The following is a 72089-nucleotide window of genomic DNA, read 5'->3' as shown; positions in this document are numbered from 1 at the left end:
AGTTATGCAATGAAGTTGTTGCCATTATATATTTTTCTTTCTTTTTCAAAAAAAAAGATTTTTTTTCATTTTTTAACATTCATGGATACCCATGGGTATCGGCGGGTATACAAAAATCCGTGGGTAGTTGGATTTGGGGATATCCATGGATTCACGGGGCGGGCATGGGCAAGTTATCTAACTCGCGGGGCAGGTAGTAGTTAGGCACTACCCATGCCCGCTCGTGCATGTTGCCATTCCTAAGTAGAAGTGACATGGGAGGGTCCCTAGAGATCACCTTAAACTAATTCTAAATGAGAAGAATAAACAAAATTTGAAGGAAAAGATGCAAGTCTTTGAGACTTTCCTACAACACATGCAAAACAAAAATCAACCATACTTTTATTGTCAATGGGTATTTTACAATCTTGCAATACAATTTTTAAAACATGATGATTGGGATGAACAAGTCTATCATGCCAAAGAGTGCTAGTCTTATTACATGTATTTACATTTGAATTTTTAGAACTAGAAAGACAAAACAAGAAGCAGAACCAGAAGAAAAGTTCTTAAACTAAATGTTGGAGAAACTGTAGAGACCATCATGACCAATATTGCCTTGAAGCAAGACCTCATTGGTAACATGGGATTTCGTAGCATAATAATTAGAATGGAACTCAAAGTAAACACCATTGTCCCTAGAAAATTTACTGACACTAATAAGATTTTTAGTGATGCAAGGCACATGTAAAAGATAATTGAGAGACAAAGACACTTTGGAATTATTAGGAGAAATAAAAGTAGAAGATCCAAAGGAAGTAATTGGCAAACCTTGACCATAGCCAATGAAAATCTGGGCAGGGCCTTCAAAAGGTTCTATTTACTGGATATTATGAGATTCTCCATTAACATGGAAGGAAGCACCCAAACCAGGGATCCAATTAGTTGAATTTGACTGAGAATGTGCATCAGTCAACATAACACTGGGAGGATTTTGATAATTGTTGGTTGTAGACCTATTCCAGACATTAGAAAGGTGAGAGTCAGCATTGTTTTGCCTTGAACTAGTGTTATTCTATCCATAGTCGGGATTGAAGTTGTTATGCTACTTGAATAATTCTGAGAAGAGTTCTGCTTGTAGAGCCATGAAGAACCAAAACTGAACTTGGTTGATAGTGTTGGTCATAATGATAATGACAAACTGACTTAGTGTGGCCATATTTCAGGCCCACTTGACACTGGAAATCAGCAAACCAGCCACCACCATGGCCTCGGCAACTGCCACAGTAAAAAACACCACCACAGCTAGAACAACCGCGATAATTGGAGAAACTTTCAAGTTCTGATTGTTGAAAGTTCTTTTTGCACCGTATAGCTATTGGAGCTATGTGATGAGAAAGACTTAGGGTTTTCTTGTGTGTAGATAATGGAAGGAGAATCAACAAGTGTTTGTTTGTGAAACTTGTTCATATGTGTTTCTTGAGCTAAAAAAAGTGCTTCTACCTCTACAATTGGTAGGGGTTCCAACTTGATTTCATTGACAGAAATAATTGAGTGATAATTAGGTGGAAGTCCTTCAAGGATCGAATCAACATGCTCCTGAAGCACGTTAGGACTTCCAACCGAAGCAAGAGAGTTAGAGATTTGTTTGATTTAAAGCAAAAATTCTCACATCAATTTTCCTCCGAGCATCATAACTCTTAATTTTATGCGCAATTGACGAGTTGTGGCTCGGGTTAGCTTGTGAAAATAATCGTGAATCATTTCCCATACTTCATTGGAATGAATGCATCCCAGAACATGAGATAAAATCAACATTGAAAGCGTCAATAGAAGCCATGTGAGGAGAACTTGATCCTGCTTTTCCCAAGCTTCATATGTAGGATTTTCGATTCCAGCTGCGCAATCTGCTTCAGTGAGAAATCATGGTGGAATTTATGGATATACCACAAAACACTGGACACGATGAGATTTGATAACAGGTTCAACCTGTTGGCACCATAGCAAAAAGGTTAAATCGTCAAGCTTGTGTGAAATGTAATTAGGAAAAGAAGAAGTAACGAATGAGTTGTTTTGAACAACCATTGTTGATCTTACCAAACTCTAGATACCATAACAAAATTCTAAGAGAAGATATTTTGAGAACCTAAAGAGAAAAAAAATCTAAGGAAGTTAAAGTGAGTTTTCATTAACCACTTGACTTGAGTATACATCTTTATATTTATAGACAGGACTGATATTAGATCAGCTGTCGTAACTGAACAACTGTTAACTAAAAATCTAACTATCTTAGTTAAAACTAATTGAGACTGCAGTTGAATAACTACAGGTCTCTTTACAATACTCTAATATAGACAAGGCCACATCTTATCCATGGGTTTTAATGTTAGTCACTTTTCATCTAGATTTTCTTGCTTTAATTCTGCATCTGACTGTAGCCTATGTTAATACATGGATATCTAGCCTCTTGGCGATGTTAATGTTTGGCTTCATTTATGATATAGAGCAAAGCTGAAGGATCCATGTGTCATGCAGTTGCTGAAGGACATGTGTCTGTCACTGAGGAAGCCTTGGATTAGTTAGTTAGTTAGTATCATTTTCTGTTGAGAAAAAGTTGTTAGGATTGGTTGTTAGTAACAACTTTATATAGCCAATTCGTTCTCCTAATGCATTCATTCCATTACTTGAAAACATTCTTCTCTGTATCTTTGATATAATTCAATAAAACTTCTCGAAACCTTTTCTCTTTCAAGGTTTCATATTCATCCTAGTTCTTCGGTTAATCTTCTTCCCCTAGAACTATCTTATCTCTTATTAATTGGTATCAGCTTGTACCTTCCATCTGACTGTAGCCTATGTTAATACATGGATATCTAGCCTCTTGGCGATGTTAATGTTTGGCTTCATTTATGATATAGAGCAAAGCTGAAGGATCCATGTGTCATGCAGTTGCTGAAGGACACGTGTCTGTCACTGAGGAAGCCTTGGATTAGTTAGTTAGTTAGTATCATTTTCTGTTGAGAAAAAGTTGTTAGGATTGGTTGTTAGTAACAACTTTATATAGCCAATTCGTTCTCCTGATGCATTCATTCCATTACTTGAAAACATTCTTCTCTGTATCTTTGATATAATTCAATAAAACTTCTCGAAACCTTTTCTCTTTCAAGGTTTCCTATTCATCCTAGTTCTTCGGTTAATCTTCTTCCCCTAGAACTATCTTATCTCTTATCAATTGGTATCAGCTTGTACCTTCCACCTGATCGGCAATGGCAGAGAATACACGTTTAGCGACGACATTGAAGGAGGTTGAAGATCGAGTTGTAGCTAGGCTGGAAACACGTCTCATCGAGTTAGTGGGTAACATTTAGAAGGTGCTTGGAGATTCTTTGAAGGATTCACTGCAAGAATTAATCAAGAACATGCAAGAACATAACGCTTCTTCTCTGAGCTCAAGTCTAATCCCTCGCGGTGAACATTCTCTTAATCTTCAATACAATTGTGGCACTAGGTTAGCTCGCATTGATTTTCCCAGATTCAATGGTGAGAAGGTTCATCAGTGAATTTACCAAGCTAAAAATTACTTTTCCATTGATCATACATCGAATGATTACAAGGTCAAGATTGCTATCATTCATCTTGAAGGGAAAACCCTTCAATGGCATACTGCATTCATGAAATCTATTCATTCCTTTCCTGTTAGTGATTACCCAGTTGCTAATAGAAAGATTTAGTGAAGTTTTTGATGACCCTATGGCGGATTTGATGAAAATATGACGTCAGTGGAGGAGTATCACGAGGCTTTCGATTACATCATTTCACGATTGCAATTATCGTATGACCATATTCTGAGCTATTTTTTAGGTGGGTTAAAGAAGGAGATCCAGATGCTTGTCAGAATGTTTCAACCAAATTCTGTGAGAAAGGCCTTTACCTTAGCTAAAATGTACAAAGCTTCCAACTCCCAATTTGTTACCTCTACTACTTCTGTCAAACAAAATAAGTCCACTACAAACAACAAGTCCCTTGTTGGGTGAAAAACTTGTGGATTCGGGTTCCACAAATAAAGAGGTAGTAAAGACTACCACTAGACCTGGTAGAAGCTTAAGTCCTGCTTACATGGAAGAAAGGAGAGCCAAAGGTTTATGCTACTTCTATGATGAAGTTTTTTCTCCTACCCATAGTCAGACACATAAGAAACTTCAGCTACAAGTTTTGGAGATTGATGATGCTGACCCTACTCCTGTAGAACTTGAAGATGTAGTAATTCCTAGTGAGTCGGATGTTTTAGAACCTCAAATCTCAGTGAATGCTCTTACTGGTGTTGCAAATTTCAGAACTATGCGTGTGACTGGTTATCATAAGAAGACGGCTTTGCACATACTTATTGACAATGGAAGTACACATAACTTCCTAGATATCAACATGGCAAAGAAGTTGGGTAGTCTAATAACTCTCATGGATGTTGTGAATGTGGTGGTTATAGATGGCACAAAGTTGCAGATTACTTCAGTCGCCAATAACTTCTCCTGGACTCTTCAGCAAACAACTTTCAGCTCAGATATGTTACTTATTTCCCTGGGGTGTTCTGACCTTGTTTTGGGAATTGAGTGGCTAGTTAAGTTGGGAAACATTACTTGGAACTTTGACAAGTTAACCATGGAATTTCATGTGCAGGGTAAAAGGCATGTTTTAAGAGGAGCAACTAATGGTGATTTACAAACAACTAGGAAGCAACACTTACATAAAACACTTTCTGATGGGGTTCATTTAGTGATGCTGCAGCTATGCACTGAGGAGGCCCTAGCCACTCATGTAGATCAGTCTTTAGTTCCTCCTTCTATCCAGCAGCTTTTGGATCACTTCAGTGACATTTTCCAAGAGCCTACCGAATTACCACCATCTAGGGAACTACATGATCATAAGATACCATTGTTGGAAGGCACAAATCTAGTTAACAAGAGGCCATACAGGTATGCCAAGCATCAAAAAGACATTATTGATGGCTTGATTCAGGAATACTTTAAGTCTGGCATAATTCAGCATAGTAGTAGTCTTTTTGCTAGTCCTGTTGTGTTGGTTGGGAAAAAGGATGGGTCATGGAGACTGTGTGTTGATTATAGGGAGTTAAACAAGGTCACCATCAAGAACAAGTTTCATATTCCTTTAGTAGATGATTTACTGGATGAGTTGCATGGTTCCCATATTTTTTCAAAAATTGATTTACGAGCTAGGTACAATCAAGTAAGGATGGCTACTTGTAACATTTCTAAGACTGCATTCTGAACACATGGTGGTCATTTTGAATACCTTGTCATGCCATTTGGCCTCACGAATGCTCCTGCAACCTTTCAAGGCCTTATGGATGTTGTTTTCAAACAATTCTTGAGAAAATTTTTGCTAGTTTTCTTTGATGATATTCTCATCTACAACAAGTCTTCAGATGATCATGTCATACATCTACGGCAGATACTTTCTACTATAAGGGCTAATTCCTTATTTGCTAAGCATTCTAAATGCTACGTTGTTGTCCCTAAGGTGAAGTATTTGGGGTACTTTATAAGTGGAAAAGGGGTTGCCACAGATCCAGCTAAAATTGAGGCAATGTTATATTGGCCTCTACCTCAAACATTAAAGCAACTGAGAGGATTTTTGGGTCTTGTCGGGTATTTTCGAAGATTTGTTCCTAAGTTTGGCATTGTGGCTAAACCATTGAGTGAGATGCTAAAAAAGGATAGTTTTGTTTGGTCTACTGCAACAACATTATCCTTTCAGCATTTAAAACAATTGCTTTTTTCTACTCCGGTCTTAGCTCTTCCTAATTTTTCCAAGGAATTTGTGGTTGAAGTATATGCCTCATGCTTTGGTATAGGGGCAGTTTTAATGCAGGACTCTCATCCCATTGCCTACATCAGCAGGACACTAAAAAAGCAACAGCAATCTCTATCTACCTATGAAAAAGAGCTTTTGGCAATGGTCTTTGCAGTTCAGAAATGGAGACATTATTTACTGCCTAATCGTTTCGTTATCAAGACTGACCATAGTAGCTTGAAGTATATCCTAGAGCATAAGCCTTCAACAGTGTTCCAACAAAAATGGTTGGCCAAGCTCATGGAGTTTGATTTATCTATTGAGTATAGGTAAGGCAAGGAGAACGTGGTAGCAGATGCTCTTTCTAGAATGGAGCCTATGGAATGTCAGGCCCTTATCACTCATCAGATCCAATCTGATCTGCTTGAGAGAATCAAGCTTACTTGGTCCACTGATCCTCATCTTCAAAAGTTGATCTCTGATTTACAACATTCTGTTGCATCTCACAAACATTATTCTTGGCTCAATTATGAGCTCAAAAGGAAAGGGAAGTTGGTAGTGGGCCAGGATCCTACACTCAGACATGATTTACTTACTTGGCTCCACACCTCTGCTGTTGGAGGTTAGTTTGGCCGAAATGCTACTTGGCAAAGGGTTAGGTCTGTCCTTTATTAGAAAGGATTTTTTAGAGATATTTAATTGTTTATACAACAGTGTCTCACTTGTCAGCAGTGCAAATATGATACTGTAGCTTCTCCTGGGCTTTTACAGCCTATACCAATCCCTAGCCATGTGTCGCAACATATTACAATGGATTTTATCGAGGGTCTTCCTGATTCTGCAAGTAAACAAGTCATTTTCGTTGTGGTTGATAAACTCAGTAAAGCTGCTCATTTCATGTCCTTAACCCATCCATATGCAGCTGCTACAGTGGCTCAATCCTTCCTTGATCATGTTTTTAAGTTGCATGGATTTCCTGACACTATTACAAGTGACAGAGACACGATCAAATGTATATTTACAAAAAAAACACTTACAATGAAACAACAACCTTTTGCTTCTTTGATTTTAGTCAGACTGAGCAACACCACAGGACCAGAAAAATGCCTATCAAAATAATCCTTAAACTCTAGAGTCAGTGACTCCCACAAAGTATAACTCATGATACTTCCACTGTGTAACATTAAAAATGAATTATTCATGCAGCTAACATTTCAAACTGACTCAGGTTTCTATTTTTGTAAATAATAATGAATATCATTCATCCTTCATAGTAAATACAACTTTCTTTGGCTTGTCCTACAGATTCCACTGCCCAATCTCAACAACCTCACCAATAACATCTTCACACAAAACCCATCATTAGAGACACCAACGACACTAACATTTAAAGTTGTTCAATAAGCACATATTTAAAAAAACGTACCTATTAAAAAGTCAATGTTGATTGAGTTACTTACAATGTCATCAAACATTGTGAAGTTGTACATTGTTTTAGGTATTTCTGGTATTTCGTGAGGTGTGACTTTAGTTGCTTTTACAAAATTTATTTTAAATCCATGGTGTGTTGCTTTATGATGACCACTATTCTTTTCAACTTCAAAGTTTTGAATAACATATGTGTGACCAACATCAAAAATAACATTGTTAAGTTGAACATCAACATTCCTCATTTGTGCTAGAATTTTATCACCATGGACAATCAACATGAGCAGTGCTATTTTTTAAAAGATTTGCTATAAACAATAATCAACAACCAATACATACAACATATCTGACAAAAATCAGTTAACCTGACCTTCTTGTCAACTAAAATTAGATCAACAATAGACTTAGGCGATCTTGGTATGGTCCACATGTTAATCACTCAAACAGCAATCTTCCAAGTTTCCTTTTTGTCATCTATTTCAGCTATCGAGGTCAACCTTCAAAACATTGCTACAAAAATACACAAATTACAGTTATTCCAAATAGAATATGGATGAAAATCGAAAAACCACAACTTAAAGAAACTGCTAGAAATCCATACCAGTTGCCATTAAACTTTCAACACAAACTGCAAAAATTCCAAATATCCAAAACATGATTGTCATAAAGACATTAAACATTCATTAGGCTAAATGAAGACATATACAGAGCAATACACACTTACAAAGCAAGATGAGTTGTTAACGTGACAATGGTAGAAGCTTCCTACAACATAAAACGAAAATGCACAATAAACCAAATGTTACTACAGTTGGTATGGCGGTAATATAGTAAACACACAGCAACTAAAAAATAAGCGTCGTAACCTTGTTGAGCAACCACCGTTCAACAACCTTTGAGAAGAAATGTGGTAGAACCAGAGGAGGAAGATGAGCACGCATAGATGAAGCTGTGAGATTTCAAATTGGAATTTTAAACATGTGGTAGAAGCCTCAGGTCACCTCGTAGCTCTGGAACCTAGTGAGAAGAAAACTATGAGATTTCAAATTGGAATTTTAAACAAACCATGAAATGAATGAAAAAAGCAAAGGAGGAAGATGAGCGCACGTAGATGAAGTTCAGAATGGGCGATGTGACCTCCCAGGTTTGCTACCTAGCGTCGTAGGAGACTGGCCTATGCATTTCAAATTGCGAAAAATTCGAAGGATTAGCACAAAATGGTGGAAGGAGTTGAAAAAGAATGGAAGCAAAGCAAGGAATGTAGAAGCAAGCATCATGATGATGAATCAAGTGATTCAAGTAATTTGATAATGACAAAGATGATGACAAAAAGCCCAAAGAATGATTTCAAGATTCAGTCAACAAATTCAAGATCAAGTTTAATTTCAAGTTTCATGAGAAGAAATCAAGAAGATTCAAAAATCAAGAGAAGTTTGATTCCAAGATTCAAGAGAAGATGAATTCAAGATTCAAGAGAAGAAATCAAGAAGACTTCACAAGGGAAGTATTGAAAAGATTTTTCAAAAAAAACAAACATAGCACAATTTTGTTTTTTAAAAGAGTTTTTCTCAAAATTTTCTAAGTTACCAGAGTTTTTACTCTCTGGTAATCAGTTACCAGTTTCCTGTAATCGATTACCAGTGGCAAAGTTTGATTTCAAAAGTTTTCAACTGAAATTGCAACGTTCCAATTGATTTCAAAATGGTGTAATCAATTTCAAGATATTGGTAATCGATTACCAGTGTATCTGAACGTTGAAATTCAAAATCAATTGTGAAGAGTCATATCCTTTCATAAAAAGCTTTGTGTAATTGATTACATGGTTTTGGTAATCGATTACCAGTAACAAGTTTTGAATAAAAATCAAGAGATATAACTCTTCAAATGGTTTTCAGATTTTTCTAAAGGTTATAACTCTTCTAATGGTTTTCTTGACCAGACATGAAGAGTCTATAAAAACAAGACCTTGACTTGCATTTGAAGAACAATTATTATTACAACTTTTTCATATATTCTTTTACAACCTTTGAATATCTTTGAACATCTTCTTGAACTTCTTCTTCTTCTTCCTTTGCCAAAAGCTTTCTAAAGTTTTCTGGTTTCCAAACCTTGAAAACAAGAGTGTGCTATATATTTTTCATTCTCTTCTCTCTTTGCCAAAAAGAATTCGCCAAGGACTAACCGTCTGAATTTTTTTTGTGTCTCTCTTCTCGCTTTTCCAAAAGAACAAAGGACTAACCACCTGAATTCTTTTGTGTCTCCTTTCTCCCTTGTCAAAGAATTCAAAACGACACAGTCTGAGAATTCTTTTGATTCTTTCCTTTTCCATAAACAAAAGATTTCAAAGGACTAACCGCCTGAGATATCTTTTGTTTCCCCTTCACAAAGTTTCAAAGGACTAACCGTCTAAGAACTTTGTCTTAACACATTGGAGGGTACATCCTTTGTGGTACAAGTAGAGGGTACATCTACTTGGGTTGTTGTGACTGAGAACAAGAGAGGGTACATCTCTTGTGGATCAGTTCAAGTAGAGGGTACATCCACTTTGTTGTTTAAAGAGAACAAGGGAGGGTACATCCCTTGTGGATCTTTGCTTGTAAAGGATTTTACAAGGTTGAAAAGAAATCTCAAGGACCGCAGGTCGCTCGGGGACTGGATGTAGGCACGGGTTGTTGCCGAACCAGTATAAATTCTTGTGTTTGTCTTCTTCTTCCCTATACTCTTTAATTTCCGTTGTACACTTTAATTATCGCTTTTACTTTTGGTTAAAGTTTCTATTTTTGTTCTTTACTTTCTAGTAAAAACATAATTGAATCTAGTAACATTAAGAAGGATAAGTTTTAATTAGTAAAGGTTCATTAATAATTAATTTAATCCTCTCTTAATTATTATGAGGTCACTTGATCCAACAAGGAAGCCAACAGGAGAAATAAAAAATAGCAAAAAAAACTAGGGGCCGACACGTGCGCTTGCTGGTTGTTCTTTTATTACTAACAATATATTTCAATGATAAACACCTAATCACAAAACAAAGTGTCAATGTTACCATATGACAAAGTCAATTGCTCTAGAGTAATCAAGACACATAATTAAACTAAAACAAGTCAGCCAAGGTTCACCACCACAAGGTCAAATATTCTACAATTATCACAAAACAAAGTGTCACTTAAAGCAAATGACAACACTGAAACAACAAATGAACCCATAAACTTCATTGTCAACAAATTATGCAAAATCCTTCACTAAATGTCTCCATGCCTCCTCCTGACAATGGCATTATGCCCTCCATGTTCACTACAACAGAAACATTTATTTTAATAATCATACACAACATAAGAAATAGGCAACTGTTGTAAATTTAATCATGTCAAAACACCACATACTGACCCATTGTTGGGGTTCAGGTCAAATTCATGAACAACATTGCTCTCCTGACTAGGGGAATAACCCCATCCGGATTGCCATCACCAGTATAATGTTGATTACTGCTACCGCATGATCTCTTGTTATGTCCATTTCCACCACACCTGCTACATGTCTACACCTTACGAGATCTTCCAGATCGAGTCTTCTTGCTTGACCCACATCGATCCTTTCGGTCTAACAACAGGTAGGTCAAGTACTTCTTCGATATCATTTTTAGGTTATGGGTTGACATCTGTTTCTACCGCTAGTACTGCACTATACTTAACCTTCATCCTATTTAGTTGACAGCCAAGTAAATTCATGAAATGATCATAGTCTTCTTGGTCACGATGCGCAAAATCACACACCTGTCTAGATATTTGCACTAAAGTCACGTATTTAGCCATCGAATCCAAATTCCAATAGTTTGAGCCATGAGCATAACATCTAACAATTCCTTCTTTTGCATGTTTTGACCACCTATCCAGCATCAAAGACTTTGGTACTTCAGAAAAGTGTAAATGAAGTATTGCAGCCAATATATGCTCATATGGCAATCCAATTGACTCCATCCTCGTACAAGAACATTTGAATTGAGTTTTTGATGCACAATAGGAAACCTGCCACATTATACTTGTAGAATATTTGAGAACAGTAAAAATAGATAGCATTGAGGTTTCATGGCAATCAACAACCCTTATGAATGATGCTCTATTCAGATAAGGTGCAAATAGCAAAAACATTTCCTTAGTCATGTGCTTTACTGCAAATGTCTCCAAAGAATGATAATTGGTTTCAAACTCAGGCTCACCATTATTAGAATAGAAATTAGCCTCAAATTCTCTAAAACGCAAATATGTGAGGCACATGTGAAATTGTTGGACAAAGTCTGTCAGATTAACCTGTGAATGACAATACTTTACAAGATGGCTATGAAATGCTTCACAGCAAGAAGTAGTGTGTATACCTGCAAAGAAATTTCCCCGGATATGAGGGGGAGACTACATGCTTCTTTTGTCTTAAAACTCCTTCAGCCAATTGTTGTTCTCCAAACCAAATTTCTCCACCATTTCACTCCAAACTCTATCAAATTCATCATCCTCAATTTCTCCCAACATACATCTTTTCAAATATAGCATCATTTCACATTTTTTGACATTACTTTGTGCATTACGAAGCAAATGCCATGCACACAGCCTACGATGCACGTTGGGAAACACTCTTCTAATTACATTTCTCATTGTAAGATCAACGTCAGTTATCACCGAACAAGGGGTCTTTCCATTCATTGAGTCCAAAACTGTTCCAACAACCACACATATGTTTGTTTGGTCTCATTCATTACAATTTGGGCAACAAAAATGGCAGTTTGATTATGATGGTTGACACTCAAAAAAACAACAACGAGACATAGGTCCTTATTTTTCTTACAAGTTGCATCAAATGCCAAAACATCCCCAAACACTTGATAGCTCATAATACTCTCCCTGTCCGCCCAAAATTAATGTTGCAGCCTCACTTCGTCATCAACTGTGTGAGATACATAAAGTAATGGGCCTTTCGAACCCAACTCCCGAAAGAAACTGAAAGCTCCACTCACATCAGTTGATTGCTCCCACCTCTGCCCGCTTGATTGATTGTAAATATCTTTTATTACAAATCCTCCTTCTCAAATCCTCCAGCCGAGTTCACAAATGCTACATAAATGAGTGGAGGTCTAATGTCAACATTTCAAAAATTATCAATTTGCAATATATCAGTTGCACTCATTTTTCCATGAGCAGCTAGCAACGCTGAAAAATTAACACCCAACGCTCCACGATTGTGATCAAAATTCAACTTCGACACATACCACCGCCCATTGTGTATATTCACATAAACACGACACATTGCATCACAACCACACCTTGTTCCGTTCTTCGATCTGTGCTTTCTACAGTTTGGATTCAAACCGTTCTTTTGCTTAAAACCAACTCTGGAGCACACAAAAGTCTATTGCAAAAGTTCACCTTTCTTGTCTCTAACTACATGACTTTTGCAAACAGAAAAACCACTAATTCTAGCATACTAGTAATAAAATAAATAGCCAACTTCCAAATCAAGACAAATCTAACCTCCTAAGATCGTCCATGCTCAAATTTTCCATGTCAAACTTCAAGATGTCTGTAACATCATCAATAACTATGCCATCATCCCCAGCATTTTCTGTAGAACCTCTAACATCTCCATCTTCAACGTCAATTTGAATATCATCTGCATCTTCAACTTCTTCTTTTTCTTCTCCTTCAGCGTCTTCATTATAGAATCCATAGTCTTATGCATCATCCTCATCGTATGCCTCTGAATCTGCATCACCATTTTCTCATACTTCTTCTCTTCCAACTCTATCTTCATATTCATATCCATTTTGAATTTCTTCTGCATCTCCAACCACATCACCCCTCATAGCTGAAAAACAATAAAAAAAAATTATCACATTCGATCATAATTCTATAATACATAAAAACCGAATACAAAATTACATCTACATCTAAAAAAAACAAGTAACCAAAAGTTTCAATTAAAACAATAAAACAAAAAGATTCACCTAATTTGTCTTAAGAACCCCGATGCCCAAAACACTGACAATGTCGCCGACCAAACGCCCACCTCCCCATGAAGGTGTGCGCATTCATCTTTTTACTTCCAATCATATACGTGTTTGCTTCTTTGGATATGGCTTGTGCAGATTCTTTTTTCTCTGTTTTGTTTGGATGAAACTAATACGATTTCAATTGTTATGTCGTTTTAGTTTCTTTGAGTACGTAAACCAATAATGAAGAAAAGAGAATTGTTTCGTGATTGGATTGTATTTGGTTTTATAAAATAAGGCATTTTCTAGCTTTTTAAAATCACCGGAAATTGTTTAATACCCATTAAATACTCTAGGCAAACAATTTCTGATGATATTTAGTTGCTAAAAAAAAGTTAATCACAAAATGTATCTGCCACGTCACTGTAACGGAGAAACTTGATTGCAGAGAAAAATTAAAAACAAAACGGAAAAATAGTTTAAGATAAGACTGATCAATTAAAAGTTTAAGAAGTAAAAACAAAAGTTAATAAATGATCAAATAAAAGTTTAAGAAGTAAAAAAAAAGTTAATAAAAGTTTAAGAACTAAAAATATAGTTTATCCTAAAACAAAGTTGATAAAAGTTTAACAATTAAAAATATAATTTATCCTAAAAAAAATTGTAAGTAACTTAAATTTAAGAAGAAAAAAACATTTTTAATCATTTCAAGTTCGGGTATAAGATTTTCACTAAAAAGTGAAAATTTTTGTACCAAGTCTTTGCATTATAAGTTTTATGTAAACGGTACAAAATAAACGAATGGAGTAATTTACTCCTAATCTTTTGAAAAATGTACTGTCCTTCGATTCCTTGTATTGAATTTACAATGTCTACATTCATTTTGTAACTCTGTACTTTTAACTAATTTTCAAGGAATACTGATCCTAAAAGGAAAACGATTAACATTGTGTTAGGAAGAGGTGGATGAAAAGGAATGAAAAAGGATGGTTGTAAGAAGTGAAATGTAGAGAAAGTGAGATTGTTTATAGATGAAAGAGAGATAGAATGAGAGATGAAAGTGGAATTGTTTGATACAAATGAAAGAAAAATGAAAAGAGATGAAAAACTAGCAATAGTGCATTGTAGAAATGTTAGTCTCGATCTCACCCTTATTTAAAATATATGAAAACCACAATGCATTAAGAATATGTTTGGATGAGATAATTTAAAATTCTAAAAAAATTTAAATTTTAAAAATTTTAAATACTTCAATTGAAATTCTTTTATTTTTAAAATTTTGTGTTTGGATAAAGAAATTAAATTTTTTTCATTTAAAAAATTGGACAACTAATTTTGACACATCCACACCACAAAATGATTGCATGAATCTAGCGCAGTGACGCCTGATCCTCCACCAACAGGGGGGAGCATTGTGTTAATATTTTGAATCTAAACCATGTTATTACACCAAAGAGACAATAACAAGAACAAAACACAAATCAAAAACACAATCAATGAATTGAAATCAAGATTAAGAAACAAAATAAAAAACGCAAACCAATGACAAAATCTGAATCAAGAAACCCTAGATTAGAGAAGAAGAAAGCAAAGATGAGAAATCAACAAACTAGAGAGAGCAACCGAACTGCCAAAGTGATAGTGAGGGAGGGTCGAGCGAGAGTGTGAGGGACGGTCCAGCAAGAGTGAGGAAGGGTCGGAGGAGCAAGAGAGTAGCAAGAATTTTCAAATTCTCTCCTTTTTAGTCGGGAATTAAAATTCCTTAATTTTAGTAAAATGAAATTTTTGTTTAAAATTTCTTAAATTTTAAAAAATTTCAAATAAAATATCCAAACACCAAATTTTATCTTAAAGAATTTTAAATTCCTGTTTAAATTACTTTTCCTGTTTTAAATATTCCATCCAAACATACTCTAAAAGATTTACTTAGAATCACCTGAGGTATGTGAATATCTATCAGTATTTTTCTCCATACCAGGGCTTGATTTCTTCTGAAAACACTCAAATAATAGGAGTATGATTAAGGACGACTTATCGATGTGTTCAAATGATATTGATTATTACATAAACAGAGAAATAACATATTCAGAAGCATGAAAATAAAATAACAGACAACTTGAACATAGGCACCCTATACACAAGCGAGTGCATCATTTCAAATCTCTACACATAACTACAAAAAAACCTACATTTAAGTTAAGATACAAAAACAGTAGAAAATTCGAGTTCATTTTATGTCATAGCCATTAGCAGCTTTTATCACTATCTAGTCTTCTGCAACATCTTCGATTTCCTCATCCTCCGGTACTCCTCGAAGGTAGAGAACATTGTTACATCTAGAAATACGAAGTCACAGACAATGAAATAAGATATTTAAGATATGACTCTCAAAGTAAGTCAAAGTGAAATAAATCTTAATTAGAAGAAATAAATTATACAAAGTCAGCTCAAAGGAGGAAATGCATATATTAGCTTTCTTGTTGTATTGGATTTTATATCATGTTCAGAAGTACAAAAAACAACAAAATGTTGTAGCATTATAATAAAAAATTTATATACAACATGACACATATACAAGGATTACAGATAGGACATCAATCGGCATTGGCAATAATATTTAGGTGGTGTAAGCAATATAAACCAACTTCAAATCACTCTTTTCAATTTAAACAACACGATTCAGAAACCATATACCATGATATCTTCTACCTCCCAAAATATGTTACAAAACCGAGTGAAAAAAATGATTATAAATTCTAGTTTCAAGTGTTCACAACAATGTGAAAACATAGTGAAAACTATAATGAGAATTTAAACTGCAAACTGATTTGAAAAAGATTGAATATACTACTATCCAATCCGATTAAAAGCAAATTGAACTAGATTGGATGATTCAGTTTCTTGACTATTGCCATTTAAAATATTTCTTTAACACTTCAACATTTTTCAAATAGCACAATTTAACTTGTATATTTTTTTCCCTTCAAGCAAATGGTTTGCATATTTTCTTAAAAGAACTAGCTACTTCAGTAACTAGTTTGATTTCTAAGTCACTAAAATATACAACAACAATTGATTGTAATAAAATGAGTTTGCTTATCTCAAGTAATGGTGTGATTTAATCTTTTAGTACCTAAAAGACGAAAAAGGCTTCAAGCATCTTAAGCAGTGATACTAATGGTCTTTTCTATAAGGGATGGTCACTTGATTTTATTTGCGGTGGAACAATAAAAATACGACAACAATCATAATAATACAAGGGGTATGGTTGGGTTCAATTTAAAAAATGGAATATGAAAACAGATTCGAACTTTAGGGTTTTAGGGGATTTTGTTATTGAAGATTTTATTGGTTCAGTTTTTTCTTTCTGACTTAAAGGCTTGGATTAGATTTTAAAACCTCCTATGCCTTATCAAAACATAAAAAACCACTACTAACAAATAGAATAGTTGATGTGGAATTTACCTGATTAAAATCTCTCCCAAATTTCCAGTAAACTGTCCCTCAATGTACTCTTCAGTGTTGGCCAGCTACAGAGATATTCACAGATATTAAAACCATAAGCCCAGAGCCCCAAGTCAATGATCATTCATATACGGAACAAACACCTAAAAATTAATTTAGATATATAACCTGCAAGTTCATGTAGGAATCAACGGAAACGAGATAGCCTGAAAAATAAAATAACACAGTGAATACATGATAAAAAAAAAAATCATGCACAAGCTAACGATTAAACACTGAAATGAAAGTGTAACAGGGAAATAACAGTAGAACAATTGACTCATTACAAAGCATCATAGTCATACCCTTGTACTCCATTCCCCACTTGAGTTTCACAATTACGGGCTTCCCAGTCAAATTGTTCAAGAAAGGCTTGGGGTTAACTGGAATAGTCTGCAAAAACAGGAAGACCAGAATAAATTGAAAAATAAGGCACAATTAATCACATTGTGTGACCTTCTACACTCAATGTGAGCATTGAAATCGCTCAGCTTTTTTACCAAAAATAACAAAATACAAAGTATCCAGGTCTCCCAATAACCAAGCAATTAGGCTAATGAGTATTAATACCAAAGGAGGCATAAATACTAATTACCCCTGCGCTAAGAGACCTTTAAATCAGAAAACCAAAACCTGCACCAAGAACACGAATCTGGTCTTGCTGAAACATATCCCCACACCCCGATACTGCTAATTAAATACTAATGTACCACATAATTCCAGTAAATGAACACCCCCCCCCCCCCCCACCCCACATAAAAAATACGTGGCAACACCAATATCAGCATAGTAAACAGGCTTATACGTTGCTGCCAAGATGATTAAGTGAATGAAATAAAATGGAAGATAATTAAGTTCGGGTAGTGCAAGAAGAAGGTACTCACGGCCATTGCAGAATGCTATGCGAGATCGAAATCGCTGAAACCTGGAACTTGAGACAATGACAGAGCTCGAAGCGGTAATTAGGGTTTTGTACCTCAAGACCCAGAGGGAGGAAGGAGTTTGGGATATGATTCCGGTTTTTTTTGGAGAACCCATTGGGCTTCTTTTTTTATTATTAGACTCGTGTTATTTAACCTCTCCTGTTACTAATGCACCTCCCTTGGGTAAAGAAAAACCCCAACATAATCTCCTTTCCAATATTGTGCATCTGTTAGTAAATATTTGTTTTATAGTTTAAAATTTATAAATATATATTATTTATATTAATTCTATTTTATAAAATAAAATATTTATTTTAGAATCTATTACGTAAAATTAGATTTTTTATTTTTCTAAAATTTTGTTTTAATAGGTCAATGTAATTTGTTACGTTTGTTTTGGCACCGGTAAGTTGGTTTCCAACGGTCAGATTTTTGTTGTTGCATAAGAGAGTCTATGTCTATACATATTTATTTCCTCCTTTCTAGAAAACACACAAGCAAAACAACAATTTGATTTCTTTCTCCCTAAATTTTTTTATTCCTTCTCTTATAAAAACTTATTTTTGAGAGCAAGAGCATTGGTATTCAGAAGGTTGGGGGATCCTTTCGCTACACACGATCAGAACCAACGGGTTGTCCTATCTTGGGCGAGGAGTGCAATCAAATTTTCCTACTAGTGCAGTAGAGCGTTTTCTCTCTAAGGATAGTGTTTGCGCGCTTCAACCCAGGCTAATTATTTATTCCCCTAATTTATATTTTCTTTGTTTTATTGCATGATATAGTGCACTGTTGATTCATGTTTTGTCAATTAAAGTTATTTTGTTACTGTTATTTGTTATTTAATTAAAGGCTTTGCATTTTTTTCTTATTTATTTCTTTTATTTTATTTTAATTTTCTAACAGTTTTAGAGAAAAAAACTACTTTCTTCTTACATAGTCTTTTGTGCAGTAGCATTCTGTTTTATCAAAATATTTGTCATGAATATGATTGAGTCCCTTTCTAGTAAGTCTAAAAAATTAATGGATGAAAACGCAATGTATTATGCTCCATTAAAAATGTTTTATTATATTATTTCATTTCTTTAAATTTTAAATTAGTGGGTGATTGCTGGAAAATATTTTCTTATAAATTTGGAATTTAAAATTAAAATATATTTTCTTTATCAATTATGTTTGTTAAAGATAAAATGCTTTTAGAATTAGTTTCAGTGATAAACTAAAAGCATCTCACTACTTACATTCTTATGTTAGGAAACTATCTTTTATTTGGTCAAATTCCTTTGTGAACGTTACAAGTCTTTAAAATTAAAAAGTTTGTTGTTTGGTTTTTAATTTCTATTCTTTAACGTTATTGTTATTGCTGTAAGTATTTTGTTGTCACATGTTGGTGACTGATTGTCTCTCTATATATAGCTCATTGATAAAAAAAAATAAACATGTGAAAATACAACACACAAAACAATAACATGAACACTTGGGTGAAGCTTTATATTCCACATGTCATATTTTCTTAATAGAGTACCTTATAAAAAAATTGAAAAAAAAAACCCTTATGAGCTATGGAGAAAAAAAAACCAAATTCGAAGTATCTTAAAGTGTGTGGGTGTTTAATAAAGGTTAACATCCTTATTAATAAGAAAAGAAAAATTGGACCAAAAATAGTTAATTGTTTGTTGGGTATTTTTTGCATAGTACTACTTATAGATTCTTGGTTTTGTTAATTCAGAAGTGTCCGAAATTTCTAATGGTACTATTATGGAATCTAGAGATGTCACTTTCTTTGAAAATATTTTTCCTTTGAAAAATAAATTGTCTAAATCTGTTTTTGATACTTCTTGTTCTAATTTATCATCTTGTAGTAATGCTAATAAGGACTTTGTTTTTGAACCTAGGAGGAGTAAAAGATCTAAAAAAGTTAGGGATTTTGATTATGAATTTTGCTCTTTTCTACTTAAAGATGATCCTAAAACTTATGGTGAGGCCATGAGGTCTATTGATGCACCTTTTTGGAAAGAAGTTGTTAATGATGAAGTGAGTTCTCTTAAAACTAATAAAAATTGGATTTTTGATTCTAATGAAACAAAATCGACAAGTGATTATGTATTTACTTTATTTAGATATTGCTACTAGTGAGGCTGAGTTTCTTAAAAATTTGTTATGTGATTTGTCATTATTGAATAAGCTTATACCTCTTATTTCAGTGCATTGTGATAGTCAAGTTTCTATATCTAAAGTTACTAGCAAAAATTTTAATGAAAAAAGAAGACACTTAAAGAGTGAGACATAAGTCTATCAGAAATTTGATTTCTTATGGTGTCATTTCTCTTGACTTTGTCAGGTTAGAAAATAATATTGCGGATCCGCTTACAAAAGGGTTGACGTGTTAACAAGTACTTGAGTCGTTGAGGGGAATGAGACTAGAGCTCATTATTTAGTTACAACAATGGACACCCATCTCAGTGTGATTGGTGATCCCATGAATGGAGTTCAACGGGTAACAAAGAAATTGTTTGTTGACTAAAGTACACCAAAATAAAATTTTGCAGAGTTGTTCAGTTTCTCATTCCTATGACGAGGTGTATAATAAATTGTGGCAATATTAAGGTTGAGGTATTTATATATGTGTATTTTTGGTATAAAAAAAATACCTCTTAATGAATCCGATGACAATTGTTGTAGGGGTAGGGGTCACAAACCACTCTTCGAGGATTCACCTAGTGAGTGTGGTGGTGGGGTCGCCACTGTGAGATATGGGCTAATCTCTAAGTGACACTCACGAAACAAGATACATGCGTAAGGCCGTGTAACGCGCTACCACTTATTAGAACCTAAATGAATGTCAATATTGTAGGGATTGTGTACTAAAGTCCGGTTAAAGAAGGTGTAGTTCAAGACAATTAAGTCACTACATTTTTTTCGGGTGGAAGTTCATAAACACTAGGTATAAGGCTCAAACCCGGAAGGTTCCTTATACTGAAATACAATATCTCATGCTCTTTCTTTTACGTTTGTATACAAATTATTTTAAAAAAAATATTTTAAAATTTTAAATTATGTGGGGGAATGTTAGTAAATATTTGTTTATAATTTAAAATTTATAAATATATATTACTTATATTAATTCCATTTTATAAAATAAAGTATTTATTTTAAAATCTGTTACTTAAAATTAGATTTTCTATCTTTCTAAGATTTTGTTTTAATGGGTCAATGCAATTTGTTATATTTGGTTTGATACTTGTAAGTTGGTTTTCAACGGTTAGATTTTTGTTGTTGCATAAGGGGGTCTATGCTTATATATATCTCTTTCCTCCTCTCTAGAAAACATACAAGTAGAACAACAATTTGATTTCTTTCTCCCTAAAATTTTCTCTTCCTTCTCTTATAAAAACTTATTTTTGAGAGCAAGAACATTGGTGTTTTAGAAGGTTGGGATCCTTTCACTGCGCACGATCAAAACCAATGGGTTGTCGTATCTTGGGAGAGGAGCGCAATCAAATTTTCCTACCAGTGCAGCAATGGAGGCGGCTTCTCTCTAAGGATAGCGTTTGCGCACTTCAACTCAGGCTAATTATTTCTTCCTCTAATTTATTTTTTCTTTGTGCTTATTGTATGATATAGTGCATTGTTGATTCATGTTCTGCCAATTAAAGTTATTTTGCTATTATTATTTTGTTATTTAATTCAAGGCTTTGCATTTTCTTCTTATTTATTTATTTTATTTTATTTTAATTTTCTAACAGCATCAACTCGGTAAACACAGCTTTGGCGTTCTCGCAGGGAGAGCCTTCTTCCTAGTATTTTATTTTTGTCACGTGAAGTCAATTAGGAGAAAAATGTGATTCCAATTATAACACTAACGTTGGTGGAGCCCTATAGTTTTGGATAGGGTGTTGATGGGTCCAGTTTGACTAAATGGTATCCAATCAATCATAAAGAGGTCTAAAGTTTTTAAAGTATATAATAACTAAATGTACTCAAAAAAGATCAAATTGTAAAAATATTTGACTAATAGAATTAATGATTTTAATGCTAATGTGATATTTTTATTTTAGATAGAAATAAAGTTTGATATTAGCATATGGAAATATAAACAAAATCAAGGCAGAGATAAAAATAACTTCAAAAAATCATGGGTGGTTTAATTTAATAATTTAATAAATTTTATGAGCTAAAAATTAGTAATGTGTTTTGTATTTAACAATTAATTTATATCTAATAAATTAAATTATTGATATGGGTGAAGTCAGGTTCAAAAAAATAGAACTTGTTATCCAACTGGGCCAACCCGTTCAAGTCGGGTCTTAATCGGGTTAGATCGAGTTTGACCCAAACATTTCTAAAGGGAGTTGTTATTGGAACTACTTTCTGGGTTCTTTTTAGTTGTAATCCAAAATTGCTTCTTGGATGAAAACACAATGAAATCATATTTTCGTTACCTATATGGGGGTGAAAAAAACAAATAACAATGAAAACACAATTTCGTTGTACCAGTGTACAACGGAATTGTATTTTCATTGTTAGTTAAGGGGTGGAAAAAATAAAGCAACGGAAATATGATTCCATTATATAGCAATGTACAATGAAATCGTATTTTTGTTGCACTAAATTTTACACCCCTATGTGTGTAACAAAAATATGATTCAGTTGTATATTATATACAATAACAAAATCATATTTTTGTTGTTGGTTAAGCATCAACACCGATTCACCCCATCCCAATCTCATCGAATCACCATCACAAACACAAACATAGATTCAACAACAACCAAATCCAAAGTCCCAACCCCAAATTCATGCCATTGCCTAGATTTGTTTACAAGCAAAAACGAGTAAGGGAATAGGGAGGTGCAACTCTTGGACCGTAGTGGGGTGAGTTGCGTAAAGGAATAGGGAGGAAGAATAAGTGAGAAAAAGAAAGTGGAAGAGGGTCGGAGCGATGCACAAAGGAAAAAGTGTTGGGGCGTGGATTTGAGGAGGGAGGGGTGCGAGGAAGAGGGATGGATAGCGTGAATAGTGGCAGGGGAGAGTGGCAGCGCGAGAGTTCTACATTTGGGCTTGGGTGGGGGAGATGGTTTTGGACCTAAGGAGAAAGGAAGGGGTGTAGGGATTTGGTGTGAGCAAAAGAGGAATTTCACAAAGGTTGGTAGTGTCAATAGTAAATATGATAGTGAGAATAGTTGTTCCTCTTCTAAATCCCAAATTGGAAATAGTAATAGATAGATCCATCAAAGCCAAATTGGTCATTCAATCTAGGGATATTCTTCCTGCACCATTCATTTTTTCTTCTACACCCAGCATTTTATGTGAAATTCCAAATTTGACCTTCACTTAAAAGTTGATATACACCAGCTGCTACTGTGCACCCAACATTTTCATATTTTTGCCTCTTCTCCTCACACCTCTTCTCCTCCTATGTGCTTCCTCCACAAGTCTCTTCTCCCCCGCAAGTCTCCTCTCCTCCACCATCGTGAATAGCGTTGTCTTGTCGACGGTCAGTTTTTATTTTTTGGACTCTATTTACCATATGTGCACTGACAATCCATGTGGAGCATGCAAAATTGCAACCTTATGATCATACGGATTGTCAATCCATATAGTGTGTATAGATTGTCAATCCGTATGTTTGTTAATTTTAAATATTTTATTTATTTAATCATTTTGTTTATTTAAAAATTAATGCATAAAAAATTGTGTTGTTATTTAATTATTTTATAAATAACTATTTTAATACTTAAAGTATTAAAATAGTTATTTATAAAATAATTAAATAACAAAAATTCCAAATTTATATAATGTACTTATTTTTTTAAAAAAATTAAACAAAAATAGGTAATATTGTATAAGAATTTTTTTTGTTAATATATTTGTATAAATATTATAACATTAATACTATTAAATATTTATATAAATAGTTATTTGAAGTATAAAAAATATAAAAATAAATTTCTTCATTCATTTATAAATATATAAAAGTATTAAAATTGTTATTTATAAAATAATTAAATAATAATTTATAAAAAATTAAAAATAAAATTATACTTTGATTTTGATCATATATTTTAGTTTGCTAGAAATAGTGATTTGAAGTTTAAAAAATTAGAAAATGAATTTATACATTGATTTATGAAATATTTAAAATAAAATTGTAGTTTGATTTTGATGATATATTTTAGTTTGCTAGATTAATCATTTAAAGTTAATTTAAATTTAATTATTATATTTGTTAAAATATAGTACATTTAATAATATAATAGGGTTTTAGAAGATTTATTAGTTACTTTTTTAGTTAGTTTTTGAGTAACATAATGAAAACATTTTTGTTATGAAATTTGAAACTCAACTATTATTTGAACGATGACATCAATTGTTATTATTATTAAAATTTTTAGATTATGGTTAGAACCAGAGGATTGCGTTGAGCTTTAAGCAGAGTTTTAGAAAGAGTCTTAGGTAGACAAGTTAGTGGTGATGAGGAAGAAATCCCTTAGCGTCAGAGGCTGATAGCATCGGCATGTAGACAATGGGCAACTGTAGTTATTGTGGAGGATGTTACGAATGTGGACAATGCTGCCGATGAGCCTCATGAGGAGCCTCAAGATCCTATTAAGGAGGATGTAGGTGGTGATTCACATGATTTTCTAGGTGGGTCCCAAGATACATCAGTGTTAACGGATTATACTTATCATGTGGCATCCAAAGTGTGGGCAAGAGAGATAGTTATTTGTTTAATTAAAATTTATATAAATAAGTATGTCATTTTAATTTACATAAATAATTTTAATTATTTTCAGGAACGTATTGAGTTGAAGTTGGCCTCTCGTGGGAGGAAGGTGGAGAAATTTGGAAGGCATGCACCTGAGATTAAAGACATAGTGATTACTACCGAATTAAGTTCTCTGATTACATGTTCATTGGAGACAATGATAGGGGACTTTTATCAGCTTTTGTAGAGAGGTGGCACAAGGAAACTAGAAGTTTCCATCTACCCATCTCGATGGCTTCAGTTTTCTCAATACCTTGCTCTGGTTGAAGAGTTTTGTAGTTTTCATGGTCAGTGTGCAGCAGGCTACATGGAGTGGTTTTATATGATATCTCACCCATTCATGAGTTCGCCACAACTTGGGGAGCCTCCTAGACATTCACCCATGGTTCATGATGATACATATATTATACTAATCCACCTGTGTTGCCCATTCACACAACAGCTATGCCACAATTAGCTATAGCTGCAACTTTTGATGCAAACATGCCTCGACATGCATTGGTATAATATATTTACAATTCCACTAATATACTTTTTTTATATATAATTTAGGTAATTATTTTGACGTTGTTGTTAACGTTGTAGTCCACTAGCGAAAAGATAGCAGAAAGCTTGCAACACATGATAAATATGAGGATGGTCACTGCTAGAACTTATGCATACACTATAATTGAGCACTATTTAACATTAGTCAGGGTTGTCATTGAGCAAGAAAATGTTTATGTTTGCTTAAGACGAAGGAGGGATACATAAGACAGAGCTCGTGGTGGACTCGGATCATGATTTTGTATTATATTCATTGGCTATGTAGTTGACTATGATGAACATATGTGTTTATTTTGTATTTAACTATTATGTTTGATCGAAAACAAACACTCTGTGCATTATGCAAATATGATTAGAAAGTGTTATATGCATTATCCATGAAATTAAAAATATGTAAGTTACTAACACATAAACAATAATTAAATGTTCAATCTTCTCCTAAATCAACATGTTGTGTCGTCAACCTCATGGAATTAGTATACTGGTGCATTCGACTAATATAAGGAGTAGGCCACTGTTTTGCTTGATAATGACAATGTATTGACCATAATAAAGCAATTGACTGCATGTGACAACCATTTCTTAGAAATACATGTTACAATGACAAGTACACATTCAAATGTTGATAACACATGTTATAATCCAAAAATTAATGAATGTTGTTATTATTGTTATACCTGAACAAAATGATTGACATACACATGACCAATATATATAATGTGATGAACAAAACTATCTTTCGATGGTTGACTTTTAAGAGGGAAAAACATCATGCTTTGTTGGAGAGAAAGAAAAACAAGGATGACATTATACCTTGATGCAATCATATAACCCATATCAATAATATTCATCCACTTATCCATGGTTACCTGCACGTAACAATTTTAATCAATATTATTAAAAGAATATTTATACATGAATGTGTAACAAAAAATTTATATACCATGGACAATCCATCAACAAGTAGGGACTGCTTTAACTGCTCATATATATGTATGCCATCAAGCAGGTCTATATATGCATCAGACCATTGTCCAAGTTCTTTTAGCAAATGATTATAAACCAAAGACCATGAATCTTCACCTAAAACTAATAAGGCAATAATTACATGATATCCACAATTACCATTAGCTTTGACATCGACAATGTTTTCAATGAAATCATGTATGCATGAATGAAATTGATCCAACATTGGCATCTTCCTCTTTGATTTTGTTTGTTCAGATGATGATGCAAACTGTTTAGTAAGGATGTGCTATTTTTCAATGAATGTAATGCATCTACATACTTCTGGTAAGACAGATCACGCTTGGTTGATCTTTCTTATTTGGTCATGTGTTTCTTTTGAGCACCTTTTATTTTGACCTTTTCAAGAGGAACACATATCGAATTAAGATCAGGGTATGCAATTTTCTGAAGTTTACTCTTTAGAGTCACTTTGTCACATATATCAAGATCTTCAAACCACTTTGACATGGATTTCATCTCTTCGATTATGCAGACTTCGAGCTTAGATAAATCTTGGTCTAAAAAACTTAGCCTCCGCCAAAACATATGGATTATGTCAAGTAGTATGCTACCAACAACATATCCAGATAGCTCACATGCACATGGGAGACCATGTAATACAGCCACAACGAGAACTGTCAATGCCAACACAATTTACTCGCTCAAACTCAGCAGCAATCTGGTTTAACACATATCTTGATATCATGCCAATTAGTCTCTTGTATAAGGTAGCTTTAAAAACATGTTCGACCACATGTGTGCTTGTCTCAAAAGATGCCTTTATTTTAGTGTGTTGCAGAGTGATCATGTTGTTCATGGCTTCCCAAACACTACATGGATCTCCAAGGTTATTATGCAGTAGTTTCTTTAAGGCCCAATGTGCAGACTCAACCTTCCATTTGAAAAACACAAACAATTATTTTTATCCATTAATGTGTTCTTATTAAAACCAATATACATTAACAATTTTCATACTCGTTAGTTGTTGTGTTTCCTAGATGCATGACCTTATTCGTTGATGCTTTTACAAATCTTTCTCTGTAGGGAATCAACCATGTTTGTTTGACATAGTCAACAAACATTGGCCATGATGAGTAAGCAATTTCAAACTTCGTAAGACAGTCATCATAGTCTATCTCAGTAGGTTATTGTATGTCTGGACACGGATGCGGTAATTTAGTTTTATTATGTTGTGACCTTAATGTTGTTCAGTTAAGCTAAGTTCGACGAGACATCCAAGAATGAGGTTTAATTAGAGTTAGCCCAATCATGCGAGACATCAATGTTTGGGAATTTTATCCTCAGCATAGAACACATGAACATCTTTAAATAGAGAAAAACCCTTAATTGTACCAAGTAACTTAGTAGGAGGACCCAACGCTTTTTAATTATCTATTTTAACACCCACTTGCTCATATTTTCTATTATTAATCATTAGAGTAGAATACATCTTTGTTTGATTCATGATTATTGACTCTTTGTACAAATGTCTATTGATTGAATGAGAGTTCACCAAATGAAACAAGTTCCGTGAGATCGATACTCGGTTCTTACCATTTTATTATTACTTGCACGACTCGGTACACTTGCCGGTTAGATTTACGCATCCATAATAACAAGTAACACCGGGGCGTAAACAAGTTTTTGGCGTTCTTGCCGGGGAACTTCTTTCCATTTGGGAAGTTGAGTTCAGTTTGTAGGCATTTAATTCTTTATTATTTGATTCATTGTTTTGTTTTTGTGAATATTTAGTTGTGCAGAATTCATTTTTCTCTTGGATTGGTTAACTGCTATTCTTGCTAGTGTTGTGTATGCGTGGAAAGTCCTCTGCAGGTAACTTGGTTCCAATAGACTTGGAAATTGAAGCAACTTGTAGACGAAAAAATGCAGAGAGGAGAAGAAAATTTTTGCAAGACAGGACAACAACATCAATTCTTGAAGAACCTCAATCTTCTAAGTCGTCTTCCAGTTTTCCAGAAATAAGGGAATCCAAAATTGCAGTGCCTGAAGCCGACATAATGACTGAGGAGCAACCAAGAAGAGTAACCCTTGAAGACTACTCAAGTTCTACTGTGCTACAGTTTTTCACTAGCATTGCGCGGCCAGAGGTTCAGGCGCAGAACATTACCTATCCACACTTTCTAATTCAACTGATATAGGGCAACCTATTCCATGGTCTGCCCAATGAAGACCCGTACGCACATCTAGCTACTTATATTGAAATATGCAATACAATCAGAATAGCTGGTGTGCCGGAGGATGCTGTTAGATTGAGTCTTTTTTCATTCTCATTGGTTGGAGAGGCAAAAGAATGGCTTCATTCATTTAAAGGCAATAGTCTGAAGACTTGGGACGAAATTGTTGAAAAAATCTTGAAGAAATATTTCCCGGAGTCCAAGACTACAGAGGGAAAGGCTGCCATCACTTCCTTCCACCAATTTCCAAAATGAATCCTTGAGTGAGGCTTTGGAAAGATTTCATAGTCTGCTTCGAAAGATGCCTACTCATGGGTTCTCAGAACCAATTCAGCTCAACATATTCATTGACGGGTTGAGGCCACAATCAAAGCAGCTTTTAAATGCTTATGCAGGGGGAAAAATAAAATTGAAAACCCCTGAAGAAGCCATGGAATTAATAGAGAACATGGCTGCTAGTGATCATGCTATTTTTCATGACAGAACACACTATCCCACCAAGAAAAGTTTGCTAGAGCTATCCTCACAAGATGCTTTATTGGCACAGAACAAGCTGATGTCCAAGAAACTTGAGGCATTAACAGAGACATTGAGTAAGTTGCCAACTCAACTAAATGCTAGTCAACCTTCACCTTCTTCTGTTTTGCAGGTTACAGGTTGCACTATTTGTGGTGGAGCTCACGAGTCAGGCCGCTGTATTCCCATTGATGATTCTGCTCAAGAAGTGAACTACATGGGAGGGAATCAGCCAAGGCAAGGCTATAATGCAGGCAGATATTCAGGGTTTCAGCATGGTTCAAATTTCAATCAGCAGCAAGGGCAATAGAGATCCCATCCTGGCAATCAATTTAACAAGGAGCAGGGTGAACCTTCTAATAGACCTCAACAATAGGCGCCTAGCCTATATGAGAGAACCACAAAGCTGGAGGAGACACTGGCTCAGTTTATGCAAGTTTCAATGTCCAATCACAAAAGCACGGAGTTAGCCATTAAAAATCTGGAGATCTAGGTGGGGCAGTTAGCTAAGCAAATAGATGGCAATTCTTCCAGCAAATTTGGAGCAAACACAGAAAATAATCCAAAGGAAGAATGTAAATTTGTTGTGACCCGTGGCAGGATGGCAACCATGAAAGAGGATGAGAAGAGGGTAGGTGAAGAAAAACAACAGCTGGTGATTGAGCCAGCAATTGAACTAGTAGTTGAACCTTTGTCTGAATTTGAGGAGGAGGAAGAAGTAGAGAATGACCATAGGAAAGAGACACCAATAAGTGTGAATGAGAAGAAAATAAATAAAGAAGAAGAAAAATAAAAAGAAAAAGAAAATGAGAAAAATGAAAAAGATAAGCAGAGAGAAGAGAAGAAAAAAAGTAAGAGTGAGCGTGCCCGAGAAAAGAAAAAAGAGGCAACTCCAACTAAAGGGAGAGAGGTTCCATATCCATTGGTACCTTCTAAGAAGGATAAGGAAAGACATCTTGCTTGGTTTCTTGACATTTTCAAGAAATTGGAGATCACTATGCACTTCGGAGAGGCTTTGCAGCAGATGCTGCTCTACTCTAAATTTTTGAAGGATATGCTAACAAGAAAAAGCAAGTACATACATAGTGACACCATTGTTGTGGAAGGGAATTGTAGTGCGGTGATTCAACGCATCCTTCCACCCAAGTATAAAGATCCAGGAAGTGTCACTAATCCTTGCTCGATAGGTGCAGTTTCAGTTGGTAAGGCTCTTATTGACTTAGGAGCCATCATTAATTTGATGTTGCTCTCCATGTGTCAGAGGATGGGAGAGTTGGAGATACTGCCAACACGAATGACTTTGTAGTTAGCTGACCGCTCCATCACCAGGTCATATGGAGTGATAGAAGATGTTTTGGTTCGAGTAAAGCACTTCACTTTTCCAGCGGACTTCGTTGTCATGGACATCGAAGAAGATGCAAAGATCCCCTTGATTTTGGGACGTCCTTTCATGTCAACCGTCAATTGTGTAGTAGATATGGGGAAAGGTAAACAAGAATTAAGTGTGGAGGATCAGAAAATTTCATTTGACTTATTTGAAGCAATGAAGCACCTAAATGATGAGAAGGCTTGTTTTGATGTGGAAAAGGTGGAACGGGAGATAGAATTAGCAGCTACAGCCATGGTACTGCAGTCTCCTTTGGAAAAAGCATTAAATAACCATGTAGAATGTCTGACCAAGGAAGAGGAAGAAGAAGTGCAGACTTGTATTAAAGAATTAGATGGTGCAGAGGAAAAGTCTGTTGGACATGCAGTGTTCGAAGAATTGAAGAGCAGCAGGCCAACAGAAAAACCCAAAGTAGAATTGAAGACTCCTTGAAGAAGGCAGAAGAGGATCAACTGGTGCAAATTTTGAAGAAGCACAAAGCAGCGATTGGATGGCACATCTCTAATTTGAAAGGGATCAGTCTATCTTACTGCATGCACAAAATTAACATGGAAGCTAATTACAAGCCAATGAGACAGCCCTAAAGACGACTGAATCCAGTTATGAAAGAAGAGGTGCGGAAGGAAGTACTCAAATTGCTGGAAACAGGACTCATTTATCCTATCTCAGATAGCACGTGGGTTAGCCTTGTGCAGGTTGTTCCTAAGAAGGGAGGTATGACAGTGATTAAAAATGAGAAAAATGAACTAATTCTCACAAGGACTGTCATCGAGTGGAGGATGTGCATAGATTACAAGAAATTGAATGATGCCACTAGGAAAGACCATTATCCACTTCCCTTCATGGATCAAATGCTTGAAAGACTCATACGACAATCATTTTATTGCTTTCTAGATGGATATTCTGGCTATAATCAGATTGCAGTGGATCCTAAAGATCAAGAGAAGACAGCTTTCACTTGCCCCTTTGGTGTGTTCGCTTATAGGCGTATGCCTTTTGGTTTATGCAATGCTCCTGATACTTTTCAGAGGTGTATGATGGCAATCTTTTTCGATATGGTGGAGAAGTGTATCGAAGTTTTTATGGATGATTTCTCTATCTTTGGCTCGTTTTTTGATTACTATCTATAGAATTTGGAAAGGGTGTTGCAGAGATGTGAAGAGTCCAACTTGGTGCTTAACTAGGAGAAATGTCATTTTATGGCTCAAGAAGGCATTGTGTTGGGGCATAAAATTTATGTGAGGGGAATTGAGGTAGACAAAGAAAAGATTGATGTCATTGAGAAACTCCTTCCTCCAGTACACGTCAAGGGAATGAGAAGCTTTCTAGGACATGTTGGGTTTTATAGGTGATTCATAAAAGACTTCTCAAAAATTGCCAAACCACTCAGCAATTTACTAAACAAGGATGTTGTGTTTGCATTTAATGAAGACTGTTTGGAAGCTTTTAATGTTCTCAAGATCAGGCTAGTATCTGCCCCTGTTATTATAGCACCAGATTGGGGGCAAGAGTTCGAATTGATGTGTGATGCTAGTGACTTTGTTGTAGGTGTTGTACTTGGGCAGAGAAAGGGCAGAGTTTTCCATGCCATCTATTATGCCAACAAAGTCTTGAATGATGCACAAATCAATTATGCTACCACCGAGAAAGAAATGTTAGCAATTGTCTATGCACTTGAAAAATTGAGATCTTACTTGGTGGGATCAAAAGTCATCATTTACACTGATCATACAGCAATTAAATATTTTCTCAACAAGGTTGATTCTAAACCTCGACTGATAAGATGGATTCTGTTGCTTCAAGAATTTGATTTGGTTATCTGGGATAAAAAAGGATCTGAAAATGTTGTAGCAGACCACTTATCACGATTGGTTAATGAGGAAGTTACTTCGAAAGAAGCAGAAATTAGAGATGAATTCCTTGATGAATCCCTGTTCATGGTGAATGAAAGACCTTGGTTTGCTGATTTGGCCAACTTCAAAGCAGTGGGAATCATTTCGAAGGACCTGACTTGGCAGCAAAGGAAGAAATTTCTTCATGATGCTCGATTTTACATATGGGATGATCCGCACTTGTTCAACATAGGAGTTGACAATCTTCTCAGAAGATGTGTGACAAGGGAGGAGGCCAAGAACATATTATGGCATTGTCACAACTCACCATGTGGTGGCCATTATGGTGGAGATAAGACAGCAGCCAAGGTCCTACAATTTGGGTTCTTTTGGCCAACGTTATTCAAGGATGCTCACTAGCTTGTGTTGAAATGTGATCAATGTCAGAGGATGGGAGGGATTTCTAGAAGAAATGAAATGCCTCTGCAGAATATTATGGAGGTTGAAGTCTTTGATTGTTGGGGAATAGATTTTGTAGGTCCCTTTCCTTCATCCTTTGGCAATGAATATATCTTGGTAGCTGTAGATTATGTGTCTAAATGGGTTGAAGCAGTGGCTGCCCCAAAGAATGATGCCAAGACCATAGTTAAATTCTTGAAGAAAAATATCTTTGCTCGGTTTGGGGTGCCTAGGATATTAATCAGTGATGGAGGAACTCATTTTTGCAACGATCAGCTGTAGAAAGTGTTGAGGCATTACAATGTAACACATAAGGTAGCATCACCTTACCATCCTCAGACCAATGGCCAAGCTGAAGTGTCTAATAAGGAATTGAAGAAGATTTTATAAAAGATAGTGGCTTCGACTTGAAAGGATCGATCACTTAAACTGGATGACGCGTTATGGGCATACATAACTGCATTCAAGACTCCTATAGGCCTATCCCCATTCCAACTGGTTTATGGCAAATCTTTCCACCTACCAGTGGAACTAGAGCATAAGGCATATCGGGCCTTAAAATTTCTGAACTTTGATGAAGCTGCATCCAGAGAACAAAGAAAGCTACAGCTCTTGGAGTTGGAAGAAATGAGCTGACTACATATGAATCCTCAAGGTTGTATAAAGAGAGGGTCAAAGCCTATCATGATAAAAAGCTGCTAAAGAAGGACTTCCATCCAGGACAACAGGTGTTGTTGTTCAATTCAAGGCTGAAACTGTTTCCCAGTAAGCTCAAATCTAAATGGTCCGAACCATTTACCCTCAAGGAAGTCAGACCATATGGAGCAGTAGAGCTGTGTGATCCTCAATCCAAGACTCCAGGCAAAACTTGGGTAGTGAATGGCCAGAGGTTAAAGTTGTACCATGGTGGAACCATTGAAAGATTAACCACCGTTCTATACTTACAAGAATCATGAGGTACTATGCATCAAGATAATGATGTTAAACAAGCGCTTCCTGGGAGGCAACCCAGTCCTTTTTAATTATGTTTTTGTTGCATTGAGATTGAGCTTGCTTATTTGTGGTTGTATGGAACAATTATCAGTTTGTTTTGCATTGCATAAGGGGGTTGAATGAGCTTCTTTGAAGCTGTAGACGAAAAATAACTTAAATTTTTTTTTTCAGTGGTCCACTCGCTAAGCGTGCCTTCCGCGATAAGCGAATCTTCCTTCATGCGCTAACCAAGTCATCGCATGCGCTAAGCGCATCAACCCCTACTTATTGGCTGATAGGATCTCGCTAAGCGCGAGCCCCATGCACTAAGCCCAAAAACTCTCTGTGATTTCAATTTTTGGAATTGGGCTAAGCGAGTCATCTCGCTAAGCACACAAGCCTTATCTCACTAAGCATGCTGACGCGCTAAGTGTTATTCCCCTCTGTTTGAGCATTTATGAGAATTGGGCCCAGCGGGTCAACCCGCTAAGCCCAAATAACTCTCGGTTTGGAATTGCACTCAGCCAGAGGGACACACTAAGCGCAACCCACTATTGCATGTGGGAGCATGTTTATTCGCTAAGCCGGCCATGCCCACTAAGCGTGAGCTGTAGGCCAATCAGAGCTGCAGAACTCGCTAAGCACGACCCTTTGCACTAAGCCTAATTCCTTCTCTGGAATTTTGAATTTTTGCATTGGGCTAAGCGAGTTTTCCTGCTAAGCACGTGAGTGTGAAAACTCAAACGTCATTCTATGCTCGCTTAGCAAGTTGACACGCTAAGCGCCGCAGTCGAAACTGCCAAAAATAAGGCATAATTGCCTTATGCAGTTACGATTCTCATTGCTTTTAAAGTCTGCATTTTTGGCATTTCACATATACCACTCTTTTGCACTCTACATTGTGCTTCATTTGCTACTTGCCTCTTTGCTCCTTCTTGCTTTCGATCTCAGCATCCCAAGTAAGCATCTTTACCTTGCTTTTTATTTTTAAAGTTTTGAACTTTAGGTTAGAAGACTTAGAGTACTATTTAAAGTTTGTATTTTTGTTGATGATTGAATGATGTAGGTTGGTTTTTAGTAGGTATATTGTTAGGGGTTTTGATTCGCATGCAATGTACCTTGTTTGGTATGATTTGGTTAGGATCTGAAGGCCTAATAGAGGTCTATGTTGAGGGGCTGAAAAGCCCCAATTTTTTCTGGAAATCTCGATGATCTCGCTAAGCGCACCCTTACACTAAGCGAGTTCATCAGTTTTTGGTTGAATATCTAGATTTCCAGATGAACTCGCTAAGCCAGCCCTATCCCGCTAAGCAAGTTCATCATTCCTGTTGAATTTCTACATGTTTGCATGAACTCGCTTAGCCATTGCATTGGGGCTTAGCGAGTATTTAAATTTACAGTTTTTATTGTGAGTTTGTATGAACTCACTAAGTCGGCATGTCGTGCTTAGTGAGTAAGTTTGCTTAGTTCAGACTCTTAGAGTCTTTTCAGTTTTTGTTGGTGGCTTAGCGAGCCCTGTTAGCTGAATAAGCCTGGGCTAAGCGAGCTTGTCTCGCTAAGCCCAACGCACTTGTGTTTTTCTTATTGTTTTGTCATGCGCTAAGCGTGCCCCGCGCGCTAAGCACAATTTCTTCTCTGGTTGTTTAATTTTTGGAATTGGGCTTAGCAAGTCTGCTTGCTAAGCCAATTATGTTCCAGTAATGTTGTCGCGCTAAGCGCACTCTGAGTGCTAAGCGCAATTCTTCTCTGTTTTTGAATAAGGCTTAACGAGCCCTACTCGCTTAGCCACTGTGGTCTATTAGGCTAAGCAAGGGTGTCTTGCTTAGCCAGAGTCATGTTTTTGTGTTGACGCGCTAAGCGTGCATCTGTCGCGCTAAGTGCATGAGTTATTTTTCATAAGGCGCCCTAAGCGCATCTGTCGCGCTAAGCTCCTAGTCTGTTTTTCAGTTTTATTTTTCTGCTTGAGTAAACACCTGTCTAACTTGTTCTGTGGTTTCTTTTGTTGCATATGGCTTCTAGAAAAAGAAAGGCCTTAGCTTCCCGTCCTCGGGAATCTTATGATTCTACCATATTTGTATCTGAGGCTGCATGGGAGAGGTATGCACAAAATGTTCACTCCCAGAACATTCTTCTAGAGAAGAACATAAAATTATTTGTGACAGAGTACGACGAGTTTCGGAGGGAGCCGATTAGGAGGAACTGGCATAGGGCCCTGACCCAGTACGAGGACGGTCACATTGATGTGGCCTTGGTCAATGAGTTCTATGCCAACCTCTATGACCCTGAAGATAAATCCCCTCGCCAGGTTCACGTTCGAGGGAGGCTGATTAAATTTGACGGGGAGACGCTCAAGACTTTCCTGGAGACACCACCAGTCATCCAGCCGGGAGAGCAGTATACTTCTTACTCCTTGGTTTGCAAGTCGCGTCCCGATCCACAGGAGTTTGCAACCCGATTGTGCATTCCAGGGCTAGGATTTGTGCTAAATGCTGAAGGAGCGCCTTGGAAGCTCCTGCAGAAGGATCTTACAACGCTAGCTCAGACCTGGAGCGTCCTCTCCTACTTCAACCTCGCCCTCACTTCTCATACCTCTGATCTTAACATGGATCAGGCGAGGTTGGTGTATGGTTTGGTGATGAACATGGACATGGATGTGGACTCACTCATCTCAGGCCAGATTTCTCAGATGGCCCAGTCCAACTCCTCACGGCTTGGATTCCCAACTCTTATCACAGCTCTATGCATCAGCCGAGGAGTAGTCTCAGATTCCTTAACTTTCGAGTTGCTCAGCCTGGCTATTAATTTGGCCTACATCAAGAAAAATTGCTGGAACTTGGATGACCCATCGGTCACTTTCCCATGGACCCGCAAGGCCAGGGCCAGAGGATCTGAGGGACCGTCTTCATCAGCTCCCCCTGCGTCTACTGCACCAGCTCCCTTACCTCCATCATACGCTCAGAGCCCAGACATCATTGTGGCGATGTTGCAGAGCCTTCACCATGGTTTATACTTGGTGATGCAGAGCATCCATGCTTTGTCTTAGCATCGACCCATCATAAGCATGGAGGAGTTTGCTTCTCAGGTGGCCTGGCCAGGAGTCTAGCCTTCTTCTTTTGGGGAAGGTGAGGCCTTCGCAGCCTAGGAGCCTCAGTCGGAGCCAAAGGCTGCTCAAGAAGCTGATACAGATGTTGATCCATAGGCTGACTTAGAGATTCCAGAGCCAGAGATCCTAGAGACTGACCCAGCTACTCAGGAGGACGTTGTGGAGGCTACTCCCGACACGACTCCACAGCCATTACCAGTGACCACACCTGTGCTGGAGTTGTCTTCCCCGTAGGCATCACCAGTAGGCACGCCTGTGCTGGAGCTCTCTGAGGATGAGGATGATGTCACAACCATGGATTTTGCCCCTTCTGCACCACAGGACCCATGACAGGACTTTTACTTTCCTATCTTTTGAACACTTTTATTATTATTTTGCTTTTAGTACATTTTATAATTTAGGTTTATATTTATGTTTCAGTTTTTAGTTTTTGATTTTAGTTTCTAGTTTGCATGTTTAGCTTGTCCAAAGCTTGTTGAACAATTTATATTTCCATCTTTTATGCAGTGGTTTGGTTGTTTGATTTTAAAAATCTCGTCATTGTTGAATGGTTTGAAATGATCGATTGCATGATTTGAGTGAAGTGTAGTGAGTAAATCATATGCTTTGAATGAGCATGCATTGATTAGAAAAGAAAGAAAATGGATTAGGATCATGACTGAAAATGTTAGTTAGTTTGACAAATTGATTGTGAAGGTACTCATTAGCCATAACCCAGTGAATGTGTGATCTTGAATTATGAGAGAACGACTAGCATGGAGTAATGATTTTTGCATGACTCTCTGATTATGGAATGAATGCATGAGTTTGAAGATGATGAAGGGCATGATTTTGTGAATTAGCCAAAAAGCTTACCTCGAGAATGAAATGATATATCCTTTGCACCCTGATTTAGCTGAAAATTTGATTGCTTGATTTGAACCTTGAGCCCGTAAATTCTATCTCCATCTACCTTGTCTTAGGTTGTAGGATAACATTATCGTTTAAAGAAAATTTGTCCCAAATTTGGGGAATTTATGGGGTGACAGCTTTTAATGGTAAGAAGATGACAACACACACAATAAACCAATAAGCAGCAAGTAAAAAGCTGATGTTAAAAAAAATCTGTAAGTATCAAAAATAAAAGTGTGTGTGTGCTATTATTTATTAAAGCTAAGTGCAAAAAGGCAAGTAATTAAAGTGGGAAATAAGAATGAAAAGAGTTGATCTATGGATGAATGCTCTCTTAGAACTTAACCTTTTGCATCCTAGAAAAACCATGATTTGTTTGCAGCCCGACTTCATTACAAGCCTAGAAAAGTCCTTCGGATTCAGTTTATGTGTTTATGACTGTATTGCATGAGATGAAGTGCAAAGATTGAGACTTGTGTTGGTTGTTGATGAATAACCTAAACACTTGTGCTTGAGTGAAACAGTGATTGTGAGGCTTTGGTTGATGATCCTTCCTTTATATCTGTCTTGCATACTAGCTTATTCCAGTTGTGTTGCTTAATAATCATGTTCATATCTTTGAAAAGCTGCATGTCTTGTGAGAAGCTGTTGATTGAAACATTGTATGTCACTCATGTTATGTAATTGAATCCTTTAGAACAAACACCTTTGTGAATTACCATTGTGCTTTTATCACTTGAGGACAAGTGAACTGTTCTTTCTTTGCTTGAGGACAAGCAAAACTGTAAATTTGGGGGAGTTTGTTAGTCGTCATCTACGACTAACTTTTGTACAGAAAAGTTTTACAAAATATATATATTTTCCCCAATTTATGGTTCTTTTTGTAGAATTGTAAATATTTCTTGTTTAGTTTTTATCTTTGCTCATTACAGGCTCTTCACATGGAATTAATGTAAATTTCACTTCAATTTTAGGTAAAAAGGAGAATAATTGGAAGGTGCAGAAGCTGTTGTCTCGCTAAGCCGAGACCATGCGCTTAGCGAGTATCATTTGCTAAGAGAGACATCAGCTCGCTTAGTGAGTAAGAGGAATCTTGAAGGGAATCTGCCACGCCAGCACGCGCTAAGTGCGTCATCAGCTCGCCCAACGAGAAGTTTGTCTCTTCTGGCACTTAGCGCACCTGGCTCGCTGAGCCAAAATCCACTTACTCGTGCTAAGCGCGAAAATGGCGTTAAGCGCACCTTCGAGGTCAGAAAGCCCTTTTTAAGCCTGAAATGGAAAATCAAAAAAGAGCTTTGGGAGAATTCAGAGTCTTAGCCTGAGAAAAGAGTGTGCTTATGTGAAAAAGGCAAGGGAGCACCAAAGACCCCAACTTTCAGGAGGATTCTAGGTTTTAGGGTATTTTGTAGGTTCATAGAGGTGGAGGAGACATCCCCACAACTTTGTAATCTGTATTGTGCTTTCTAAAACCCTTTTGTAGCTGAAAGGTGATATCTTGCCATGGAGGGCTAAGCCCCCTCAGTTGGGGAATCCTGCTGGGAACTTAATGTAAATTCTTATCCTATCTATTTGAAGTTGTTTTTATGTGTTCAATGTTTCTATCTGTGCTTAATCTATGCATGCTTGTGGCTTGATCACCCATTTGTATGTAAAGTTAGGAGCTTTAGCATTGGAAAATGTACTACATCCTTAGAACTGAATAGAACGGGCTAGGTTATTGTATGTCTGGACATGGAGTGCGGTAATTTAGTTTTATTATGTTGTGACCTTAATGTTGTTCAGTTAAGCTAAGTTCGACGAGACATCCGAGAACGAGGTTTAATTAGAGTTAGCCCAATCATGCGAGACATCAATGTTTGGGAATTTTGTCCTCAACATAGAACACATGAACATCTTTAAATAAAGAAAAACCCTTAATTGCATCAAGTAACTCAATAGGAGGACCCAACGCCTTTTAATTATCTATTTTAACACCCACTTGCTCACATTTTCTGTTATTAATCATTAGAGTAGAATACATCTTTGTTTGATTCATGATTATTGACTCTTTGTACAAATGTCTGCTGATTGAATGAGAGTTCACCAAATGAAACAAGTTTCTTGAGATCGATACTCGGTTCTTACCGTTTTATTATTACTTGCAAGACTCGCTACACTTGTCGATTAGATTTATGCATCCATAATAACAAGTAACACCGGGGCGTAAACATCTACACCAATGAATATACTGATCGCGTTCAAGTAACTTCATTAATTGTTGCATTTCAATATTATTGCCTCTTATAGAAGAAAGATATGCATATCTTACATTGTAGACTTACTTCATTGTTGTACAATTGTTGGCATTGTGCTCCTTCAAAGTGAGAAGAATATTCTTTAATTTGACCATTGACTTTGTTATATCATCAATAATAATATTCTCATCCTCAATTAGTCGACCAACATATGGATGTCTAGTGAATGACTTAGTCAATGCATGATTATAAGTCCCACATGTCAAGTTGATCATCCACCCTTCACCTCCCAATACTGGTTTCACTCGTGGCTTAAAGGGAGACCTACATTTTCTAGTGCTAGTCACCATTCATACTAAATTTTTCTTGTATACTCTATATTTTTCACTCCTCTCACAATCAATTAAAACAAAAGGGATTCTTCCTCTCTTTCTGGTTGATGTGTTTGACTTTATTATCACAGACGCAAAACCAATATCATACGCAACAATACAAGCTTATTGCAATATGTCCTCATGGGTAGCAAACACCTACAAAAGGGATAATACATGTTTAGTCTTCTTAGGACATTCATTTACTTATTTTAACAATACAAAATCATATAAATACCTGAAAAGTATTGAAAGCATCCGAATAATCAATATTTTCAAATATGGTAGGTTCCTCTATGTTGCCTTCTTTCATATTAATTTCTCAGACAAAATGCTCTCATACATCCCCTCATCTTCGTCCATCTTAACAAAACACTAAAAAAAATTCCAATGACAAACTAACGACAATTAACGAAATTCCATACGTATAGCCTATACAGATTGACATATAATAATTCATACCTCTATATACATATAATAAAAATTTATCTCTTATTAAAATATATGAATTGTTATTACTTTTAATTAATTATAATTATTTATAAACAAATTTATTTATTTTTAAAAACTTCAATGTTGAAATTTATTTTAAAATCTTCTATGCGACAAAAACTATTAATGTAACAATCAAAGATACTACTCTAACATTTATGTAGATATATCAATAAATATGTTTTTTTAACATATAGTATGACATAATTTTATTATTTTTTACTACATATACTAATATATTACATTGAAATTGATAAGCATATATATAATAATTTATATCTAAATTTTCATATTTTACACACTTGAATAAACTATTTAATATAATAATATTTATACAAATATTTTAATAATTATAATTAAATTTATAAGAAAATACATTAAAAATAATTTTTTTTATATTTTTATAACTCATACATATTGCAAATCCGTATGTTTCTTACGGATTAGCAATATGTATATGGATTTGTCATAGATGTAAAAAAAAAACTTACATTTCCCTCCGTTGTTTCCACCGCAACATCCACCACCACGACAATCATGACCTCGCAATAATGCACGTCGACAAAGCTAGACACAACTGAACGAGTACCTCAGCCTCCAACCAACCAGTGAATGGTGTAACAACAAAATGAAAGAGGAACAAACGAAGAAAAAGAAAGGAAAAAAGATAAATGAGGAATTAATGAAAAAAATGGCGGATGTAGAAGAAATTTGCCTGCTGCGTTAAGCAATGCCCTTCAATCCATCCGCACAAGCCTCCCATATTCCCTTCTCTTGCAGTATATAAGGGCTTGCGTAAAAAAAATGTGTAAGGGAATTTTTTTTAAGAAAAAAGTGTAAGAGAAATATGTTAACTTTAGAAATTTTAGAAATTTAACTACCATGGCCTTCCAAATCATATATTAAAATGTATGAGAAGTTAATTAATTTTATAATAATTATTTAAAAATATATTCAACATGATTTTTAATTGATGATATATATGGATGGTAAAAAATTAATAATTAGATGTATTTATATTTATTTTGACCATTTAAATAAGATTTAATATTCTATGTTTATTATTTTCATTTTTTTTATAATAGTCGCATGAGTAACTCACTGAATGTGTGCGTGACTATGTAGATTAAGAGTTATCTCAATAACGTATCCTAGAAATTTTTGTAATTTTATTTTGTATTTTATCAAACTATCCTTCATATATGAACTTTTTTTTTTTTTATCTCTGGTTATATTTTATTAAATTATCTTTCACGTTAACAATTTTTCTTAGCTGAATTTGTATCAGTCTTTCTATATTCACGTACATGATCAAATCATTTATAAAATTCATGCACCAAAATTATTCCTTGAAATTAAAAAAAAAAAGCATTATGTTTTAATCCTATGTATTTTGTAGAATTGCAATAAAAAAAATATTCCTTTACAGAATATTTCCGCTAACAGAATAGTAGAGATTGTGTATGAACACTTGGATATTACACAACTCTAATATAATGTGATGTAGTGTCTTTGCAGAGACAAATGACACAAACTCCACTTAACATTGAATCCCAAAGTAAGGAATTTATGATCTCAAGTTGCAGCAAAAGAGGTTGCTTGCGTTGTTGCTAAAGTCAATTGTCACCTGAAAATCAAAACTTTCGCTATGGACTTTGTGTTTTTGGTGGTGCATAATTCAATTTGAAGCCTCTTTGTTTATTTAACAACAAAGAAATGGTGGTCTTGTGATATACCTAAACCGTGTAATCCAACAACAAATTTTTAATGCCAAATTACTCGAGTGGGAAAATATATATAAATTTAAGCCTAGTATCCTACTTATAGTGATTAGTGTTTGATGTTTTTTTATCATAGGGACATGCCACATGTGACACTAGTGAGTATCATTTTTTTGTTAAATTGTTGCTATTTAACGAATTATTGCCATAAAGCAAAACTTTGTTGGCATTATATGCATAACAGTAAAGTTTGAAGGCAATTCTCTGGCTTGTTTTGCTAAAAGCTAAATAAAATGATTTTAAATAGTCAATGAAACCGGACTTCTCAAGTTATTACCAACACTTAACAGTCATTAAGGTCAACAAATCTAACATATCCTTGAAACTTGGCCCTACCTACTTTTAGTTTGAAATCGTGATCACGATGTTCTGATCACGCCATACACACATTGTGAACCGGTTAAGCAGAAACTGGCCTTCGAAAAAGAATAGTGATACCAATGCAATTGTTACAAATCACAATTAAATAATTACAATTAATTACTGCATACATATAGTTGCACATCTAATACACAAATTGAGTTTTTCTAGGCAAGTTTAGAAGGGCCACTAAATTCATCTAGATCGCACGTATATAATTATTGTGTGACTACAAAATTTATATAGTAAATTATCTTTTAGTTGTTAAACTTTTCGAGGTTATCTTAGTTTGTTATTTTTTTTCATTCTTACTTTAATTCTTTTAAGCGATTAAAAGTAAATGGAAAAAAAATTTAAGACACTAAAAGTAAGGACAAAATAAAAGTTAAAAAATTAAAAATCAATGAAAAAAAGTCAGGAACTAAAAAAAATTTAAGGACTAAAAAGATAGTAAACCCAAATTTATATTGGTTAGTAAACAATTACATAAAGTCATTGCTATTTAATTAATTTAGAAATAGGTTGGCTATTTTTGTAACTAAGAATGAATCATATATAATTGAGTTTATCTAGATTACAAATTTTGTCATTTCATCAATGTTCATGTTATATATACATAAAAAATACAATAACTATTTTAAAATTAAGTTTTCAGTGATATTATGATAATTTTGTTCCAAAAGGTTTCAGTGATGGAACAAACTAAACTCAAAATTTGGATTCCTCAATATAACAAGTCATTCGGCGACCACAACCTGGTCGTCTCCATTGCTCATGCACACTATTATTTTTAAGATTGTTTTAACCCTTTTTTTAGTGTATTTTCCTGTGCATAGCTAAGCTTGCTTTTTGTTGACGCATTGAATTAATATTTTTGGCCATTCCTGTGAAAATTGTACTATTGTAATTCATCTTGACAATAAGATGCTGACAAAAAAAATATTAACAACAAGACCTACCATAAGCATAACTGCAACACTCTAATATTTTAATACTCCTAAAGTATTTACTATAAAGGCTTAATGTCCAATTTGATCCCTTAATTAATTAAAAGTGCTCAATTAGGTCCTTTAATTTTTCATCTATGCAATTGGATCACTTAATTTTTTAATTTTACCCAATTGGGTCCTTTCCGTTAGGTTTCATAATTCCACCAAAAAGTCAACCCCCCTTCTCTTTATTTGATTCTAGTGACTACGACGGTGGTCTAGGTTGCTCACTCCTTGATTGAAGGCCAAAACAATAGTTGGTTATGGCAGCGGGAGTCGTCGTTGATGACAACGAAGTCTCTTGAGTTAGAAATGCAAAACCGGAACTAGCCTTCCCTTAGGACTCTAGAACTGGTCCTCGATCAATGGCAAATGCAACAGGTGGTTTTCAGAAGACACAACACACTCTCCAACTTGTCAAAATCAACCTTATGCATGTCTCCTCCTTCTTTTGCGAACGTGTCTCCTCCTTCTTCTGTGAATGTGTCTCCGTCCTCTGCATATGTGTATCCTTCTTCTATGAGTTGACTGTCACTATCATTCACTAAAGAATTCGGTGAGAGCTCATTGTTGAGGTTGGAGGTGGAACCAAGGGTTGTTGAAAATTTGGTGAAAAGTTTATTTAGGGATTTTGAGAAAGATAGGATCATATAGGCATTGATGAATGGGTGAATAGTTGTCCGCAATGGCAACGGTAAGGGATAATGCTAATGGTGATGGCGACGAGTCAACGACGATATAGTTTTGTTAGACCCTAATTCTATTCGCATAAGTTTTGAAAAAAAAAACAAAAATATAAAAACACAAAAAAAATAAATAAATAAATCAAAAGATTAGAAAATACTAATAAAAACAAAAAAATATTAAAAAAGAAGGAAGAAAATAAAAAAGGAAAGAAAGAACTGAAAAAGAAAATAAAGGAAAAAGAAAAAAAAGGAAAGAAAGAAGACAAAACAAGGAAAGAAAAAGTAAACGAAAAAACAAAAAAAAAGTACAAAAAAAGGAAAGAAAGAAAGCAAATAAAAAAAAGAGAAAAAACAGAAAGAAAAAAAAGAAAGAAAGAGAACAGAAAAAGAAAACAAAGGAAAAAGAAAAAAAGGAAAGAAAGACAAAACAAAAAAAAAGAAAGAAATCGGGAAAAAGGAAAGAAAGAAAAAAAAGGAAAGAAATAACAAAACTAAAACAAAAAAAAGAATAATAAAAAGGAAAAGAAGTATAAAGAACTGAAGGAGAAGAAACACTATAAAAGGAGGAGGTCTACGCAAAAAATAAGAAGAAGATGCTAGAATCCTGAAGAGATGAAAATAACTCACTCCATCGCATTGTTTGACACTATAGCTAGGAAAGGGGAAAGGACATTCAGGTATCCTCTTATTCATTTCATCTCATTCCTTTCTTTCTTTCTCTTTTCTTTTTCTTTCCTTCTCTCTTCCTCCCCTTCTTTCTTCTCTTTTTTTTTGTTGTTTTGTTGATTCTTTCAACTTGTCAATGAATCCTTGGTCGTTAGTGAGATTCTTAGAATTTTTATTTTGTAAATATTGGTTGTCCATCTTTTTTCATATATAAAAAATAAAACAAAAAATGAAAAAAATATAAACAAAATAAAAATTGCTATTAACACCACCATTTTCACATATATAGTTTTTTCTTCAATTTTGGGCTCGACCCATTTTTTTCTTCATAAAAAATAACTGTACATAAAATAAATACCATTAGTTACACCTCTATTTACATGTACACCCCCACTCTTTTTGGGCATAGCCCAAATGAAGTAAAAATTACTATTTATACCACCCTTTTTCGGTTTTGCTCTATTATTCTTTTTTTATTTATCATTGTCTAGTTAGTGTGTAGTGTATTATAAATATTCTTTCGCTTATTTATTTTCCCCATGTTTTAACCTCGCACCTTAATTACTAAGTGTATTCCCCACTTCTGTCCTGTCCCTTTCTATTCCCATTTGATTTATTTGTGCGCTTTTCGTCTATTGATTACTTAATGCTACGTTAATCATTTTGAAACTCTATGTTAGTACTCTTTTGTACACGCTTACATTCTGTGTATTTCATGCTGGGTCTCCGACTTGCTTGATGGTGTTTTAATAAACGTGTGGGAAATTTAGTGAATGTTATGTTGGGTATCCGACTTGCTTGACTTTGCAAAGTTTACTGCAAACCCAAAATCTATTTCACATTTCATGCACTCCATGCTAGGTCTCCGACTTTCTTGGTGGTGTTTTAATAAACATGTGGATAAATTTAGCGAATGTCATGTTAGGTCTCCGACTTGCTTGGCTTCGCAAAATTTATCACACACCCAAAATCCTTTTTTACATTTTGTGCACTCTATGTTGGGTCTCCGACTTGCTTGGTGGTGTTTCAATAATGTGTGTATAAAATTTCTTGAAAGTCATGTTGGGTCTCCGACTTGCTTGACTTTACAAAGTATACTTGAGATTCTCCTTTTTCTCTACAAACAAATAATCACTCAATTCTCCTTTTTTTCTCCACAAAAATTGCACATTACTGGAGATCGCTTTAAGGTCTAATGCCTTAAGCAATTCTCTCTGTTGTTTTCTTAAAATTCAATCTCATTTCAAGGTCCAACACCTTAACGACTCTTTGTCACGTACTTAAAACAAATCTTTCAAAAAAAAATATAAAATCAACCCAACACATAAACTAATTTCAACCTAAAGAATTACGTAAGTTTGATTTTCTCATTACACTTGAGGATACGTAGGAGCGAAGGCAAACCCCTTGTCGACCTAAAAAACTAAAAAAACATAAAATTTCCTCTTTTTCCTAAAAAAAATTTGCTTTCTTTTTTAAAATATAACAAACATAACTCATGTTATCAAGAGAAAATAAATAATTAAAAAGTCAATTTATTTTTACCACACTCGATTAAAGGTTGTCGTCTTCATGACAAGCGCATGGGGTATAAACACCTTCCCCGTGCGTAAATGACTTCTGAATCCTTTTTCTCAAACTATAGACCATTCCTTATCCTTTTTTGTTTTCTAAACGCTTTCCTTAAATAAGCATTGGTGGCGACTTCCACAATTTTCCTTTTTGGAAGGCCTCTTTTTATCTTTTTTATCGTCGTCTCGCCGTGGCCCACGTTGTGACAGGTGTCACATATATCATTTTTGTCAGTCAATATAACATATCTAACGAAAAGGATCCAATTGGGTAAAATTAGAAAAATAAAGCATCCAATTGAGTAGAATTAGAAAACTAAAGGACCCAATTGCATAGGCCAAAAACTAAGGAATCTAATTGGGCATTTTTAATAAATTAAGGGACCAAATTGGGTATTATGCATACTATAAAATATATTTAAATGTATTATTAATTTATCTATGGTAACACCATCTTTTGCAATCATAAGCAAACATTTGTCTAACTTAATTCTCTCTAAAGAAAATTTAAAAAAAAATAGAAAGGAGAACAAATGTAGATAGAAAACATTTTAATTAAGTGGGAATATGAAAAACAAGAAATGTGGTGGTGGGGCATAGAGTGAATTTTAAGTAATAAAGAAATGAGTGACTGAGATATTTTGACTGGGAGAAATTAAGTGTTAGGGGACTCCATTAAATGGTCTTGAAAAAAGAAAACTAAGCGTCAAGGCTAGGATGGATTTTAGGCATCTATCTAACCTCTCCCCTCATTTGTGCTTTCTCTCTCTTTGTATTTATTTCATTTTTCAACAACACTTCATCAAATACATGTACCATCAAAGATAGTGCCTCAGAACCCCACAAGCTCAAGTGTTAAGGGACTCTATTAAATGATCTTGAAAAAAGAAAACTAAGCCTCGAGGCTGGGATGGATTTTAGGCATCTATCTAACCTCTCCCCTCATTTGTGCTTTCTCTCTCTTTGTATGTATTTCATTTTTCAACAACACTTCATCAAATACATGCACCATCAAAGATAGTGCCTCAGAACCCCATAAGCTTAAGTGTTAGGGGACTTTATTAAATGGTCTTGAAAAAAGAAAACTAAGCCTCGAGGATGGGATGGATTTTAGGCATCTATCTAACCTCTCCCCTCATTTGTGCTTTCTCTCTCTTTTTATGTATTTCATTTTTCAATAACACTTCATCAAATACATGCACCATCAAAGATAGTGCCTCAGAACCCCACAAGCTCTCAAATTTTGATCACTACCCTCTTTATGATCTAAACTTTTACCAAACTCCATTCAAGTTAATTAGCCCTTTTCACTTTTGGTCCCATTTCACACCCTTAAGGCCTTAATTCATTTCTCCCTAGCTCCCATGTTGTATTAAAAACCAACCATTTGCACATAAAACTATCTTTTTTCTTTCATAAAGTTTATCATCTTTTCCCTCAAGAGAAAAAAAACCTATCAGCTTCTTACATAATGAAAAGTTTTGACCCTTAAAGAGAAGACTTGTTTAAACAAAGATGGCAAGATCATAGAAGACAAATCACAAGTGCACCTTCAACTTCTTTTTCTTCTTTGGCTTTCTATGTTGGTAACAACACCAACAATTGTAGTAACAAATTCAAAGGGCTCCTTGGGCTTAAGGATGATGATCTTGGCTCCACTGTGGTTCTTGTAGTGACAATAATGCTAGAGGGTTGTTCCATCTACCAGCGCATCAGCCTCCATAACCATGGTAGTTACCAAAGCCTCTCAAGGCCATAAGTCAAATGTTTATGAATGATGATGATGATGATGATGGAGACAGTACTAGTGATGATGATCTTGACCACTCTAATGCCATTCTTGGTCACCTTATTGCATATGAGGACATGGAGAACAATCTTCTTCTAGCTGGCGACCTTAGTTGGAAACCTCTTTATAATTAATGTTTATTAATTACTTCTTTGGACTTAAGTTGGACTCAAATATAAGCAAATCTAACTAATTTTGTATTGTTTAATGTTATCATTTCTAAAACATCATTCATTTAATTCTTTTTTTATTCATGACAACAAGTTTCAATGAATAACATTTTAAAAATAACCTTATTTTTTATTTGAAATTAGAAAAATTAAATGATGTGAACTAAATTTCTTAATTAATATAAAATTAGTTATTTTTTCTTATATATGAGTCTAAATGGGCTATTATTAATAAGACAAATTACCTATACCCTTCCTTAGCTTTAGACGTATTGTTTGTACATATCTTTTGATTAGAATCAGACTTTTCACTTGAATAAGTTATATAATCCTTTAATACAAACCTATTTTACATAAAATTCGGAGAATGAAAATCTAATTCTTATTAAAAAAAAATACAAATATGTATAAGTTTTTAACATGTTATTATCTCTCTTCTCAAGATATGAGCTTTTGTTTATTTATTTTTTATTTAGAAATATATAGCTACATAGGAAAATGAACATTTTATTTAAATTATTTCTCATATTATATATAGGTAGTGACTAATTTCTCATATTATTATTCATGGACTTTGTACATGTAGTAAAGAGAATTGATATACTTCCGATCAAGGGGAATTCAAAAAAAAGTACAAGAGGGGCATACATGATGATCATCACTTGCATAATATGGTATGAGGAAGTTTTGTTCATGTAAAAGAAGTAGAAACTAATCAAATAATTTGAATGGAGGGTAGAAATTAATGTGTTTGAGATAGTCAGGAATATGAGCCATAACGACGTTAACAAAAATGTGGGTACGGAATAATTCACTTGGAAGTATATGTAAAGCCTTTGTGTGCCTGCATGAATAAAAAAGCGTATTTTTCCAGTTAGCAATTCATGGTATCTTTGACCATTTTATTCTTATTATTACGCCAATAAAGTTTGATCCAGTTGATAAGAAATAGACTCATTCCAAAAGGACATGAATTTGATTCTTGTTGCCGATATGATAATCTTGTTGGTGGGTAATCTGTAAGTACTTCCATAAACACTCTTTGAGCCTTGGGGCCTATCCCTGACCCTTATGAGCTCTCGGTATCCAACTCACCTAAACTTTTCACCATAAAAAAAATCTTACTATGACAAAGAATTTAAATTTTCCACAAATTGGTGTGCGGTTCCATCTCTGTTGGTTCGTACAATACGATTTGTTGGCATGCGTTACCATTACAAGATTGAAGGATATATGGAAAACTTAATCTTGATTTACCAAAAAATTACATATGGTATGGCTCTTCTATTGTATTTGTCTATATGAAATAATTTTGAAAAATTAATTTTAATTAAAAATTATTTTAAAATGAAACATTTTACATTTAAGTTTGGCTATTATAATTAAAATGTTCAATCTAATGTAAAAATTAATTACCTAAGAATTGTTTATATTAGAATTACATTTAACTATATTTTTCATTTTAAAACGTAAATCAAACATTCTTCTAAACAAGTTTACAAATGAGAAAATATGGTTGACAAGTTCAAATCAAGACTTTAATTATGTGCTTCGAACGCACCACTAAACACGTACACTTGACACTACTAGTATTCGGTTAACCTAAGTCATTCACCTATTAGTTATCTTTAGAAATTTCTTATAACATGCAAATTAATCACAAAATCCTCCATTTTCAATATTTTTTCTTCAAATATTTACAGTCTTTTTAGATGAACTTCTCCTTATTATTTTATAGGAGAAAAAAATAAAAAGTATATATGAATAAACTTCTCAATAAACTAAAATTAGTTGTCATATAAATAAACTAATATGTGAAAACTCTCTAATTAGCTTCTCTAGAATCTAATTGTTAACTTATGCATAAAGTACTAGTTTTAATTTATTGATAAAATTATTTTATTATTATTATTATTATTATTATTATTATTATTATTATTATTATTATTATTATTATTATTTTTCTCCTATAAATATTTAGAGTTTATCCAAATGAACTCTCACTTGGTTGAAATGAATTTAATATCGAGTGCAAGGATGAGTCTATTAATATCCTTTATTGCTTTGTTCATGGGCAATGAGACTAGTATAAACATTGACATTGTTAGTTGCATAAAAGTAAAATCTGCAAATTCCTTACATATAGAGTTATTTAGTAATATTTTTTAGCATCTCAATGTAACTATTTTATCTGTGCAATTAAAGTTTCTCATATTAACATATATTTTCCTTATGTTTCCCTTTCACATAGTATGTACGTGCTAGCAACTAGAGATGTTCATCTTTTATAGTTTTAACTTTAGGGAATGGGTTGTTTCAGATGACTAGTAATAGAACCACCAATTTAAATATGGAGCCTCTAAATTAGCTTCAAATCTAAAGGTAGGCTCAACTTTCATCAAATTAAATCGATATGGGCCACTAGCAAATAAATGTAACAGACCATTGTCAATAAGTCAATAATGGCAAAGTGAAAACTGAAAAAAATAGTCCAAACGATAGGAAATCCGAGATCCAAAATTAAGGTTATGTTTGACAAGATATTTCAGTTAACTTCTAACTATTTTTACTAGCTGAAAAACTTGTTTGACTTTTTAGTAAACAAGCTTTTTTTAGTAGCTTTTAACATTTTTTGAAACATTACTTCAAGTAACGTTTTTTAAAATGCTAGCTTCTAACTTCTAGCTTTTTATGTTTTCTTCCGTTTTTATCTTCAATAAATTTATTAAATTTCCTTATTACCTTTTTTAAATAAATCATGATTTTATTATGTTTATGTCATTTTACACTTTTCAGATACTTCAGTAGCTAGTTTTATTGAACACTTGTAATTTAATAAGTTTAGTTTTTCAACTTTCAGCTACCAGTTAGCTTTTCATCTTCCAGGTAACTTTTCAACTAGTTTTGTCGAACATAGCCTAATGGGAACCATTGGTTTGTGTTCCTTGAACTAACAAGTTGAATTGGAGAAAAATAAAGCTGAAAAAATGGTTCATATTTCAAGTTTGAGTTGAACTAATTCTTCACAATCATATTCTGGATTTTTTGGGTATATTTGGTGAGATTTTTCCCCTTCTTTCATCTCTTATGAACTCTTCAAGTATAGACAAGGGTTACTTTCTAACAAATCCTTGTAGTAGTTTCTATTTTCCTTAGGTCAAGCCTAGTCCCGCCAAGTGTTTTATTCATCCTTTTCTCGTCAATATATTTGAAGGTGTGTGACATGAGATCCTTAGGAGTGGGGGTACCAACCTTATTGGAATCATTGCTCTCAAGTGATGCTTTAGCATGCCTTTTTTTCTTTAAAAAAAAAGTTGAACTTTATTTACTTGAATTGAATAAAATTTGGTTCATCTCACTTATAATCCCAATTAGCATATTTGAAAATGTTTTAAATTTGTATGTGTATAATATATTTAACCATACCACAAATTAGTTTAGTTATAATTTATAATCAATCACATATTTTAAATTAGAAATATTGGGGAAAATTTGATACAAGAAAATTGTTGATTAAATGAATTTATTGCACAGTTAACCATATAAATGCATAAAATTGTGAACATTTTCAACACTGGATATTTTGGCTATTCTCCCAAACCATCTTTATCACCCAACTACCTTATGTCCACATGTCATATTCTATAATAATAAACAAACTATAAAACTTAGTTTTTCTTTTTTTTTTTTGCAACTTGTTACTAATAGTCTAGACTTTACAATAATTAGTACAATCAATATGGTTAACTCCCAAACCAAAGAATGAACCATTACGATTTTCAATCCAAGCTTAACCAATTCAAACTCTCAACTAGTTTAACCAACTGATTGAATAAAATGAGATGATAAAGCTAGTTCGCATCCAATAATATAAAATGTATATAAACATCTATGAAATGCGTGAAAATATTTATTAAACAATATTATGGTTTGTTGGTTCAAGTAGATTAATAGACTAATTCAATAGTGTCTAACTAGTCCAAAATAATGTCATTATCAATTTGCTTTTGATAGTAAATCATAACAAAAAAGTATATGGTCTAAATAAACCAAATCAATCACGTTTTACATTTTGTGCCACGAGAGAAATATGTAAATGAAACATTGACCCTCTAAGATCTAAAAAATCAATATTGATTGTAGTAATTCACCAAGAACAAATAATCTGCGGAAATGGATTACCTACTCATCAACTTTTTTGTCTACAGTAAAAATTTACAATTTCAACCACTATTATCTTCAAAAGGAGGTAAACTCCACTCACTAGGGTTGAAATCCAACAGTGAGTTCAAAACTTGGTCTGTTGTATCAAGAAAAGATTTGTCCAACCTTGGAACAGAGATCATAACAACAAACCTACATAACATGTAACCATAAAAGATTAACAAATTGAAGATAATACTCTAATCACACAAGCACAATGTATTCTTGTTTAAGAAAATAACATACAACTAATTAGAATGAAATGTGTCTTAAGAAATAGGAATGGGTAGACATCACCATGATTGGGTATTATGAGAGACCACATTAGATGTCTTCTTAGCTTGACATCAAGACCGGATAAATCATTGTATCCATTTTTAGTTACTTGTAGAGTTTGGTCACTTAATGCCTTACTCTTTTCAAATAATATTATTTACTTGCTCAACAATGAGAGTTGAACTGATAGCTCTCTATGATCAATGAAAGTTATAAGACCCATAACTAATTTATGATTTGTGAATTAGCTCCAGTTCTCTAGGCTAATTTATATCTATTAGTTAACTAAATAGTGCAATAGAATTTTTTTAGGGTAAAAATTCAATTACTCTTAAAACTCAGAGGTTAATCATTATCTGGCTTGTAAAACATTAGCAACTGCCACTTAAAATTAGTTAACATTCAAACTTAACTATTGCAGGAACATACAAGACAGTGGAAGTTGTTACCTAGCTTCGAAGATACTCATATTCATATGTCACAATTTTTTAGACCTCAAACATGCATGTAATAATATTATATCAACAATCATGACCTCTATATATGAGAGGGAAAAAATAGAAAGAGCCTATTGAACATATAAATGTTAGAAAGATGCAATCTATCATAATTGTTAAATTGAAGAATTTGTTGAGTAGAAAAAGCACAGATTTCATCAATTCCATATTAGTGATATATATTGTTGATACAAATACTACATGCTATGCAAGTAATATTGTAAGATTTGAAACTGCCCAATTTTTTTTATAGGCAAAAGAAATATATTAAAAGAGAGCAAATGACACAACAAGTGAGAAATTGCTAGATCTAGCACTAAATTATCTATCCATTCTATCATGTGTTGACAAATTGAAATCATAGCTTGTTGCATTTAAATACAAAGATATGAAGATAAAAAATATTTTCCAATGCTCCAATCCACTTACATTCCAACATTCTTTGTTGCAAGAACTCTTGCAAGTGCATATTCAAAAACAAGAATGTTAGAAGGATCTACCAGTCCACCTTGTTGACCATCAATTCATCATTAACTACAACACCACTATTGATTAGATAAGACAAAAGTCTTTGCAAACTAGACAACCACTCATAGAAAGCTAGCATATCTTTTCACCAGAATGGAAACTTCACCTAATACACAAACAAAGTACAAAACGTACTCTAAGACAACCTATTTATGTGTTTGATTATCCAGTTGCAAGAAGATAGTAGTTAACGCCTGCATTTCATGGGCTCCAACATTCAAATTAAAAGGTCTATTCTCTAGAACTAAAGACACCCTCCAACAACTATTTTAACAAGTCTAACAATAGTCTTACTTGCTATAAAGTACAAGATTTATCCTTGCTTGCATTTCTTGTAAGTGTGTGAAATCTAAAGAGGCTTATGGAAGAAAATACTAGGAAAAATTTTCTAAAAAGACAAGTATAATGAATACTTTGGTGTTAGGAAGCAATGTTTGTAACCCATGGTTGATAGTAAGATCTTGCTAGTAGTGAACCAAAGACAAAACATATCGCTTAGTTCCATGAACCGGTGGCAAAACTCTATGTGTCTCTTCTTTCTTCTCTTCATTTGTATATATTATACTGGTGCTAACCTATATAAGAAAGGAACTTAGTTTTGAGTTTAACAAACCTATTTTCTAAAAGACTACTTATGCTTTAAGTGTGTGTCCATTGTCAGATAGTTCATATAGGGCGAAGCATTTGTCCAACCCCTAGGTGTAAACTAGTTTTCTACCCATAAACAATCCCCTCATTTTCCCTCTTACATTTCTCTTTACATTGAGAATGAACAACTATTAGTGAAGTCTACAAATTTGAATGAGTTGCTATCATTAATAAATGCAATGGGATTAAAGGTTCTACCAATGCTACATATATACATAATAATGCATGCATTAAGGCATTAAGACATTCAAATGTCATCCATTCAAGGTGTATTTGGGTAAATAACTTAATTAAGCAATTGTTCAATAAGCTTTCATGAGAGCTTATGTCATAGATTTAGTTATGAAACTTACTAGAATGAGATGAAAAAGATTTATCTTGATAAACTTTACCAATAAGCTAAAAACAATTTATAGGTGTCATAAGCTGTGACACCCTCTACCCCTCACATATATACTAATAAGGAATAAAAAATTCAAATATTAATTAAAAGTATTTTTAAAACATTTTTTCTAAACAAGTCTTTCAAAGGGGAAAAAATCTCACATTCATTTTCTTCTACATCATGTTTAAACTTGTCCAAATAAATAATAAAGTATTATCGACTCAAACAAGGTCGTCTAAGCTTCATACAATTAATATAGAACCTATATCCTAATGTCACATCCTATCAGAGCGTTGTGTTCCCGTGTCCTCTAGCATGAGGTTCTTCATAGTCATCCACCTATTCATCTGCTCCCCCGAACACAAGTTCAAGATCATCACAGGATCCAAACACAACAACACACAGTGAGTGAGTTATCACATTCCTAACTAATAGAGAAACAAAACAATTAAATATACATATTATATAAATGAGATACCACTTGCTTAAACATAGCTCACGTAACTTCACCACTTCGTCATTCAAAATTCATTTTTCAATCATCAATCACATTACACAAGAATCCCACACTCCGATCAAGATATAATAACACATGAATTTCATAATAAACAATTAGCAAGCATATGCAATAGTTATGCTAAGACTCAATCCTATATGCAATGTGGTACCATGTTAGTGAAAAACCACCCTTGGGCGCTTCGGAGTACATAACAAGGCACACCACACACTGGGTTTGTCAAGTCACTCTCACTAAGTAAGATCATAGGGAGACCAATCAGGGTCACGATGTTTTGCGAGAATGCTCCAACCATATGGGATCAGCATAGGCTTAAAGGAGCACTCAAACCCGGTGACCCCCAAGGCCTACACTCCGAAGAGTCCGTCAGGGCCTCTCCCTCCTGATTCAGGTCCAACCCCTAAAATAATTTTGTATGCAGACACTGCTCATGAATTATACAATACCCACGACCTTACACTCGTGTTTTAAACACGTTCAACACAATTGTGCTACGATTTAACACTGGTTCCTAAATAGGAAACCTACATTTTCTCTTTAACACTGTGCATCAACGTTTTTCTCAAGATAACACTGGTCGGGTTATTGTACAATTTATAGCTTACAACACAAGTAATTTCACATCAAGTGTTAACTACACACTTATCCACAACTAAAACTCATTCACAATTTCACATCTCATAGTGTCACAATCCACCATCACATGTTTACACGTATCTCACAAATTAACACGTGTTCAACCTTACACTTATACTCAATCTCAATAACAATATTATAATCTCAAAGCAACATGTTATTCCACAATTCATCACATATTCCATTTATAAACACTGCTCATGAATTGCACAATACCATGACCTCACACTCATGTTTCAAACACGTTTAATACATTGCACTACAATTTAATACTGGTTCCTAACTAGGAACCTACACTTTCTCTTTAACACTGCGCATAAACACTGGTCGGGTTATTATATAATTCATAGCTCACAATATAGTTAATGTAACATCAAGTGTTAAACACATCCACTTATTCACAATCGAATATCTTGCCCACACTTTAACATCTCATAACATCACATCAACCATCTCATAACATTCCTAATGATATTCATAAGGTACAACATACACATGTTCATCAAATTTAACCATAATATTCTCAAACTCCAACACTTAATAATTTTTGGAATCATACTATAACACTCTACAATATTATGTACATAAATTATTAATATAAATAACTAGTTCTATATATATAAACTAGCATACATCATATTGAATCACAAATTTCAAAGTAAGCTTTCAATGCATAAATTCTAAATAATTATATGAACACTTTGGTCAATTTCAATTATGATATTAATTTTTAAATTATATATAAAAAACCTAAAAAAGCAAGAAAAAGAGAAAATACAAAATCAATATCTCACTCTAAATTTCTCCTTACTTTATTTCATCAATTTATGTTAATTATTTCATCGATTTATAGAGTTCACGCTCAATACAATTGCATATCAATTTCACAACAATTGGTTTGTCAAACATATACAATTCACAATTATAACTATAAGGATAGAATAAAAAAATAACAAACATCCAAAAACTCATTCCAATTGATACTCTAAGGATCCCTACACATGTTCTCACCAATTGAGAATAACTCATCCCTTACCTCTAAGCGGACTCACGTGTCTTCTGAAAGTGATAGTAGCATCTCTAGCGGTTCCCTAAGATTTCTCCAGTTTTTCCTCTGACTGCTCCGATAGAGTTCCCAAACGTCAGAGAGACAGAGAAGGGATTGAAGCCTCCATTTGTACTATCTTCATGTGATTCCTTTTTCTACCTTCACGAACATTATCTCAATAATCCCAACGGTGAAAGCGTGAGAAATTGAATTTTGAACAACATATCCAAATTTCATGACAATCCAACGGTTAACAAAACCAGGATCGTAGTTTTACCGAGATAGTTTTGGGTTTCTGCGGGAAAATAAAAGGCTACAATGCGAAGGGTTTTCCTCTAAACTCAAACATGATTTTGAAATTAACAACGGTGACAATGTTCATGATTGGGTTTCGAACGTGGTATTCAAATATCACGAAGATCCAACGGTTAATGAGTTCGAGATCATCGTTTTTCTGAGACAGGTTTTGTGGGCTGCGAGAAAAAAAAAAGGTTTTGGGGAGGAGGAGGGGGAAAACGAAAATGAGGGAAAGAAGAGGCATCACCAGTCTAAAACTGACCTAACATCGCTATTTATACCTAGGGTACACACAACTTATTATTACTCTATTTATTTATTTTTAATATTTTATAAAAAAATGAACTTTATTTTATTCCCTATCAAATGAATAAATCAAATGTCCCTTTTTTTTCTTCAAATCATTATTTCTCATTATTTATTTATTTATAAAAAACTGATCATTTTTCTAAAAATTTATTTATTTAACAATAAAAAAATTCTTTTTAAATTGGCTTACGAAAAATGGGATGTTACATAAGCTATTTTTATAAGCCTATATAAGCTCCATTAATCCATATTGGCATAGGCTCACTAGTGGAAACAACTTCTGTAGCATATCCATTCTTTCTACTAGGAATTGCTGAGCACTAAGAGAATCATTGATTCTCTCTTCAACAAAGACCCTAGCAGATTCTATTGCTTTCTTTCCCATCATCTTTTTCCTTGAGGGACCAATCAAAGGTTTTTTTGTACCAACGAGTATAATTACTAGAATTGAGTATAGAACCTCTTAGTGTCTGCAACATAAGCATGATTTTGAAAATGGTATTCGATAAACAATGACAATATGGTTGAAGATGGATGGAACAATAGTATGTCGAGCAAGGGACTGTCCATGTAAAAAAAATGTGGGTGATTGGCCTTTTAACGAAGACAACAACAACAAAGGGATTGGCCATTGCGCGATGAAGAAGTTAATGCGACCTTCTTGCCCAGCCTCCGATCTACAATTGCATATTACATGTGCCACCTCCCTAATCTGTTGCACATATCATATTTTTTGTTAGTCCAGTTGCAGGAATCACATTTAGAACAATATTTATGCGGTGTATTCCATATAAATAGAAAAAAATGTTTATTTAATTAAAAATGGTTAAATTACTCACAATTTCAAGTATGTCTCTAAATTATTTTTAAAAAAAATGATCATGTAAAGTTTTTTATATTGAATCCTTGGATTAAGTTAGATCCAATCCATTTAACAAAACATGAGTTTATCTCGTTGAAAACAAAAATCAATGAAAATTAAATTTCTTTAATATTTTTTGGATATTTTTTGTATAACTAATTGGTGCTAAATAATTATTTTTTGTGGTGGTTCCAAACAAATTGGTCTTTGCAAAATTGAACAAATATTTTTAATATGAAAATACATTGTTTATGGTTTCACATGTAACTTTTATTTGTTTTATTATACTTTTTAGTGTTTCATTAATATTTGTATTATATTTTTTTCTTCAATATCTAATCAATGTAATAAAATTATATATGCTACTCTGTTATCGTTGACTTGATTTGCAATTAAAAAATCTTTGACTTTTATTTAAAATGCACATGCTTCTATCAACTTAAGAAAAAAATTGTAAGATGATAATAAAAAAAACTTGCAAGATAATCAATTAATTGATTTGCATACTTTTTTGTGTTTGATTTAAAAATAAAGTTTAACATTTAGAGAGCAATGTAAATTAAAATGTCAACAAGGATGTGTTAGTAAAAAATAAATAAATCATTCAATCCAATCCAAATCACAAGAAGGAGAGTCTTCATTAAGTCCATAGTAAAATAAATTCTCACTTTTTATCATGGGGTGCTGAGTTGGAGGAATATTCATTGGTTAAGTTGAAGCAAGCTAACTAAAAATGAGAACGATGGAGGGTTAGGGTTTTGATATGTTAAAACTTTTAATATGTTATTTTAGCCAAAGTGTGGTGGAGGCTCATTCTAAATGAAAAATCTTTGATGGTTAGGGTATATAAGGTTCGATATTATCCTTGTGAGAAACCTCTGGATGCATCTAAAGATTGTAAATATTCCATCCCTAATGTCCTAGAATTTTGGCACCATTTTTTTAGGCTACTAATGTCTATGAAAGTGGTTGATTTCATTATCATGGAAACTAATAATTGAAATTTACATCTTTTACAACATTCGTTCTCCCTATATATTGTTGTTGCATTGTGTTTTTGCCTTTCTGATATTTTAGTGACCTTGGTATACTATTGTGGTAGTACAATGATGATTGGAAATATAAAGTCAAGCCAAGTCAAGTCATTGTCTAGCAAAAGCTATGCTTGATGAGGGGATTGATTCAACAATGCAAGTTCATGATATAATATATGGAAGAAAATATGGGAAGTGAATTCAAAGACAATATGCACAATTTTGGTGTGGTGAGCTTGCAACTCACTAGCAATATGCATAAATCTCCATGGTCGTCACATCGAGGTCAACTCTTACGCTTAAGGCGTGGATGGGAAGTTGAATCAATAAAACAAGCACTTATAACATGCTTTGGATCAATGACATTTTAGTTTTCTTTTCATTTCTTCATTCGAAACTGTAACTAGGCATGCTCCTTCATGGAGTAGTGAAGACTATTTATCATACTTGTAAACAAAACAACACTTTCTAACCATTTCAACATTATATGAGCAATCTAGTTCGGTTAGAATTATTTGATACACAAAGGAAGACATGTGGCTTTTCAACAAGTGCTATCTAAGGCGAATAATCAACAACTTGATGTTCCTTTACAGGAAACACGTGAGTTTTCACAAACAACCACATGGAGACATCCTAGAGTGGATTGTATAAAGATCAATTTCAAAATATCAATTATTAAACAAAAATGCATTGGAATGAGATTGGTAGCAAGAAATCATGATATGGATGTGCTCATGGCAACCACATGCACAATTCTAACAATGTTTGTACCAGTAGTTGCAGAAGATCTATGCTTTAGGTAGGCTATCCAACTAATTATGGAGATTTTGCTTCACAAATGTGTTATTTGAGAAAGATTGTCTTTAGTTTGTGAGAAATTGGAAAAACAATGTCTCTTATAACAAAAGTTACTTTCTTTGCATTGTTGTAGTTTGTGAAACTCTTAACAATATTGACCTTTTTTTACAAAAAAAAAAGGGCAATAAAGTGGCACACAAGTTTGCTAGCTTAGCTTTCACTTTAAGAGAAAGTTATTGGATACGAGAGGTCCCTTATTAGTTGATTTACAACTTTTTTCTTCTAAAAAAAAGGATCATTTATTAGTTGGACTTGATGGCGTACTTCCTTTTTATATTTTTTTAAATTAAATTTTAATATTTAAAGAGTCATACAAAATTAAAATGTCAACAAGGATGTGTTTGTAAATAATAAACCATTCAATTCAACCAAATCCAAACCACAAGAAGGAAAGTGCTCATTAAGTCCATGGTACTATCAATTCCCACTTATATCATGGGGTGCTTTGAGTTATCACAATTAATGTATAAGGAGATCAAGAGCCTAACAATAAAATGTCATTGGGATAGAAATGAAGATTCATTGATTTAGTTGGAGAAAGTGATGTGTCATTATTTTCTCCTATTTCTTAACCCTTTTTGTCACCATTTTAATTACTGATTAGCCTTAATCGTCAAATTAATTATGCAGTTTTATCATTAAATTAATTATGAAGTTTTATCATTTGGGCCTACTTGACTAATTTTGTGTTTTTAATTTAATTTCAGGAGAATTATAAGCAATTGGGCTTGGACTTGGACTTGAAGAGAGCATGCAATTTTATTTTATCAAATCTTATCTTATCCAGATTTTATTTCATCCAATCTTATCTTATCTTGTCTTGATTTTATTTTATTTCGTTAATGGGCTTGGACTTAAAATAGATTTGTAAGCTTTGGGGCTGAGGACCTATATAACAGCACCATGGTTTTAGTTTTCGGAGTTTTTGAAGAGGAGAATAATTCTAGGGTTTTAGAATTCCAGTTTTTATTGTTCATGCACACTGTTCACGTAGAATAAAATTCATTTTCTGCAATTTCATTTCTAGTTCAATCTACAATTTCGTTTTCTGCTGATTAATGAAAGGCTAAGTCTCTAGTGTTGTTTTCTCTTGAGGATCAAGCACAACTCTCTTTGAGGTTTTGTTATTAATATTGAATTCTGATCAGTTTTTCCTCTTCACCAATTACTCTGTATTTGTTGCTATTAATCCATGCATGCTTAGTGCTTGATTAATTGTCTCTGCGCTTAATTTACGTTTATGCTTAACGATCAGTTTCGTTCATGATTAATTGGTGTATGTGTTGCTTAATCACATAATGATAACCTTATGTTAATTTTCGCTTAGTAATTTAATTTAAGGTTGGATTAAGAGGTTGAACTAGTTAGGGATAAATCCTCGTAACCTAGGATAAGAGACTTGCTTGTGAATCAAGGGGAAACAACATGTTTTAATTATGTTATTTTCTAATTAAAATTTTCTCACTGTTTAAATTACAAAAACAAACAACCCCCCCCCAATTCGTTACTGTTTTATCACTATCTGTTATGAACATTTGGTTGACCATCGCTCGTTGGGAGACGACCGAGGATCACTTCCTAGATACTGCATTTTTAATATTTATTCGATTCGGGTACGACCTCAATCAGTAAGATAACTAATAACAAGAAGAATAAAAAACTAAGGTTTTGATATGTTAAAGCTTTTGATATGCTATTTTAGCTAGATAGTGGTCGGGGCTCATTCTAGATGAAAAAACTTTGTTGATAGTGTTAAGAATGAAGGAGATGAAATGGTTGTAGAAACAAAAAATTGGGAATAAAATGGAGCTGTGTTTTTTTTATTAACAGAAAATAGAACTTATATACATATGATAACATGCCTTCTGTTATTAACAAAATAACAGAAAAATAACTACCAAAGGTTGCCAGCTAACGCCCCCTAACTAACCAACTAATATTAGACCACATACAACAATCTTCACCTTGGTTTAATGCTTAGTTAGAACCAGTAATATTCAACAACTATAAACAATAGTTGAACTTGTCATAGGGTAAAACATTTGTGAGCATGTTTGCATGCATTCTCATTTGTAGATATCTTCTCAATAACAACAACTTCACTCTTGATCATATCTCGAATGAAGTGATACTTGACATCCATATGCTTTGTTATATCATGATGCACTTGGTTCTTGCTCAAACTCAATGCACTTTGACTGTCATAGTGAATTACAATGGTTTTCAGCTCTTTCACTTGGAGTAGTTCTAAAACCAAGCATCTTAACCATAGTGCTTCCTTTACAGCTTCCCTAATTGCTATGTATTCAGCTTTAGTAGTGGATAAGGCCACTACTGACTATAAATTTGCCCTCCAACTGACTAAGTTTCCAAACACATAGAAAGCATAGCCCGTAATGGACTTTCTTGTATCAATGCTCCTAGCAAAATCAAAATCCATATACCCTTCAATATTAGGAACTTCACCTTGATTAGCACACTTCAGTCCAACATCAATGGTCCTAAATATGTATCTCAAAACCCATTTAGCAGCCTCCCAGTACCTCTTGCCTAGATTTGCCATAAATCTACTTACCTCACTAATAGAGTATGATAGATCTGGCCTACAACACACCATGGAGTACATGATACTTCCAACAACACTAGCATATGGCACTTTCTGCATATAGGTTATATCTTCATTAGACTTTAGTTCTTGTTCCTTAGACAACTTAAAGTGTTGTGCTAGGAGAGTGATAACTAACTTTGCTCCTTTTAAATTGAATCTTTCCAAGACCCTTTTGTGGTAATCTACGTGAGATAGGTACAACACTTTTTCTTTCCTATTCCTGATTATTTTTAAACCTTGGATCTTCTTAGCATGTCCAAGATCTTTCATCTCAAACTCTAGATTCAACAATCTCTTAACTCTAGCAATTTCAGTCATGCTTTGGTTAGTCAATAGCATATCATCAACATAGAGCAACAAATAAATTGGTTTCCCATTCTTGTGAGATTTCTAGTACACACAATAGTCATAAGCACTCCTAGAGAATCCAATTTTAATAATATAATCATCAAAGCACCTATACCACATCCTATGAGACTGTTTAAGACCATATAAGGACTGATTGAGAAAGCATACCTTTTGTTCATCACCCTTTTTGAAAAAACTAGTAGGTTGCTTCATATAAATGGTCTCATCCAGCTTCCCATGCAAAAAGGTTGTTTTGACATCCATCTACTTAAGCTCCATATCAAAATGAGCTACCATAGCAAGAATAACTCTTATTGAACTATGTTTTACCATAGGTGAAAAGATTTCTACAAAATATACTCCTTCCTTTTGAGTAAACCCATAGACTCCTAGCCTAGCATTAAACCTTGCACTTTGAACTCCTTCAACATCTTCTTTCCTCTTGAACAACCATTTGCATCAAACAATTGACTACCCTTTAGGACAATCCACACGTGTCCAGGTTTGATTCTTTTCATGAGAACCCATTTCTTCTTCCATAGCTTCAATCCATTTTGAATTGTCCTTGCTACTTATGGCCTCATCATAGGACTGAGGTTCATCCTGATCTTCAATCTCTTTTCCAACTATTAAAGCATAGGCGATCAGATCTGCATGACCATATCTTTTAGGAGGTTTAATTGTCCTCTTTTCCTTGTCTCTAGCCAAACAATAATCTTAAGTTGCTTCTTCATTTGCTTGTCTAGATGTAGGAACAAACTTGTATCTTGCCACAACTGATTCCTCATGAGTTTGAGTAGTCACACTCTCTTCAGACTTCACCTGAACCTGTGAACTTTGACTTCTACCATACTTGAATGGCATAATTAAATTTTCCATTTGTAGTTAATTAAACACTACATCTCTGCTGATGATGCACTTCTTGTGTTCGGGTTCCAAAATCCTTAGCTTGTATCCCTTCACTCCTTGTGGATAGCCTATGAAGATATACTTCAAGGCCCTTGGTTCCAACTTATCCTGCTTTAGATGAGCATAAGCAATACAACCAAATGTCTTTAGTTCACTGTAATCAGATTTCTTGCCTCTCTAAGCTTCTTGTGGGGTTTTAAAGCTTATGACAGTTGATGGGCTTCTGTTTATGCAGTAGACAACAATGCTTATAGCCTCAGCCTAGAAGGACTTTGGTAGACCAACATGATTCAACATACACCTAACTCTTTCAAGTATGGTTCTATTGAACCTCTTCACCAAGCCATTTTGTTGTGGTGTCCCTCTCACAGTTAAGTGCCTAGCAATACTATTCTATTGGCATAAGGTCTTAAACCTTTCATCACATAATTGAAGTCCATTATTTGTTTTTAATTTCTTCACCTTTCTTCCTGTTTGAGTTTCAACTAAAATTTTCCATTCTTCAAACACCTTGACAGCTTCATTCTTGTGTTTTAGAAAGTAAACTCAAACCTTTCTAGATAAGTCATCTACTAAGGATAGAAAATACCTTGCCCCTCTATGTGACTTAGTTCTTGATGGTCCTCATAGATCTACATGCACATAATCAAGAGATGCATTGTTGGAATGAGTGTTAGTGGGAAATTTTTGCCTCTTTTCCTTGCCTAGCACACAATGCTCACAAAAACTTCAGTGGCTTAATCATGCCTTGCCCCAAAACACCTTGTTTTGCTAACTCTTCCAACCCTTTCTGACTGATATGTGCTAATCTGTGGTGGCATAACTTTGTGTTGTCATCAGTTACAACATTTGCAGAATCAACAAAAATTGTTTGTCCAACCAAGGAATATAATCCATTCTTCCTTACTCCTCTCATGATCAGATTTTTCCCCTTATTGATTTCAAGGCTACCATGATCACACTTGTAGCCACAACGCTCTTTGTCCAATGTGCCTAGAGAGATCATATTTCTTTACAATTCCGGAACATGTCTTACATCTTTTAGCACCCTCTCTATTCCATCATGCATTCTGATTCTTAATGAACCAATCCCAATAACCTTACAAGGCTTATTATTTCCTAGCAATACAATACCACTATCTATTTGCTTGTAATTTTCAAACCAGCCTTTGTTGGGACACATGTAGAATGAGCACCCTGAATCCAAGATCCATTCCTTTTGAGAATCCTCTTTTGATACGGAAAAAACCTCTGCACTTTCATATCCTTCTTGAGCCACAACCACTTTTGCATTATGCTTGTTCCACTCATTGAACCTTGACTTGCTTGGGTAGTTTTTCTTGAAGTGCCCCTCTTTGTCATAGAGGAAACATTTCTTCTTCTTATTTTTAAACTTTGATTTCTTATTCTTGAAATCCTTCTTCTAATTCTTGTTACTTGTAATGAACCCTTCAACAATCTCTTTCTTTTTGGAGTCATTTTCCCTTTGATTTTCTTTTGAGTTCAATGCAACCTTGATTTCATCCATTGATAAAGTAGCCTTCCCATACAACATTGTATCAACAAAATGCTCAAATCGCTTGGGAAGAGAACTCAATAAAATGATGTATTGATCCTCATCATCTATCTTTACATCAATGCTCTTAAGGTCCGAGATGATCCTATTGAAATCATCGAGATGTTTCTTCAAGGGCTTGTCGTCCTCCATTAGCAAAACATACAAGCGTTTCTTGAGATATAATTTGTTTGCTAGGGACTTCTTCAAGTACAAATCCTTCGGGTTATCCCAAACTGCCTTGGCAGACTTTTCTTCAGCAACTTCCCGAAGCACTTCTTCTCCAAGACTAAGCAAGATTGCACTGTGAGCCTTCTTCGTCACATCTGTGCGTCTCCTCTCTTCTATCTTTGCGATTGCTTCCTCTAAAAGTGCTGCATCCAAGCCTTGATGAACGAGCAATGCATTCATCTTCACCCACCATAGACTGAAATCATCTATTCCACCAACGAATTTTTTTATCTCCATGCTTGCGAGAGCCATGGTTTTCTCCCTTCTTTTCCTTGGGATCTCAACTCAGCTCTAATACCACTTGTTATGAATGAAGAAGATGAATTTGTTGTAAAAACATAAAATTAGGAATAAAATGGAGATGTGTTTTTTTTATTAACAGAAAAACAAAACTTATATAAATGTGATAGCATGCCTTTTGTTATTAACAACATAACATAAAAATAACTACTAAAGGCTGACAGCTAACCCTCCAACTAACCAACTAATATTAAATCACATACAACAGATAGGTATACAAGGCTTGATATTATCCATGTGGAAAACCTTGGAATGCACCTAAAGGTATAAAGCATACTATGCTTTGTTAAGTATAGATGCGACACATTTAATTATGGAGGCAAACAACTATTAGCGAATTGACATTGAAGATTGTGTGAATGTTATTGGGGATAAGTGGATCCCAAATCTCCAAGGATTTCAACTCCCTTTTTTTAGGCTACAAATGTCTAGAATTATGGTTTGCTTATACCTTGATTCCCGAAATTCCAATTCTTTAATAACCATAATTTAATTTTCAACTATCAATTCATCATCCTTAGATTCTATTAACAATTATTGATCATGAATTGAAAATATTTTTATCTAAATTAACTTCTCAAGTGATCATGTAAGAGATTCATTTTGAAAAGAACTTTACGTATAAAGAAGATGGTTAACAAATGTAATTAAGCTAATTGGAAGCTTAAAAACAAAGTTTGATCATGTATCTTTCATAAACTTAATTATCCTATAAGCCTACTAAATAATCATAGTATGATATCATTATTCAAATAATCAGTTTAAGCATGCCAATAGTGATAAGTTCTAAACAAGTATGAAAACAATATCACAATTTAATTGATTGAATTAGAGTAGTAACTCTAATTATAATAAAACTATAAATTAAGGATTTCTCAAATACAAGCTACATCTGAATTCTACTTAAATTTACTTATCCATCTACAAGTGGGAAGGGGGCGAATATTTACCTGCATTTTTTGCGAGGATCGGGATGGGTATGAGTACTATAGTACCCACCCCGCCTTGCACACACACACACACATATATGTGTGTGTGTGTGTGTTAAATATTAATGCAATTAAAATATGTTACTTAAGTAAATAATTTATAATATACATATACATATACTTTTCTATATTACATTCTATTTAAGAATATTCAACTATTACTTACTTTTATGTATACATTTATGAATTTGTTGAAAAGTTCTTTTAAGATTGTCTTTTAATCGTGAATCAATATTTTGTATAGTTTGATACTTCAAATTATTAGTGTAGATTTGTATCTATTTAATGACATATCTTTATAATATTGAATGACTATATTTATAATGTTGTTTATTTATGACTTAAGTTTGCACGAATCAATACTATGTTTGCTTATTTTTAATACTATCTTTGGTCCTATATATAAGAAATAAAAAATAATATTTTCTTGGTCCTAATTATAAGAAATATAAAACTATTTTATTGCTAAATTTATTTTTTTATCCCTAATTAATTGTGAGGTCTATTAATGATATGCACTCATTTCTACATGAAAGTGAGAACATTGATTGAGCTACCAACAAAATAACATGTATTCATTGGTTAAAATATTACCTTTTGAAAATAATCACCTCTTGACCGATTTAATATCATGGGTAGTGTTGGAATAAAATTAAAATTTATGATAAACAAACTAATCTAACAACTTATATTGGCCTTAATGCATTATGTAATTATTTCTTATATACACGACCAAACATAGTATTATGTGTGGATACTTTTAATTTACTTTTAGCAATTTTTCTTATTAATATAGTTTTATTGATTTATTAATTTTCTACACAAGTAAAGTACGGATCACAAATGTGAGTGTGTGTATAAATATCTAAAAGATACGAGGATGAGAATTAAAATTACTATCTACACGTGATCGAGTATGAATATTTTCTTTTGACACGAATATGAGAAAAATACTATATAATCTTATTCAAACCTTATCTAGTGTCATTCTTATCTAGAACTTAAATGTTATGTAATAAGTTTGTGTTAAAAAATTGAGGATAAAGTAATAGTTTTAAAATTGTTAAATTTTAAAGATATAAAAAACTAAAATATATGTTAAATTTATTTGATGATCAAATTTGTGCAATCATAAAATTATAAGTACAACAAGTGAATTTAAGCCATTCAATTTTGTGACTTGGTTTTCTAGTGTCTCAAATCTCAAATTACATTTTCCCGCGTTGTAGAGCCACATCTCTAATTAACCAAATTGTGGGTACATTTTCAATTTTCGTTCAAAATTCCCGTATTCAATTGAGCTCGCCATCGGATCCACACAATTATTTCCCCCTCACGTGCTAATAAAATGTGTTTTCTTTCAGACACAATTCCCAGCGAAAAAAAAATCGAGTACCCACTACCACTAGCCCAAAATTCAAATGTTCAAACCTCACGATCCGCGTGACACCCTTTCCGCCAATCAAAATCAACCATTTTAAATCCAACGGTATCCATACCGATTCACACGGATCGCTATCAAATCCAACGGCGGTAGATCTATTTCCGCAACTATATATATAACCCTCCGGATTCTCCCCGAATACCTATCAAGTTAATTTGCGTCTATATTCATTTTGGCATCGAGGTTGAATCTCATCGGAGAGAGAAAAACCATAACCATGTCTGGAAGAGGAAAGGGAGGCAAGGGTCTCGGAAAGGGAGGAGCGAAACGACACCGTAAGGTTCTGAGGGATAACATTCAGGGCATAACGAAGCCCGCAATTCGCCGTCTCGCGAGACGTGGCGGCGTGAAGCGTATCAGTGGTCTCATCTACGAAGAAACCCGCGGCGTTCTCAAGATCTTCCTCGAGAACGTCATTCGCGACGCTGTCACCTACACTGAGCACGCTCGCCGCAAGACCGTCACTGCCATGGACGTTGTTTACGCCCTCAAGAGGCAGGGCAGGACCCTCTACGGTTTCGGCGGTTAGAGAATTACCGATTTCTGCATTGCGTCGTGGATTAGGGTTTCTTATAGTGTCAGTCAATTTCGCTGTTGATATTATGCAACGGTTCTTTAGCTGTAGCTTGAGATTTAACGATTGTTCTTTGAGTCGTAGTTATGAGAATTTTTAGTATGTCAATTTGATTATATTTATGCCTTCTTGTTACTCAGCATGCAACGCTAAACTGAAATTTATTTGCAATGTTCTTATGCCTAAGTTGAATTTGATTGTTCAATTTAAATCGTGAAAGGAATAGTGTAATTTAATCGGATTGCAATTTTTGTTGCCTCGGTTTGAGGTTGATGAAGTAAGAGTCTTCGGTATAATTGTTAATGTGCAATGTTAAATTCGTTTTTGAAATTATGACACGGTGATAAATTAGTTTTTAAGAAATGGAAAATGCAATTTAGCTGATATATTAGTTCTTGTTTAATTTGTGATGTTATTTTGACTATTAACGTGTTTAAGGGGTAATTTGATAATAAATTATATTATATTTTTTAGGATTAATTTGATATTGAATTATCAATTTAGGAATTACTTTGTTATTAAATTATTTGTAGGATTAATTTATTGTATTTTTCATATATTTAGAGTTTAAATTTAAATTTTTTATTTTTTAAGGATTAATTTGTTAAGGTATTGACAAATTTAGCTATTTAGCCAATTGTTAATTCTTATCTCCGGTAAATCACACGTTTTTCGTTGAAGGGAGTCTCTGGTTGACAGGTAACAAGCATTCGTTGAATGTTGGTTAATGTAAATTTTCTACTAGGCTTGAAAAAATGCAAAGGTAATTTTGTTTATCATTTTCACAGATTTTATGTTCGCTATTTGCTTGGCGTAGTGTTTTTGTTTTGCACCCTGAACGTTATGTTTAAATGTAGCTGCAGTTTCGATAGTTTCTTCAACTGCGTTCGTGGTTAGATTTAGGTTTTGGATAAAATCAAACTGGTATTATTTAATCAACATTGAGGATATGATTTATGGTAGGAAGTATGATACACAGGTGTAACAAATGTAAGGACAGATTTTAGTATGTTTGAAGTATGGAATCGGTGGTTTGAATGTGCTGGAACAAAGATCGAGCAGCTGGCGTGCACTTTAACGAGAGTTTGTAATAAGATTTTGATCCTTTTGTAGATGCCATGATCGAACATATGTGTTGAACTATTTTAAAAATCAATAAATTTTTAATATATGATAAATTATGATTAAATATGATTGTAAAACTTTTTTATATTTTTAGTAGATAACAATTTTTTTCTTATCAAAAGATTTACAGTAAAATTAAAAATTTATATAACCTAGAATTGAAAATACATCATCACTCTCCCATAAAGGTATACTCTAAAATCTAAATTTCCCGTACAAGCTATTTGAACCTTAAATTAGTTCTAACTTTGCATGATAGTGTATACAGGTGCCACTCCCTTCCTTCGGGAGTCCCCCACTAACCAATAGATTCTTATATTCAACAATTTCCTGATGACCCCCCTAAGCCTAAAACAAGTTAGGAATGTTAAAGTTTAACATTGTTCTTGTGGGCTGTGGCATAACCAGCATTATAGGCCCCTGACCCAATAGGTTCCAAGATGTAACTACTTACCTCTCCACTCACTCCACCCTCAGCTAGGCCTACAAAGTTAGGATTTTATTCTCATGCTCTCACATTTTATAATTATCGAAAATATAAATGAAGTATTATAAGAGATAATTAATTTGCATTATAAGAATTAAATTAAAAAAATTAAAACTATACATTCTATAAATACATATTTAGTTATTAAGTTTCCTATTTTTGAAATTCTTGCTATTTATTAATTTATATATATTATTTTAATTAAAATACAAGTAGTAACTTGATAAAATATTTATTTTAAAACATTAATAAATTAAATTAAAAAAAGATAAGATGAGTTCCCGAGTTTTCATAACCTTGACGAGGATGGAGTTAGATGTAAGAGTTTATTATTTATTTTTTATGATGATTTATAATTCAACAAATTTATTATATATGATTTTTTTATTTTATTGATTTACATCAATTTCACACCCAAGTATGAGGTCTGTTACAGTCCTTATTTATTAGAAAATATACTATACTTGGAGGCACTTAATTTTTTTTAGAAATTATATTTATGACGACTGATGATTGTTAGATATCCTAATTTTTAAACACTTCATCAATTCTCTTAATTTTTCTTTATCTTTCTTTTTATTAAATTATATCACATATCATATTTATACTTCTCTCACTTTTTTATATCTCAGCAGGTGCTGAATAGCTTTTGAGCTGCCTAAAAATAGTTTTTGATTTATAAAATTAGAGCATGTAATATTTTGTGTAATAGAGAGTGAAAAATGTTTGGTAAAATAGTTGATGTGATCAAATGAGACAAAAAAAGTAGGGTTGTACAACTAATTAGCTATTGTAAATAGTATAATAACTATGTTATGCCAGTACGAAACCAGCTTATTTGGAAAATAATATTACAAATACATGAGTTGGTGAGTATAAAAAGGGTAATAAAAGGAAAACGAGTAATTTGGTGTTATCCAGTTTTCTAATTAAGAGATGTCAATGACGGCGGGTCTCTCGGTGTTACATTCGTCAGGGGATTGTGTACTCAAGAAAACAACAAAACATGAAAATG

General features: G+C 34.0%; 3 protein-coding genes and 1 long non-coding RNA gene across 4 annotated transcripts; 2 read left to right on the top strand and 2 right to left on the bottom strand.

Annotated features, from left to right (window-relative positions):
• Nucleotides 1–10256: 10256 nt before the first annotated feature.
• Nucleotides 10257–13393, bottom strand: LOC114403000. Its single transcript, XR_003664565.1, has 3 exons — nucleotides 13208–13393; nucleotides 10603–13068; nucleotides 10257–10509 (listed from the first exon to the last, which is right to left on the bottom strand). It is a non-coding gene; the product is annotated as an uncharacterized LOC114403000 (long non-coding RNA).
• Nucleotides 13394–15201: 1808 nt separating this feature from the next.
• On the bottom strand, nucleotides 15202–17739 carry LOC114402337 (probable small nuclear ribonucleoprotein F). The gene is made up of 5 exons (XM_028364854.1): nucleotides 17581–17739; nucleotides 17002–17089; nucleotides 16826–16863; nucleotides 16658–16722; nucleotides 15202–15528 (listed from the first exon to the last, which is right to left on the bottom strand). The coding sequence occupies exons 1-5, from the start codon at nucleotides 17584–17586 to the stop codon at nucleotides 15459–15461; spliced, it is 267 nt and encodes an 88-aa protein (XP_028220655.1). The 5' UTR covers nucleotides 17587–17739; the 3' UTR covers nucleotides 15202–15458.
• Nucleotides 17740–36361: 18622 nt separating this feature from the next.
• Nucleotides 36362–49196, top strand: LOC114402032. Its single transcript, XM_028364580.1, is given in 6 exon segments — nucleotides 36362–36382; nucleotides 36500–36613; nucleotides 38775–38842; nucleotides 47939–48189; nucleotides 48192–48351; nucleotides 48973–49196. Coding segments are annotated over 6 exon segments (744 nt in total). The 3' UTR covers nucleotides 49103–49196.
• Nucleotides 49197–69018: 19822 nt separating this feature from the next.
• Nucleotides 69019–69739, top strand: LOC114401618 (histone H4). Its single transcript, XM_028364176.1, has one exon. The coding sequence runs from the start codon at nucleotides 69106–69108 to the stop codon at nucleotides 69415–69417; it is 312 nt and encodes a 103-aa protein (XP_028219977.1). The 5' UTR covers nucleotides 69019–69105; the 3' UTR covers nucleotides 69418–69739.
• The last annotated feature ends 2350 nt before the right edge of the window (nucleotides 69740–72089 follow it).

Source organism: Glycine soja, chromosome 20, assembly GCF_004193775.1.
Source record: "Glycine soja cultivar W05 chromosome 20, ASM419377v2, whole genome shotgun sequence".
Taxonomy (NCBI): domain Eukaryota; kingdom Viridiplantae; phylum Streptophyta; class Magnoliopsida; order Fabales; family Fabaceae; genus Glycine; species Glycine soja.
This window is presented reverse-complemented; position numbering and strand designations above follow the sequence as displayed.

What these genes read in the sequence shown, in the direction of transcription:
- LOC114402337 (XM_028364854.1), bottom strand. An exon ending in GTGGGGAATGGAGTACAAGG is followed by an intron (nt 16,864 to 17,001) that starts GTATGACTATGA and finishes TTTATTTTTCAG; the next exon opens with GCTATCTCGTTTCCGTTGAT. An exon ending in TTGGGAGAGATTTTAATCAG is followed by an intron (nt 15,529 to 16,657) that starts GTAAATTCCACA and finishes TCGTATTTCTAG; the next exon opens with ATGTAACAATGTTCTCTACC.
- LOC114401618 (XM_028364176.1), top strand. Translation starts at nt 69,106, where the DNA reads ATGTCTGGAAGAGGAAAGGGAGGCAAGGGTCTCGGAAAGGGAGGAGCG.